Raw genomic sequence first — 72,089 nt, forward strand, 5'->3', positions numbered from 1 at the left:
TTTAACTTCTATATCCTTATCTTGGCTCTTCTAATTATAAAATTCATACTTCTTATCTTTATACTCCCTGAGTTTCATTTTTCTCATCTCCATATTAGTGAAGTTCAAACTAAAACCTAACAGAATTTGCTCACTAATGCAGTAAGACTGTATTTTTCAATGTTTGGCATATCATTTATCTCACTACATAAGTTTCTTTCTAGATTAAGTGCAGAATTGTGCCTTATATATGTCTTGCACATAGTAAGGAGCCAAATAATGGTTTGTGAACAAAATGAGAGAGGAACATTTGAAATATAAACTAATATTTTGGCTTTTAATGTTCAGTTGTAAGCACTAAATTAAATAATCTTTTAGAAGAAGAAAAATAAATGTGTTAGTTTAATATTATAATTTTAAGTGTATGTTATTATGTTATTCTCTTTGGGGTTCCAAGTAAACTTCATTGGACTCCACTGTTTTATTTGAGTCAGAAAATCCAAATCAAAATTTTATAAAATACAAGGTAATTATTGGCAAAGAAAGTTTAAAACTTTCATGTTGATTATAATAAGCAACAATTATTACCAGAAGCTTGATCCAGTGGATCAAAGTCACCGACATGCCATCTCACCATTCTATCCTTTGGGTTTATTCTCAGGTTTATATATGCTTTCCTGAACTTCCTACACATGTCCCTGTAGTTATGAATGTCTCCATTTTTGTGTTATAGCAGAGAACAAAACACGATCATGTATGTTATCTTTACACTAATGTTTATACTCACTTCATCCTATTATCTAAAATCATTCTTAAACTATTCACCATGGACAGGAAAATGTGAACTTCCACTGACCTGTCAGTGAAGACCTATCCTAGATTCGAGAGTAGGGTCATTCCCACCTAAATCACAGGCAGGGAATGCAAAGGGATATATTGTTGAAAAAAAACCAGGAGCAAATATCTTTGGTTGGGTTCCTTGAGAGGTGTACTTTAAGACAATAATGTAAATACAAGTGGGTATGTGTTTGTTAATCTCATCTGGGAGATGAAGAAATAAGTCTGTAGAAGATGAAGCTTCAAGAAGTGTTTTGTGTAGACAACTAGTGCTTGGACCCTCTGGGAAATTTTGAAAGACCAACCAATAGGTGAGAAGACCTTGAATTACTGCTTGATAGATGCTTCAGAAGAGAAGTAACTACTAAACCTCCCATTTGGTATTGGTAGTGCAGTGTGGGGTCAGGTCACCAGAAAAGGGTCTCAATCAAAGACACAGATACTTGCAGGTCCAGGTCCACAGAAATGTGTCAATATGCATGTCCTCCTATACTAATTGTATGTCTTCATACATATGAATATTTTACAAACAGACTTAAGTAGAGGCTTGGGAGTCCTAGAACAAAATCTACTACCCTGGCTTTAAAAAATAATCTACTCCAATTTGTAAAATTAAAATTATCTGCTTTTATTGTTGGCTTTTCATTGAAGAAAGAATTTATGGAATGTGTCATTTATCCATATGTCAATTTAAAGGCACTATTTTTTTAATTAAAAAAAAATATTGTTGTTCAAGCACAGTTGTCTCCATTTCCTTCCCACCATTCTCCCCGCTCCTGCCATCCCCACCTCTCACCTTTGATCCTACCCCCTTTTGCCTTTGTCTATGTGTCCTTTATACCTGGTCTTTCATGACCCTTCCTTTTTCCCTCTGTGTTATCCCCTCCCCCCTCTCATCTGGTTACTGTTAGTTTCTTCCTTATTTCAATGTCTCTGGTTATATTTTGCTTGCTTATTTGTTCTGTTGATTTGGTTCCACTTATAGGTGAAATCATATGGTATTTGTCTTTCACCGCCTGGCTTATTTCACTTAGCATAATATCTCCAGTTCCATCCATGCTGTCACGAAGTGTAGGTGCTCCTTCTTTCTTTCTGCTGCATAGTGTTCCATTGTGTAAATGTATTATAGCTTTTTGATCCACTCATTTATTGATGGGAACTTAGGTTGCTTCCAATACTTAGCTACTGTAAACTGAGTTGCTATGAGTATTGGAGTGCACAGGTTCTTTTGAATTGATGTTTCAGGATTTTTAGGGTGTAACCCCAGCAGTGTAATTGCTGGGTCAAAAGGTAGTTCAATTTTTAGTTTGCCGAGGAAATTCCATACTGTTTTCCACAGTGGCTGCACTAGTCTGAATTCCTACCAACAATATACTAGGGTTCCCTTTTCTTCATAACTTCTCCAGCACGTATTGTTTGTCGATTTGTTTATAATGGCAATATTGAATAGTGTGAAGTGGTATGTCATTGTGGTTTTAATTTGCACCTCTCTGATGGCTAGTGATGCCGAGCATCCTTTCATATGTCTCTGGGCCCTCTGCATGCCCTCCTTGGAGAAATTTCTGTTCAGGTGCTTTACCCATTTTTTAATTGGTATCCAAGGTGTCATTGGCAAATGTTTTCCCATACAGATGGTTCCTTTTTCATTTTGCTGATGTTTTCTCTAGATGTGCAGGTGCTTTTTATTTTAATGAAGTCCCATTTATTTTTAGCCTTCCTTTATGTCTGTTGCTCTAGGGGATATATCAGTGAAAATACTGCTGAGTGAAATATCTGAGATTTCCCTGCCTATATTCTCCTCTAGGACTTTATTGGTGTCACAACTTATATTTAAGTCATTTATCCACCTTGGATTTATTTTTGAATGTGGTATAGGTTAGTGATTGAATTTCATTTTTTTTTTTTTGCATATATGTGTCCAGATATCCCAGCACCATTTGTTGAAGAGGTTATTTTTTCTCAATTTTATGCTTCTTCCCCCTTTGTCAAATATTAATTGACCATAGAGACATAGTCTTACTTCTAGGCTCTCTATTCTGTTCCATTGCTCTATGTGTCTGTTTTTATGCCAGTACCAGACTGTTTTTATTACAGCAGCCTTGTAGTATAGTTTGATGTCGAATGTTGTGATCCTTCTGACTTTATTCTTTCTCAAAACTGTGACAACTATTTGGAATCATTTATGGGTCCATGTAAATTTTAGAAATGTCCTATAACTGAAATATGTCGTTGGTGTTTTAATAGGGACTGCATTCAATCTGCAAATTGCTTTGGGTAGTGTGGACATTTTGATGTTAATTCTCCCAATCCAGGAGCACGGTCTATGCTTCCATTTACTTGTGTCTTCCTTAATTTCTTTCTTCAGTGTTGCATAGTTTTCTGAGTACAAGTCTTCTTCCTCGATTTGGTTTATTCCTAGGTACTTTATTTTCCTTGGTGCTATAGCAAATGGGATTTTTTCCTCTATTTCTGATTCTGATATTTCATTGTTGGTGTACAAAAATGCCTTAGATTTCTGAATATTGACTTTGTTTCCCACTGTTTTGCCAAATTCACTTCTTAGGTTGAATAGTTTTTTGGGGGCATCTATGAAGTTTTCTATGTACAATATCATATCATCTGCAAACAGTGACAGTTTTACTTCCTCTTTTTCAATTTGGATGCCTTTTATTTCTTTTTCTTATCTGATCACTGTGGCTGGAACTTCCAAAACTATGTTGAATAAAAATGGTGAATGTGGACATACTTGCCTTGGTCCAGATATTAGGGAGAAAGCTTTTAGTTTTTGGCTCTTGTGTATGATGTTGTTATAGGTTTTTCATATATGGTTACTATGTTGAGGTATGCCCCTTTTATTCCCACTTTGCTGAGTGTTTTTATCATAAATGAGTGCTGTACCATATCAAATACTTTTTTCCCATCTATTGATATAATAATGTGGTTTTTGTCTTTCCTTTTGTTTATGTGAGGTATTATGTCTATTGATTTGTGAATATTGAAACTTACTTGCATCCCTGGGATGAATTCCACTTGATCGTGGTGGATACTCTTTTTAATGTGTTGCTGGATGTGGTTTGCCAATATTTTTTTGAGGATTCTAGTCTATGTTCATCAGTGATATTGGCCTATAATTTTCTTTCTTGGCTGTGTCTTTATCTGGTTTTGGGAATAGGATGATGATAACCTAAGACAAAGAGTTTGGAAGTCTTCTCTCTTCTTAGATTTTTTGGAATAGTTTGAGAAGGATGGGGATTAGCTCTCCTTAAATGTTTTGTAGATTCTCCTGTGAAACCACCTGTGTGGGGCTTTTGTGTGCCCGCAGTTTTTGATTACTGCTTCAATTTCAACATCTGTTATCGGCCTGTTCAGTCTTTCTCCTTCATCTTCTCTCTCAGTTTTGGAAGATTATATTTTTCTAGGAATTTGTCCACTTTACCCAAGTTTTCACTTGGCATATAGTTGTTTATAATGATTTCTTACAATCCTTTGTATTTCTGTGGAATCAGCTGCAATCTCTCTTCTTTCATTTCTGATTTTATTTATCTGGGTCCTTTCTCTTTTTTTCTTGCTAAGTTTGCTTAGAGGTTTGTCAATGTTGTTTATCTTTTCAAAGAAGCTGCTCCTGGATTAGTTGATCCTTTGAATTGTTGTTTTGGTGTCTATGTCATTTAATTCTGCTCTTATCTTGGTGATTTCCTTCCTTCTACTCACTCTGAGCTTTTTGTTATTGTTCTTCCAGTTCTTGTAGGGTTAGGTTGTTTATTTGAAATGTTTATATCTTTTTTAGTTAGGCTTATATTGTTATGAACTTCCCTCTCAGGACTGCCTTTGCTCTGTCCCATAAGTTTTGGATAGTTGTGTGTTCATTTTTGTTTGTTTTCAGAAACTTTTTGATTTCTTTGATCTCATTATTAATCTGTTCGTTGTTGAATAGAATGCTATTCAATCTCCATGAGTTTGAATGCTTTTGAGTTTTTTTCTTTGAGGTTGGTTTCTAGTTTCAAGCTCTTGTGGTCTGAGAAGATGCTTGTTATGAAATCAACTTTCTTGAATTTTTTGAGGCTTGTTCTGTGTCTTACCATGTGGTGTATCTTTGAAAATATTCCATGTGCATTTGAAAAGAATGTGTATTTTGCTTCTTAAGGGATGAAAGGTTCTGTATGAATCAGTTAAGTGCATTTGATGTAGGACATTGTTCGTGCCTCAATATCCTTGTTGATATTTTGTTTAGAAGATATCCATTTTTTGACAGTGGAGTGTTAAAATTCCCTAGTATAAGTGTGTGGCTGTCTATATCTCAAAGTTCTCCAAGATTTTCCTTATATATTTTGATTCTCCTAGGTTGGGTGCATATAGGTTTAGAACGCTTATGTTTTCTTAATGGACTCTTCCCTTGAGTATTATGGAGTGTTCTTCGGGATCTCTTTTTATGGCTTTTGTTTTGAAGTCTATTTTGTCTGACGTAAGTATTGTTGCCCTGGCTTTTTTTTTTTGTCCTGTCCATTTGCTTGCAATATATTTTTTCCAAACCTTCACTTTCTCTCTGTGTAGGTCTTTTTTTCTGAGACAGGTCTCTTGTAGGCAGCATATGTGCAGGTTATGTTTTATTATCCATTCATCTACCCAGTGTCTTTTGATTGGAGCATTTCATCTATTAACATTAAGGTTATTATTGATAGGTACTTATTCATATTCCCCCTTTTGCAGCTGTGTTCCCCTCTCTCTCCTCTTTTTCTTCCTCGTCTTTTGTTAAGAAGTATTTATTTATTTATAGATAAAGGGGAAGGGAGGGAATAGAGTGGGAAAGAAACAGCAATGTGTGGTTGCCTCATGTGGCAACCCCCCACTGGGGACCTGGCCCACAACCCCAACATGTGCCCAACTTGGGAATCGCACCAGCAACCTTTTGGTTTGCAGGCTGGTGCTCAGTACACTGAGCCACACCTGCCAGGGGTTCCTTCTTCTTCTTATAACAGCCCCTTTGCCATATCTTGCAATGCTGGTTTGGTGGAGGTGTATCCTTTCAGCTTAATTTTGTCTGGGAAACTTCTTATTTTCCCTTTTATTTTAATGAGAGCTTCTCTGGGTAGAGTAATCTTGGTTGAAGTCTTTGGATTTTCATGACTTGGAATATTTCTTGTCATTCTCTTCTGGTTTGCAGCGTTTCTCTTGAGAAATCAGCTGCTAGCCTTATCAAGGCTCCCTTGTATGTTACCTCTTGTTTCTTTCTTGCTGCAGTTAAGGTTCTCTCTTTGTCTTTAAAAGTTGGCATTTTAATTATTATGTGTCTTGGAGTATGTCTCTTTGGGTTCATCTTCTTTGGGACCTTTTGTGTTTCCTGAACTTTTGTGGTATTTTCTCTCTCCTGGTTTGGGAAGTTTGCCTGTCTTTTTTTTTTTTTTTTGAAACAGGGTTTCTATCCCTTGCTCTTTTTCTTCTCTTTTTGGTATCCTTATTATTATAATGTTGATGCGTTTCATGTTGTCTTGCATATCCCTTAAAGTCCCTTCATATTTTGTGAGTCTTTTTTTCATGCCACTGTTCTACATGGGTATTTCTACCTTGTCTTCCAGCTCAATAATTCAGTACTATGCTTCATCCAGCGTGCTTGTAATTCCTTCTAGTGTATTTTTTTACTTCAGAAATTGTATTATTCATTTCTTCCTAGTTTTTTCTTACTTTTATTTTTTTAATTTATTTTTTCAAATACATTTCTTTTTGCCTACCCCCCATCATTTTCCCTTGCCCCTCCCATCTTCCCTCCCTCAGCTCTTCCCCTTTGGTTTTGTCCATGAGTCCTTCCTATATGTTCCTTGACTTTCCCCTTCCCTTCCTTTTCCCCACCGCCCCACCCTCACTCCCTCCCTCTTGTCTCTGTTGATTTCTTTTCTTTACATGTTGCTGGTCTTATTTTCCTTGCATCTTTGTATTGCTGCTTAGGTTCAACTTATAGGTGAGATCATATGGTATTTGTCTTTCGCTCCCTCGCTTATTTCACTTAGCTTAATGCTCTCCAGTTCCATCCATGCTGTCAGGAAGTCTAGTAGTTCTTTTTTCTTTCTGCTGCATAATATTCCATTGTGAATATGTATCATAATTTTTTGATCCAATCAACTACTGATGGGCATTTAGGTTGCTTCCAACACTTGGCTATTGTAAATTGTGCTGCTATGAAAATTGGGGTGCCTAGGTTCTTTTCTATTGGTGTTTTGGTGTTCTTAGGGTATAGTCCCAGCAGGGGAATCACTGGATCAAAAAACAGATCCATGTTCAGCTTTTTGAGGAAACTCCACACCACCTTCCACATTGGCTGTACCAATCTGCATTCCCACCAACAATGTACTCGGGTGCCCTTTTGTCCACAGCCTCGCCAGCACCTGTTGTTTGTGGATCTGTTTATGATGGCCATTCTGACCAGTGTGAGGTGGTACCTCATGGTGGTTTTGATCTGCCTTCCTCTGATGGCTAGTGATGCTGAGCATCCTTTCCAATGCCTCTGCGCCCTCTGTATCTCCTCCTTGGAAAAGCATCTGCCCAGGTCCTTTGCCCATTTTTGGATTGGATCGTGTCTTCTTGGAGTAGAGTCGAGTGAGTTCTTTATATATCTTGGAGATCAAACCTCTATCTGATGTATCATTAGCAAATATATTTTCCCATACGGTTGGCTCCCTTTTCATTTTGCTGATGTTTTCTTTTGCCGTGCAGAAGCTTCTTATTTTGATGAGGTCCCACTTGTTTATTCTTTCCTTTATGTCCCTTGCTTTAGGAGACATACCAGTGAAAAAATTGCTGCATGGGATATCTGAGAGTTTCCTGCCAATGTTCTCCTCTAGGACTTTGATGGTGTTGTGACTTATATTTAAGTCTTTTATCCATCTTGAGTATATTTTTGTGTATGGTGTCAGCTGATGATCCAATTTCAATTTTTTGCATGTAGCCGTCCAGCTCTCCCAACACCATTGGTTGAAGAGGTTATTATTGCTCCATTTTATGCTTCTGCCCCCTTTGTCAAATATTAGATGCCCATAGAGACCTGGGCTTATTTCTGGGCTTTCTATTCTGTTCCACTGGTCTATGGGTCTGTTCTTGTGCCAGTACCAGGTTGTTTTGAGTATAGTGGCTTTGTAGTAGAGTTTGATGTCCGGTATTGTGATCCCCCCTACTTGTGTTTCTTTCTCAAAATTGTTGCGGCTATTCGGGGTCATTTATGGTTCCATATAAATTTTTGAAATGTCTGTTCTATTTCTGTGAAATACGTCATTGGTATCTTAATAGGAATTGCGTTGAATCTATAAATTGCTTTTGGTAGTATGGACATTTTGATGATATTAATTCTACCAATCCATGAGCACAGTATATGCTTCCATTTATTTGTGTCTTCCTAAATTTCTTTTTTCAATGTTGTATAGTTTTCTGCATACAGGTCTTTTACATCTTTGGTTAAATTTATGCCTTCACTTTTCCTCTTGTTATATCGAATGGTATTTTTTCTCTGATTTCTTCTTCTTCTATTGCATTGCTGGTGTAGAAAAATGCCTTTAATTTCTGAATGTTGACTTTGTGTCCTGCTGTTTTGCGAAATTCACTTATAAGGTTGAGGAGTTTTTTGGTAGAGTCTACAGGGTTCTCTATATACACTATTATGTCATATGGAAACAAAGATAACTTTACATCCTCCTTTCCTATTTGGATGCGTTTTATCTCTTTCTCTTGTCTGACCGCTGTGGCTAGGACTTCCAATACGATGTTGAAAAGAAGCGGTGAAAGCGGACATCGTTGTCGTGTTCCCGATCTTAGTGGGAAAGCTTTCAGTTTTTGCCCATTGAGTATGATATTGGCTGTAGGTTTTTCATATATGGCCTTTATTACGTTGAGAAATGCCCCATTTATTTCCATTGTGCTGAGTGTTTTGATCATAAATGGGTGCTATACTTTATCGAATGCTTTTTCTGCATCTATTGAGATGATCACGTGATTTTTGTCTTTTCTTTTATTTATGTGATGTTTACTGATTTGCGTATATTGAACCATCCCTGAATTCCTGTGATGAATCCCACTTGATCATGGTGGATTATCTTTTTCACCTATTGCTGAATGTGGTTTGCCAATATCTTGTTGAGGACTTTAGCATCTATATTCATCAGTAAAATTGGCCTGTAGTTTTCTTTCTTTGTAGGGTCTTTGTCTGGTTCTGGGATCAGGGTGATACTGGCCTCATAGAAATTGTCTGGGAGTCTTCCCTTGTCTTGGATTTTTTGGAATAGTCTGAGAAAGACAGGGGTTAGCTCTTTTTAAATGTTTTTTAAAATTCTCCAGGGAAACCATCTGGCCTAGGGCTTTTGTTTGTCGAGAATTTCTTGAATACTGCTTTAATTTCTCTAGCTGTTATTGGTTTGTTCAAGCTTTCTGTTTCTTCCTCCTTCAGTGTCGATAGATTATACTTTTCTAGAAATTCATCCATTTCATACAGGTTTTCATATTTCTTGGCATATTATTTTTCATAGTAGTTTCTGACAATCCTTTGTATTTCTGTGTTATCATTGTTATTTCTCCTCTTTCATTTCTATTATTAATTTGTGTCCTCTCCTTTTTTTTCTTGATCAGTCTGCTTAAAGGCTCTTCGATTTTATTTATCTTTTCAAAGAACCAGTTTCTGGATTGGTTGATCCTCTGAATTGTTCTTTTCATCTCTCTGTCATTCAGTTCTGCTCTAATCTTGACCATTTCCTTCCTTCTGCTGCTCAGGGATTTATTTGTTGTTGTTTCTCCGGTTCTTGAAGTTGTAGTGTTAGGTATTTTATTTGAAATGTTTCTATCTTTTATGTAAGCCTGTATTGCTATGAACTTACCTCAGGACTGCCTTTGCAGTGTCCCATAGGTTTTAGACTGTTGTCTGTTCATTTTCATTAGTTTCTAGAAATTTTTTAATTTCTTCTCTTATGTAATTATTGACTCATTCATTTTTTAATAGTCTACTGTTCAGTCTCAATGAGTTTGCAAGTTTTTGCAGTTTCTCTTTGAGGTTGATTTCCAGTTTCGAACACTTGTGGTCTTAGAAAAAGTTTGGTATTATTTCAATTTTCCTGAATTTGCTGAGGTTTGCTTTGTGTCCAGTCATGTGGTCTATCTTTGAAAACTTGCATGAGCATTTGAATAGAATGTGTATTTTATATCTTTGGTATGTAAGGTTCTATATATGTCAGTTAAGTCTATTTCATTCATTGTGTCATTCAGCTCCACAATATCCTTGTTGATGTTTTGTTTGGAAGATCAGTCCATTTTTTACAGGGGGATGTTAAAATCCCCTATTATCAGTGTGTTGCTGTGTATATCTTTTTTGAAGTCATCGAAGATTTTCCTTATATACTTGGGTGCTGTTATATTGGGAGCATATAAGTTAACAATGTTTATGTCTTCTTAATGGATTCTTCATTTAAGTATTATAAAGGATCCCTCTGGGTCTCTTTTTATGGCCTTTGTTTTGAAATCTATTTTGTCTGATATAAGTATTGCAGCTCCTGCCTTCTTCTCCTGCCCATTTGCTTGGAATATTTTTTTCCAGGCCTTTACTTTCAATCTGTGTAGGTCTCTTGCTCTGAGGTGGGTCTCTTGTAGGCAGCACATGTGTGGGTCATGTTTTCTTATCCATTCAGCTATCCTGTGTATTTTAATTGGGGCATTTAGTCCATTTACATGCAGAGTTATTACTGATAGAAATCTATTCATTTTCTCTATTTGTACCTGTGTTTTTCTCTTTCTCACTCTTTTCCTTCATCTTTTTAAACCAGTCCCTTTAGCATATCTTTTAGTGCTGGTTTGATAGAGATGTATTCTTTTAGCCTTCTTTTGTCTGGGAAAATCCTTATTTCCCGTTATATTTTAATTGAGAGCCTTGCTGGGTAGAGCAGTTTTCATTGCAGGCCTTTCTTTTCATTACTTGGAATATTTCTTGCCACTTTCTGACATAGTGTTTCTGTTGAGAAGTCAGCTCCTAGGTTTATCGGGGTCCCCTTGTATGTTATTTTCTCCTTCGCCCTTGCTGCCTTGAGGATTCTCTCTTTTTCTTTGAAAGTTACCATTTTAATGATGATAAGTCTTGCAGTGGACCTCCTTGTGTCGCTCTTTAATGGGGCCCTCTGTGCGTCCTGGATCCATGAGACCCTTTCTCTCCTCAAATTGGGGAAATTTTCCATCATTACTTTTTCAAGGAGGTTCTCTATCCCTTGTTCTTCTTCTTCTCCTTCTGGTATCCCTTTTAAGTGGATATTATTGCGTTTCTGGTTGTCCTGCATTTGCCTAAATGCCTCTTCATTCTTTCTGAGTCTTTTTTCCATTTCTTGTTCATTCTGGAAGCTTTTTCTACCTTATCCTTCATCTGACTGATTCAGTCCTTCTACTGTGTTCTTCAATTCAAATGGTATTCTTCATATCGTCTTGTGTGTTCTTGATAGTTTCTATGTCCTTTTTCCAGTTGATATAGTTGGTTGTAAGATCCCAATAGTTTCTCTGCAGTTTCTTATAGTTATCTTTGAGCTGGCTGAGCATATTGAGCTTCCTAAGAACCATTGTTTTGAATTCAACATCTGATAGTTCCCTTGCCTCTATTTCATTTAGCTCTCTCTGTGAGGATTCCCCTTTTCCACTCCTTTGGGGGGAACTTCTTTTTCTTCCCAGTTTTGTGTGAGTCTATTAAGAAATTTATTTATTTACTTGTTTATTTATTTTAGCTTCTGCTTCAATTGATTAGTCTATATTTCCTGACTGTGGATTAAACTTCTTTGGTAGTAGGCGTGTCTTTTTATTTATTTATTTATTCATTCATTTATTTTTATTTATTTATCTTTCTTTTCTGGGCCTGCCTCTGATGACGTCAGTTGTTGACCCTATATGACCTTGGGTCATTTGTTTGAGCTGCCAGGAGTCGACTTTCTGTGTCTCACTCCTGCTTTGGGCACCTCTGTGACCCCTTTGGCCAAGGATCCTCTATTTCTGTGGATCGCTCTGCACTCTCACACTGGCTCTTTGAGCGCGCTCCCCTGGAGCGGCAGGATCCCGCGCCTGCCTTGGTCGTGCGCGCTTGCCCCAGCCCAGGGGCGCTTATTCACGACCTCACACACTCGTCTGTCCCCTAGCCCGGTAGACACCCAGGCACTAGTCAGTTTAGGGTCTTCTATTGTGTACTTTCCCACTTTTGGCTCTTTGGGGGCATTGCCTGCCTACGCAAAATGGAGGCTATGGAAATGGGAGGAAGTCAGCTCCAGAACTCTCCTGTTAATCCTGTGTGCAGTCTCTCTTCCAGGGTCTCTGGGCAGCTCTGTGACCCCTTCGGCCCAGGATCCACTATTTCTGCAGACCACTGTGCACTCGTGGGCCTTCACCGGCCGGTTTACGCCTGCCCTCACCAATCCACACACTCCCTCCAGGCCCCGTGGGTGCCCACATGCGGGTGCACTTGCCAGGCCCGGCGAGTCGCACATGGGCTAGCCAAGCTTACTGGCCACTCAGCACGTGTGTGTGCGCACCTGTACTGGGTGGGTTTGGGCTGTCTATTATGTGCTTTTCAGCTTTTGGCTCTTTGGGGGCGTGGCCTGCCCACACACAGTAGAGATATGGAAAGGAGTAGGAGTTGGGATTCCCCGATTCCTCCTCCTGTTCTTTCCCCAATGCCTCCATTTCCAGTCTGTACTCAAGGATCTCTGGGCAGTTCTGTAACCCCTTCGGCCAGGGATCCACTATTTCTGAGGACCGCATTGTTATCGCTGGCCATCTGGCTCTTGCATGCTTCTGCCTCTGTGGGGGTGCCTACTGCCCCCACAAAAATGGAGACTACAGAATGGGGAGGGATTTGGGAGTCCCTGGTTCCTCCTCCCGTTCTTTCCCCAATGCCTCTGTCTCTAGTCTCTCCTCAAGGTTCTCTATGCAGCTGTGTGACATCTTTGGCCAGGGACCCTCTATTTCTTCCAGCTTGTCTGCCCTTAGCCCCTCAGCTCACATGTGCACAAGCTGTGTGCTGAGCACCCAAAATGCAGATTACTTGATACCCTTATCCCTGAGCGACATGGTAGCTGCAGAGTGGGAGGTGAGTTATCACCAGGGCTCTGACAGCCATCATCTCAGTTCTCTTCACAGTTTTCCTCATCAATTTCCCAGGCACCAGCCCACTCTGCTGCTGCTTGTACCTAGAGATCAAGGAAGGTGGCTGCCACTGCGAATTTTTGCGTTAGCCCTTTAAATGTCTCTTTGCATCCCCAGCTGCTTGTCTCTGGCAGAGAGCGCCCCTAAGCTCTTCAGGGTTGCATTTTGTCTGTGTATTTTCCCAGTTTCATCTGCTGTAGTCGAGGGGTCCCTGTTTATGGTTCAGACCTTGTTCTTCTCAGGGGGATCCAACTGGCCTTTTCAATGTACCTCTGGTGCTAGTGCCCGTGTGCGCCCATCCCCCTCTCTGGACCCTCCACCGCACTTCTCACCCATTGGGATGTGTAAGAGTTGAGTCTATTGTCTGTCCGCAGCTCCAAGGCTCCTCTCCCACTATCGTTCCATTGTTTTCCAGGTGATTTCTCCACTATTTAGTCCCAATTCCAGTTTGGTCTTGGGAGGAGGTCAGCATGACTCCCATTTACTCCTCTGCCATCTTTTCTAGAAAAAATATATAATTAAGCATAATATGTATCTGTTATTTGAAATCTATGAGGTTTGTCCAGAAAAAGTTCAGCCATTGTTAATATAATGAGAACGGTTTACACGACATTAATGTAACCTGGCAGCCAAAGAGAGTGGGCATGTGTGAACAATGACTACTTCACTGTATCTGTCAGTAGGGGTGGCAGATGCTATTGAGTGAGCATGTGTACTGTGTGGCCATTGCATTGAAAATGATTGAGCAAGTAGAGCAATGAATCTGCATCAAATTTTGCATTAAGCTTGAACATTCCTCCACAGAAACTATTCGGATGATTCAGAAGCCCATAGCTATGGGCAGCTGGTAATCGGCAGCTTCATCAAGACAATGCACCTGCTCATGCATCACATATCCTGCAGAGTTTTTGGTGAAACATCAAATCACCTAGGTGTCTCACCCCTGCTAGAGTCCAGATTTGGCACCCTCTGACTTCTGGCTTTTCCCAAAACTAAAATCACTTTTGAAAGGGAAGTGATTTCAGACCATTGATGATAATCAGGAAAATATGACAGAGCACATGATGACAATTGGGAGAATTGCTTGAGGTCCCAAGGTGCCTACTTTAAATGGGACAGAAACATCATTGTCCTATGTACAATATATCTTGTATCTTCAGTAAATGCTTCTATTTTTCATATGACATCGCTGGATACCCTCTGGACAGACTTTGTAATATTGGTTGTTTTTTATTTATGTATTCTTTAACAACAGAGAACATTTATAAAGCATTTTTATTCACACTTGTCACTAAAGTACCTATTGATAAATATGGTATCCACATTTGAGTCTTCTACAATCAGAATATATTTTAAATTTCTACATCATCTGCTTAAGTTAATTGTAGTCAACATAACAGTAATCTAACAGCTCTTAATTTAATATGTATTAAATTGTAAATAATTGTAAATGGAATAGACCATTTACAATGTTTGTGTAAAATGCACAGTGTAGAGTATTGTCTGTATAATATCAATGAATAGTGGACATTGCTGGTTGCTACCAACATTCATTCACCTTTTCTTTTTTTTTTTTGTTTTTGTTTTTTTTGTTTTTTTTGTTTTTTTTTTAATTAATTTATTTACTTTTTAAATACATTTGTCTCTGCCTTCCCCCCCCTCTTTCCCTTGCCCCCTCCCACCTTCCCTCCCTCAGCTCTTCCCCTTTGGTTTTGTTCATGAGTCCTTGCTATATGTTCCTTGACTTTCCCCTTCCCTTCCCTTTCCCTGCCCCCCCTTCCCTCTTGTCTCTGTTGATTTCTTTTCCTTTCAGTGTTGCTGGTCATATTTGCCTTGCTTCTTTGCATTGTTGGTTAGGTTCCGCTTATAGGTGAGATCATATGGTATTTGTCTTTCGCCCCCTGGCTTATTTAGCTTAGCATGATGCTCTCCAGTTCCATCCATGCTGTTGCGAAGTTTAGTACTTCTTTTTTTCTTTCTGCTGCGTAGTATTCCATTGTGTATATGTACCATAATTTTTTGATCCAATCATCTACTGATGGGCATTTAGGTTGCTTCCAAGACTTGGCTATTGTAAATTGTGCTGCTATGAACATTGGGGTGCATAGGTTCTTTTGTATTGGCGTTTTGGTGTTCTCAGGGTATAGTCCCAGCAGGGGAATCGCTGGATCAAAAGGCAGTTCCATTTTCAGCTTTCTGAGGAAATTCCACACTGCTTTCCATAGTGGCTGCACCAGTCTGCATTCCCACCAACAGTGGACTAGAGTTCCCTTTTCTCCACAGCCTCGCCAGCACCTGTTGTTTGTGGATCTGTTTATGATGGCCATTCTGACCGGTGTGAGGTGGTACCTCATGGTGGTTTTGATCTGCATTGCTCTAATGGCTAGTGATGCAGAGCATCCTTTCAAATGCCTCTGGGCCCTCTGTATCTCCTCCTTAGAAAAGCGTCTGCCCAGGTCCTTTGCCCATTTTTTGATTGGATCGTTTGTCTTCTTGGAGTGGAGTCGAGGGAGTTCTTTGTATATCTTGGAGATCAAACCTCTATCTGATGTATCATTAGCAAATATATTTTCCCAAACGGTTGGCTCCCTTTTCATTTTGCTGATGTTTTCTTTCGCCGTGCAGAAGCTTCTTATTTTGATGAGGTCCCACTTGTTTATTCTTTCCTTTATGTCCCTTGCTTTAGGAGACATACCAGTGAAAAAATTGCGGCCTGGGATATATGAGAGTTTCCTGTCAGTGTTCTCCTCTAGGACTTCAATGGCGTTGCGACTTATATTTAAGTCTTTTATCCATCTTGAGTTTATTTTTGTGTATGGTGTCAGCTGATGATCCAATTTCAATTTTTTGCATGTAGCCATCCAGCTCTCCCAACACCATTTGTTGAAGAGGCTGTTATTGCTCCATTTTATGCTTCTGCCCCCTTTGTCAAATATTAGATGTCCATAGAGACCTGGGCTTATTTCTGGGCTTTCTATTCTGTTCCACTGGTCTATGGGTCTGTTCTTGTGCCAGTACCAGATTGTTTTGAGTATAGTGGCTTTGTAGTAGAGTTTGATGTCCGGTATTGTGATCTCTCCTACTTTGTGTTTCTTTCTCAAAATTGCTGCAGCTATTCGAGGTCGTTTATGGTTCCATATAAATTTTTGAAATGTCTGTTCTCTTTCTGTGAAATACGTCATTGGTATCTTAATAGGGATTGCGTTGAATCTATAGATTGCTTTTGGTAGTATGGACATTTTAAAGATATTAATTCTTCCAATCCATGTGCACGGTATATGCTTCCATTTATTTGTGTCTTCCTTAATTTCTTTTTTCAATGTTGTATAGTTTTCTGCATACAGGTCTTTTGTGTCTTTGGTTAAATTTATCCCTAGGTACTTTATCTTTTTTCGTGCTATATTGAATGGTATATTTTTCCTGATTTCTTCTTCTTCTATTGCATTGCTGGTGTACAAAAACGCCTTTGATTTCTGAACGTTGACTTTGTATCCTGCTGTTTTGCCAAATTCACTTATTAGGTTGAGGAGTTTTTTGGTAGAGTCTACAGGGTTCTCTATGTACACTATCATGTCATCTGCAAACAATGATAGTTTTACTTCCTCCTTTCCTATTTGGATGCCTTTTATCTCTTTCTCTTGTCTGACCGCTGTGGCTAGGACTTCCAATACGATGTTGAAAAGAAGCGGTGAGAGCGGACATCCTTGGCGTGTTCCCGATCTTAGTGGGAAAGCTTTCAGTTTTTGCCCGTTGAGTATAATATTGGCTGTAGGTTTTTCATATATGGCCTTTATTACGTTGAGGAATGCCCCATTGATTCCCATTTTGCTGAGTGTTTTGATCATAAATGGGTGCTGTACCTTGTCAAATGCTTTTTCTGCATCTATCGAGATGATCATGTGGTTTTTGTCTTTTCTTTGATTTATGTGGTGTATCACGTTTACTGATTTGCATATATTGAACCATCCCTGCATCCCTGGGATGAATCCCACTTGATCGTGATGGATAATCTTTTGAATGTATTGCTGGATGCGGTTTGCCAATATTTTGTTGAGGATTTTAGCATCTATGTTCATCAGCGAAATTGGCCTGTAGTTTTCTTTCTTTGTAGGGTCTTTATCTGGTTTTGGGATCAGGGTGATGCTGGCCTCATAGAAGGAGTCTGGCAGTCTTCCCTCCTCTTGGATTTTTTGGAATAGTCTGAGAAGGACAGGGGTTAGCTCTTCCTTAAATGTTTTGTAAAATTCTCCTGGGAAACCGTCTGGCCCTGGACTTTTGTGTGCTGGGAGTTTCTTGATGACTGCTTCAATTTCCCCAACTGTTATCGGTCTGTTCAAGCTTTCTGTTTCTTCCTCCTTCAGTGTTGGAAGATTATACTTTTCTAAAAATTTGTCCATTTCATCCAGATTTTCAAATTTCTTGGCATATAATTGTTCATAATAGTTTCTGATGATCATTTGTATTTCTGTGGTATCAGTTGTTATTTCTCCTCTTTCATTTCTGATATTATTAATTTGGGTCCTCTCCCTTTTTGTCTTGATGAGTCTGCTCAAAGGTTTGTCCACTTCATGAATCTTTTCAAAGAACCAGCTTCTGGATTGGTTGATCCTCTGAATTGTTCTTTTTGTCGCTATGTCATTCAGTTCTGCTCTAATCTTGACTATTTCCTTCCTTCTACTTGCTCTGGGATTTATTTGTTGTTGTTTCTCCAGTTCTTCAAGTTGTAGTGTTAGGTCTTTTATTTGAAATGTTTCTATCTTTTTAAGGTAAGCCTGTATTGCTATGAACTTCCCTCTCAGGACCGCCTTTGCTGTGTCCCATAGGTTTTGGACAGTTGTCTGTTCATTTTCATTTATTTCCAGAAATTTTTTTATTTCTTCTCTTATCTCATTATTGACCCATTCATTGTTTAAAAGTGTACTGTTCAGTCTCCATGAGTTTCCAAGTTTTTGAAGTTTCTCTTTGAGTTTGATTTCGAGTTTCAAGGCCTTGTGGTCTGAGAAAAAGTTTGGTATTATTTCAATTTTCCTGAATTTACTGAGGCTTGCTTTGTGTCCTATCATGTGGTCTATCTTTGAAAAACTGCCATGAGCATTTGAAAAGAATGTGTATTTTTCTTCTTTGGGATGTAAGATTCTCTATATGTCAGTTAAGTCTCTTTGATTCAGTGTTTCTTTCAGCGCCACGATATGTTTATTAATGTTTTGTTTGGAAGATCTGTCCATTTTTGAGAGTGGGGTGTTGAAATCCCCTACTATCAGTGTGTTGCTATCTATATCTTTTTTGAAGTCATCCAACAATTTCCTTATAAACTTGGGGGCTCCTATATTGGGAGCATATAAGTTTACAATGTTGATGTCTTCATGATAGATTCTTCCTTTAAGTATGATAAAGTGCCCCTCTGGGTCTCTCTTTATGGCCTTTGCTTTGAAATCGACTTTGTCTGATACAAGTATGGCAACGCCAGCCTTTTTCTCATGTCCATTTGCTTGGAATATTATTTTCCATCCCTTTACTTTCAATCTGTGTAGGTCTCTTGCTCTGAGGTGGGTCTCTTGTAGGCAGCATATGTGTGGGTCATGTTTTCTTATCCATTCAGCTACCCTGTGTCTTTTGATTGGGGCATTTAGTCCATTCACATTGAGAGATATTACTGATAGAAACTTACTCATCTTTTCTCTTTGTACTTGTGTTCCTCTCTGTCTCATTCTTTTCCTTCATCTGCTTAAACCAGTCCCCTAAGCATATCTTGGAGTGCTGGTTTGGTAGAGATGTATTCTTTTAGCTTTCTTTTGTCTGGGAAACTGCGTATTTCTCCTTCTATTTTAATGGAGAGCCTAGCTGGGTAGAGCAGCCTTGGCTGTAGGCCCTTGCTTTTCATGGCTTGGAATATTTGTTGCCATTCCCTTCTGGCTTGTAGTGTTTCTGTTGAGAAGTCAGCTCCTAGGCGTATCGGGGCCCCCTTGTATGTTACTTTCTCCTTCTCCCTTGCTGCTTTGAGGATTCTCTCTTTGTCTTTGACATTTGCCATTTTAATGATGATGTGTCTTGGAGTGGACCTCCTTGGGTCCTTCTTGAGTGGGGTCCTCTGTGCCTCCTGGATCCATGAGAGCCTTTCTCTCCTCAAATTAGGGAAATTTTCCATCATTACTTTTTCGAGGAGGTTCTCTATTCCTTGCTCCTCTTCTTCTCCTTCTGGTATCCCTATTATACGGATATTATTGCGTTTCAGGTTGTCCTGCATTTCCCTAAATGCTTCTTCATTCTTTTTGAGCCGTTTTTCCATTTCTTGCTCTTTCTGGGAGCTTTTTTCTACCTTATCCTCCATCTCACTGATTCGATCCTCAGCTTCATCCAGCCTGCTTTGGATTCCTTCTACTGTGTTCTTCAATTCAGAAATGGTATTCTTCATATCCTCTTGTGTCTTCTTGATATTTTCTATGTCCTTTTCCAGGCTGATATAGTTTGCTGTAAGATCCTGATAGTTTCTCTGCAGTTTCTCATAGTTCTCTTTGAGCTGGCTGAGCTCACTGAGCTTCCTTAGAACCATTGTTTTAAATTCCATATCTGATAGTTCCCTTGCCTCTATTTCATTGAGCTCTCTCTGTGGGGAGTCCCCTTTTCCACTCATTTGGGGGGGACTTCTTTTTCTTCCCATTTTTGTGAGAGTCTGTTAAGTATTTTTGTCCTTTACTTTTCTTTCTGGGCTTGCCTCTGATGATGTCAGTTGTTGACCCTATAGGGCCTTGGGTTGTTTGTTTGAGCCTTTCAGGAGTCTAATGCCTGTGTCTGACTCCTGCTTGGAGCAGCTCTGTGACCCCTTCGGTCAGGGCTGGGCTATTTTTTGGGATCTCTCTGCGCTCTCACGAGAGCTCCTTGAGCGCGTTCCCAGCGCGGCAGGGTCCCCCACCTGCCTGGGCTCGCATGTGTTTGCCCCAGACCAGGGGGCTTATTCGCAACCTCCCGTGCTCATCTGGACTCCCTGGCACCCGAGCTTCGCGCCACTGGTCAGTTTAGAGTCTTCTATTGTGTGTTTTCCCCGCTTTCGGCTCTTTGGGTGCATTGCTTGCCCTCGCCAAATGGGGACTACGGAAATGGGAGGAAATCAGCTCTCCGGTTAATCCTGTTTCTGGTCTCTCCTCCAGGGACTCTGGGCAGCTCTACTTATTTTGTGGGCTGCTCCGCAATCGCGGCGGGTAGGTCAATTTATGCCTGCCCTTGCCCCTCTGTGCAATCCCTCGCAGGCCGTATGGGTGCCAGTCTGTGTGAGGCCTTGCCGGCAGGTGCAAGCGTTCGCCAGCCCGCGTGGGTCACACACACGCTCGCCAATCCTCGCCAGTCACTCGGTGCAAGTGTGCGCGCCTGCTCTGGGTGTTTTGGGGGTGTCTATGTTTGCTTTTCGGCTTTTGGCTCTTTGGGGGTGTGGCCTCTTCCCGCGCAATGGAGACTTCGGCAAGGAGAAGGAGTCAGGACTCCCCGGTTCCTCCTCCCGTTCTTTCCCCAATGCCTCCGTTTCTAGTCTCCCCTCAGGGGCCTCTGGGCAGTTCTGTGACCCCTTCGGCTGAGGATCCAACCCCTGTGCGGACTGCGTTTCAATCGCAGGCAGTCTGGTTCATGCGCACCCCGCTTCTGCCTCTTTGGGGTCGCGCCTTTCCAGCCCACAATGGAGACTACCTTACGGGGAGGGAGTCGGGACTCCCCGGTTCCTCCTCCCGTTCTTTCCCCAACGCCACTGTCTCCAGTCTCTCCTCAAGGCTCTCCCAGACAGTCTGCACTCAGCCCCGCAGGTCACACGCGCACAAGCTGTGTGCGGAGGCGCACAAAAGGCAGGTTAATTGATTCCCTTATGCCTGAGCGAGATGGTAGCTGCAGAGTGGGAAGTGCGCCATCACCCGGGCTCCACCGGCCGCAGAGTCAGTTCTCCTCACAAAGTTTTCCTCACCAGTCTTTTCCCAGGCACCAGCCCACCCTGCTGCCGCCTGTACCCAGCGATCAAGGAGGGTGGCTGCCGCTGCAACTTTTGCGTTTGCCCTTTAAATGTCTTTTTGCATCCCCAGCCACCTGTCTCTGGCAGAGAGTGCCCCTAAGCTTTTTGGGGTTGTGTTTTGTCTGTATTTTCTCGGCTTTAGCGGCTGTAGTTTAGGGGTTCCTGTTTATGATTCAGACCCCGTTCTTCCCGGGGGACGCTAACTGGCCGTTTCAATGTCCCTCTGGTGCCAGTGCCCGTGCGCACCCAGCCCACCCTCTCGAGCCTCCACCGCAATTCTCACCCGTTGGGATGTGTGAGAGTCGAATCCGCTGTCCGCGGCACCAAGGCTCCTCTCCCACTATCGCTCCACTGCTTTCCAGGTGATTACTCCATTATTTAGTTGCAATTCCAGTTTGGTTTTGGGAGGAGGTCAGCGTGACTCCCTTTCACTCCTCCGCCATCTTTTTTTCTCAATCCATTCACCTTTTCTTAACAGAACCTTTTTCTGGTGTCATCTATATATCCTGAGGAAGTTGTTCCACTCTCAGTTCCAGGAGGGTCCAAAGTGGTTTGTGTTTTGCAATTAACTAAAGAGTGTAATGAGTTTCAAAAGGACAATAAATCATCAGGGGATCTTTGTTAGACCCTAGTGGAGATTTGTTCCTGAGTTACTGACTCATGTCAGTACCCTGTCTCTCACAGAAGAGAAAGAACCTGATTGTCCCTGGATGTCACTATCCTATGGGAGATGGTCATGAGATGAAGCTGGCACTTTTATGTCACAGAATGGAAATAGAAAATGAAATCAGGGCACTAAATAACACTGTCTGAAGCTGAACACTTTATGAGGTGAGTCGATCAATTTACTCATTGTTCAAAGTAACATCTATTTGTATTTTCTTTGAGGGATACATACTGCAAAGCTGCTACTATTAGTTAGTTTTAGCATTTTAATCTATAACTTAGAGAAACAAGAAGGTGCTTTGTGGTTATTTTCAGTTTTGAACGTTTGAACTCTATATGATTTATCTCTTTTTTTCACAAATGGGTCAATCCCTTACACTAGTGAGCTACTTTTATGCAACATTTTAACAAAGCAATAGAGTGCATATAGGGAAGTACATTTTCCCCAGATTCTTATAGTAGGAATAACATTTTTCATAGAATATAACACTGTCATCTATGCATTTGATATCAGACTTCTATGTGAACAGAATTAATAGATGAGCAATGCTATCTCCGTCTAGGAGTCCACTTGAAATTTAATAATTAATTTGGCTTGAAATATAATAAAGACTTTGAAAATTTGTCAGTTATTGATAATTTATTACCTTTTTGTTTGTGCATGAGCTGCAGTTGACCAAAATTCCAAGAAACAGCTCTGGAATATAATGACCAAGATGGTATAACCTAGAGCTCCAACCAAATAGTGTTTTTTTTCCTGAGAATTTCATCAGTATGTGTTTAATGCAAACATGATAATGACAAAAATGGTAGTAATTTTTGCATAATTATAACTAATGAGCTTAGCCCAAACTTTTCCTTCATACAGCCTTGATCCAATTATATGCTATAGAGTATGAATTGAATGTGTTCAGATATAGGTCTAGTTCTTCTGAGAGTTGTGAGAGTTTGAGTTTGAGAAAGCAAAAGGGAGGGCATGATAAACTCCAAGTTAGTCTAAACATTGGCGTATTAACAATGAAAGGAAACTGAAAGGGTGATGACCGTCAATCTTTCTATGAAGTAAAATATACAGGGTCTGGCAAAAATAACGCCCCTTTTACTACAAAATCTTTTATTACAAAATCATAAGCATGTAATTCTGTAACATAATAATATCACAATCACACCATATGACATTTTAGGTGAAGTGTTCAAATTAAAACTATAAGTTATTACACCCATATTATCACTCTACCAACGTAAGCAGGTATTATTTCTACCAGACCCTGTATACAAATACACACATTATGTATATTTTTATATCTTAATACATATTAAAATATTTATATATATATTTGTATTTATATATTTCCATATAAAAGTTAAATCTCACACCCTGCCCTGTAACATAAGTTGAGCTCCCACCTACACCATTCTCAATGCTCTCATCAATGTCATGTCAAAGCAATGATACAATGAAAAATTGATATTCTCATTATGCCATCATCTACCTACAGGGTGCATTCTTGAGTTGGAGGCTCTAATGAAGTACTGATACTCACTTATCCTTGTAAGAGGGACTTTTATCAGGAAGAAATTACTTTCAAGATTTGGGTTTTATAGGATGGACAAGCGACTTTGAGGATGATAGACGATGTTGTTAGGTTCTATATGAATGCTTTGTAACTGCACTTACACTACCAATGAATATTGTTTTTAATATTTTTATCTCTTTAGCAGTGTGCTTATATGGCATATTTAAAATGTAAATACATGTTAACTAAGGTTTTCTTGCACTCAACAGGCAGGCTATCTGAATAACACTGAATACTTAAAACAAGAAAAAGGAATAAAGTCACACCATAATTTTAAATTAGGCAACAAAGAATAATTCAGGATTAATTTCTTTCATTAAATATGAATTTTATGTAGGCAACATACTATGAAAAAAGTAACTAATGAGTCTATATATGAAGTTTCTTCTTTCTGTTCTGAATATTCAATGAATAATTTGTGTTGAAAAATTGTCACTCATAAGACAATACTGTAAATGAATTCCATAGAGGCTATTCACCTTATTTATTAAAATAAAATATTTTTTAGATATGCTTATTTCTTTGCTTAACTCAAAACACTTTATCTTCTATTTCTTCAATAGTCTGGGGAAAATAACATATAAATAAAATGAAAATATTTATTTCCAAATTATAATACATCTAATATTTTAGGATACTAATATGTACTTGGAGTATTTATTCCTATTCCCCAACCTTTAGAATAATTTTGATCATTGTATATTATTATAAGTTACACCTCACTAAATTAATAACCACACTGCAACAAAATAACAAATTTGCTTAAAATTGCATTTTAACCAAAGTCATGATTATGTACTAACTGAATGGAAAAATGGGATAAAAAGCTCTGATTGATCAGACTATACACAGCAAGTAATCCACAACACTAACTAAGAAACATATTAAAATTAACATATTTTCCCCCATTTTTTTTACATGACTGAGATTAAGATGAAATAATATAATTTAAATTGAATGGATGTTAAAAGAGATAACCAGGTTTGGGACCAAGAAAGGATCTGAAGTACCTGTAGTATTAACAATGAGCAAGGTTATCTTATTTTTCCACTGAGCCTCTGAATGAAGTGAAATCCATGCAAACCTCATCTTTTTCCTTACTCTTCCTTTCTCAAGCATCTCCCTAATTTTTCACTTGCTCTGGATTAAAGTAATGGTTTGACTGTCTTTCATTTACTAAACAAACCTGGTGCCTAATATATGTTCACAGAGAGCCTTATGCTCTGAGGGAGGTAGGTCTATATTATCAATCACCGCACGGATACTTTATTCCCCTTGTTCTATTCTGCTTCCTATTGTCACAACTGGAGCTGAAATATGAAGGTGAGGAAGAATGTAGCAACTTGAGTTCCACACAATTCATACAACATAAGCTTAAAGTTTTGTTCTCAGGCTGTCTTCCATGTCTTTGTACTGTGAAGAGGCTTTAAATCTTTCTCTTTTCCTTTGTCATTGTCACCATCTTTTGCAGCTTCTTTTGCAGCTTCTGTACCATTCTGTTTAACTTTAAAAAAAAAAAGGAAAGAAAAAGGCTTCCTATTGTAGCTAGCTTTTAGACACATCCCTTTCTGTTCTGCTTTTCACAGTGTTCTCACTTTGTTTTGATCACTTTCTTCCCCTTTCTTCTCATTTCTCCTTTCTTTCTGTTGGTTTTCATTCTAAATGTCTCCTTACAGTGACACCAGATTGCAGTAAGCAGTTCACACTGACCTGGCTACTATTTGGAAAACAGGTTTCATGTTAAGTAGGGAAATAGAAAAATCTGAAGAAGGACACCCTCTGTAGAACAAAATAGTAAGCTGAAGCTTCCAGTAGCTTCTTCCTTTCTGGAATCGGGGGGAGGGAGGTCTAACTCTTCAGCTCTGAACAGTTATTATTTTGTTAGGATTTCTTTAAGAGCCATAACATTGTATTTATAAAACTCAAACCATTCTACATTTATTTTTCAAGTATTATAAAATAAATGAGGAATCTATTTCTTAGTATGTTAGAATTTCTAAAAGATAGAAAAGGGGCCAAGACACGGATCATTATCAAATGCAAGGAGGTGAGAATTCATTCCTATGGAAGCGTGGCCTCATTCTCTTTGATTCTGGAGTTGTTTCTCAATTGTTCCCTATAGTCCCCTGATAGCTTTCATCCTAATTTTTTTGTTTCTCCTTTATTCTCATTTGTAGTGTCAGTTTACATTTAGGGCAGTGAGAGTTAACTTGTTTATTCTGACATTGCAATCGATTAATTATCTTGGGCTTTCCTTTCTGCTTTCCCATTGGCTGGTCTGTAACTGAACCACAGGCACAAGCCATTTCCAGCCACAATGTGTCAGCTGGTTCACAGTCGATTTATTAGTTTGATAAGATAACTTTTCACAGTAACAAAAAATCTAAAGCACTCGGTTTAACATACATTGGGATTATTCAGAAATTCATGTCTAGAGTGTACTTGGGTGAAAACATAGTGATCAGAGACGTCTCTGGAAACTGGGAAGAGAAACACATAGGTAGCTCTCCGACCATCGGGCTCTGGGGCAAAATGTTGACAAAGATGAAAGACTGTGAGACAGTCGACAGCTAAGTGCCTAGAATACAGAAAAATGACTTTTACGAACTTTCAATTTTATTATATAAAGCTAAACTTACTAAACCATAGACATTTAAGCTTCTTTAAGGAACTGTATTTTGTGAATATATTTATTCTTTCCTTCTATTCTTATACTGTTTAACATCTAGTGAAACATTATTTTGTTTTCCTTCTCTTTATATAATCAAAATGTCACATCTGAGGAATATTTCATTTTCTTTAGATAGAAAGAGATGGTGTAAATCTCCACTTCGACATTGAATTTGATTTATTGGGTGGACTTCAGTTATGCAAGGGGTACATCTCCAATACCAACACATCACACAGATAGCTCCCACCAGGCTAAATCCATTCCAGAAAATAGCAGAAGAACCTCATCACGTGTATGCTGAACTAGAAGTTACCAGCTCTCTAAGACAGATCTATGGTCCTTTTTCCTAATATTATATAAATTGTGCTTGTTTTGATGCACTTATGATTTATTCGGAAAAATATTTTGTTATTGTTTACTTTACATTTCTTGTTCCCCATGGAAATTATGATAAACATCATTTAATTTTTACATGTCACCAGAGACCTACCCTGATTATACATGATTTCTACCTGACAAAGCTTTAATGCATTAGGAAGGGAAGCTGCGGGGGCCATAGTGTTGCCCTCTTCTTATCCTCCTTCTAAAAAGTACCTGGTATTCAAATAGATCTTTAAGAAAGTTTGCTGGCTCATCCAAGAGAGATGCTGTTGGCAACCAAGCTTTGCACCCTCAAGGATAGATTTAGCTCTAACTTCCTCACCCAAAGTCGTGCCCTTCTGGGTTAGCCCCCAACAAGTGCCTGATGGAAGAGGGTCTATAAATGCCAGGCCATTTCAGCCCAACAAAGTTCAAGTGTAATCAGTTGTTTTAACTCAAGTTTACACAGGAAGTTGGTTTGGGCTGTCATCAGAACAACATCAGGATTCAATGACTCCCACTGCCAGACCCTGCTTCCTGCCTCTTTCTCCTCCACAGATGTTCATCATTCTCAGAGGCCAGCCCAGTTTCCTTCTCAGAGCCCAACCTGTGATACATAATAAAAGCTTTTTAGATTTATTTCACATTCTCAAATCCTGAACTCCATTTTATTATTCAAGATCATATCTGGCTCAAATACTGCTAATTATAATTAAGATCATAATCATATAAAATGAGTATTTTATTATTTTGCCTATTAAATGCTCATAAGAGAATATACTTAGAATGAGATTAAAATGTTATTTGCATTTATTACTTATAACATACCAGGCTTTGTTCTAAGTATTCTATTGGTTTTATATATTTTATGTAATCCTCAGACTGTTGTGGAAAGAGACATATAACACTTAAAGTAACTTAAAAAAGGTTATATGGTGACCAGAAAGTACCAGAATCTAGATTTTGAATCCAGGTAGTCTGGTCTCAGAGTTCCTATCCCTAAATTACCTTTGAGATGGTTTAATTCAGTGGTTAACCCACATGAGCATAGCTTTAGTCAGAATGACATGGGAAGCTTTTTGAATCACAGATTGGTGGACTCCACTCCCAGAGATTTTTGATCAATCAGTCTGGGATGTGGCCAGAAAATTAGCATTTTTATCAAATTCTCAGGTGATATCAATGCGATTTTTCCAGGAGCGCATTTTCAGAGTATTGGTTTAAATGATTCTATAGACATCCTCAGAATTTATCTGGATGTGATGTAGTTGAATCAATTATCTATGAATCTACAGTAATTACTTATATGGCAAAATGAAATAAATGAATATACAACCCTATTTTTTTGCCTGCTTATGATATTAAAACGGATTTTGTTTGTGAACAATGGAGGCAAACCTGGATTAACAATTAATACATTTTGAATTTTTTAAATTTATTTTTTTAGAGACAGAGAGAGATTAATTTGTTTTTTGCTATTATTTATGCATTCATTGGTTGATTCTTGTATATGCCCTGATCAGAAATCAAACTTGCAATCTTGACATATTGGGAGGACAATCTAACCAACTGAGCTACCCAGTCAGGGCTGCACTTTGATGTTAATAACTTAATCTAGATCTGTGGTAACTGTCCAGGGATCTGAAAAAGTTAAAGGGTGGAGGGGCCATAGTGATGGAGTTCTCTCTTTGTCATTTGTCTTTGTCTTTTTAACTTCACACTATTCTGTATTATAAAAAAAGATTTTTGAACCAGCATATTAATTTTATAATTAAGGAAGAAGATAAGGATGAATGAGGAAAAGTAGGAAGAAACTAACACAAGAACAGCTAAGTCTTGATTAAATCTAAAGTCAGTCCTGTTACAACATAATATATGCATTTTTAAAAATTATCTTTCTATGCAAAATTGCACAATACAAACTACAGGAATTAAGGAAAAATGGGGAAGCAACACTCAAATCTTGCCTCAGTGACCCACTTTCACCAAAGACAGAAACAATAAAAATGGTAACACAGTTTTGCATGTTACATAGTTAAGAAATGCATAAATACTGTGATAAATGTCAGTTTATCTTGAAAAAGAGCTTCCACTTCCTTATAAAAGGAAATGTGGGTGGTGGTTTCACTGAGTTCTCTCCACCTGCGCACCAAAAAGCACAGTTATAAATCAACATCATTCTTAATCCTGGGACATGTTTCTCTCTTTCTGAGATGTACATGCTTTGAATATTGCATTTCTAATCGATGCTTCTTTCATCAAAATTGAAAGTTGACCTAATGTATAATCTTTTAATTCAACTAATTCTTGTATCATGGCTGGAAATTCCCCCTCATATGAGCCAGTTACTGGGCCCAACAGCTGAAGACTTGGGAAATTAAAGTAACATTTGAAATCACTAAACTAACCCATAAAGCCCTAAGGTGAGCCATTTCTACAAGGTTTGGCAATAAGGTCTTAACTTATAGGTACTGTTTTCTTTTCAAATATGTGACAGACCGTTTCTGGAATTTTGCTGCTTTTTTCTTCAATCCATTTTTTTCAACATCGTTCCATCTGTTTCTATTTCTAAAGACTGTGCTCTTATGACTGGGTAACACATAAAGTTTTTTTTTTTTATTTCTATGTCATTGTTTACAATGTTTTACAAGACAGATTTCTTTATAGCTGAAAGATAAGAAATGTGTAGTTTCTTCCAAATTACTGTATTATTTCAATCTTAACAACTAAAGGTTTCCTTTTTCATACATTGCTTACTGTTTTGAAACAAGTATTCATGTTTGGAATCTTGAATGATATTTATATATAAATGAACATATCTAAATAAATATGCAAATATGCATATATAAATATTATTAAATAATCGGAACATGAATAATATATATGTACACATTATACTATACATGTATACATATGTGAAATATGTATACATATCTTCTCAAAAATGCAAGAAAATAAGAAAAAACAACCTGGTGGAAAAACATGCTTGGTGAACCATGGCCAAGGCAGGTGGTAAATGTCTGAGGTCTGAGCATGTGTTGTTTTTTTTTTTAACTTTTAAATTTTTATTTTTTTAGTTCCGTTTTCCCCCCTTCCCACAGCCATCGCCACAATGTTGTCCATGTCTATGAGGCTTTTTTACTTTTTACTTAGTTTACACAATCCCTAACCTTTCTCCCATTGGCTGTCATCTTGCTTTCTATCTATGAGTCTATGAGTCTCTCCCCATTTTCCTTGTTAGTTCAGTTTGTCCATTAGATTCCACATATGAATGAAATTATATGGTATTAGTCTTTCTCTGGATGGCTTATTTCCCTTAGTATAATGTTCTCCGGGCCCTTCTATACTGTCACCAAGGGTAAAATTTTCTTCTCTTTTACAGCTGACTAGTATTCCACTGTGTAAATGTCACATAGTTGTTTTCATCACTCATTTATTGATGGACTGTTGGGCTGCTTTCATATCTTGGCAATTGTAAATCATACTGCAGTGAACATAGTGGTGTTTATGTTCCTTCAAATTAGTATTTCGAGTTCCTTTGGATATATTCCCAGAAGGGGGGTCACTGGGTGCAAAGGTAGATCCATTTTTATTTTTTTTAAAGATTTTATTTATGTATTTTTATTTTCTATTTTTAAAAAGATTTCATTAGTTTATCTTTAGAGAGAGGAGAGGGAGAAAAAAAGAGGGAGAGAAACATCAACGTGTGGTTGCATCTCGCATGGACCTGGCCCGCAACCCAGGCATGTGTCCTGTACTGGGAATTGAACCAGCGACACTTTGGTTCGCAGGCCAGAGTTCAATCCATTGAGCAACACCAGTCAGGCTATTTGTTTATTTTTAGAGAGAGGTAGAGAGAGGGATAGAAACATGATGTGCGAGAGCAACAGCGATTAGTTGTCTCTCTCACACCTCCAAATGGGGAACTGGCCTATGACCCAGGCATGTACCCGGACTGGGAATCAAACTTGCAAGCTTTTGGTCTGAAGACTGGGGCTCAATCCACTGAGCCATACCAGCCAGGGCCACTTTAAATTTCTCGAGGTATCTCCATACTACTTTCCACAGTGGCTGCACCAATTGCATGCATACCAAGAGTGCAGAAGGGTTCACCTTTCTCCACATCCTTGCCAGCACTTGCTGTTTGTTGATTTATTAATGACAGCCATTCTGACTATTGTGAGATGATATCTCATTGCGGTTTTTAATTTGCATTTGCTCTTATGATTAGTGATGAGCATTTTTTCATATGTCTATTGGCAATGTGTATGTCTTTTTTGTAGAAGTGTCTATTCAGGTCCTTTGCTCATTTTTTCATTGTGTTGTTTGTTCTTTTGGTGTTGAGTTTTGTAAGTACTTTATACATTTTGGATATTAACCCCTTATCAGTGTATCTGTGAATATGCTCTCCCATTCTGTGGCTTATTTTTATTTTGTTGGTTATTTCCATGGCTGTGCTAAACCTTTTTAGTTTGATGTAGTCCCATTTGTTTATTTTTTCTTTTGTTTCTCTTGCCTGGGGAGACCTATTCAATAAAAAAAAATTGATATGAACAATGTCTAAGATTTCACTGCTTATGTTTTCTTCTAGGATTTTTATGGTTTCAGATATAACACTTAAGTCTTTGATCCATTTTGAATTTACTCTTGTGTGATGTAAGAAGGTGGTCTAGTTTCAACTTTTCTTCACACATATATCTAATTTTCACAGCATCATTTATTGAATTAAAGACAATATCTTTAGCCAATTGTATGTGTTTGCTTCCTCTGTCAAGATTAATTGACTATAAAGGTGTTTGTGCATGTGTGTTTTGTGTATTCTTACGTACCACAACTCAGCTGGATGTAGTCATTTTTGTTCATCTCATTCTTCTCAGGAATGAAATCATGCAAAAACAAACATGGAATTTCCATTATATTAAAATTGTTCACTAATATACCAATTGCATGGAATGGAATTGTTTTTTGGAAAAAATAGAGCAGAGCTGACTATGTGTGTTGATGGTTGTATATGCTTATAAAGTAGAAAATCATAGAAATCATGCCTGTTGGAGAATATTGAAGGTATGCCTAGGACTTGCTGTCTGGAGCAGCATCTTAAGGATATACAATTAATGTGTTTTTCATGCTGAAGTTTCCTGATTGGATAACAGAATTTTTTTTATCTAAATACTCCCAAGTTAAACACTTGTATTTTTATCTTCTTTTTGTAGTATTTCTTGAATGCTTTGCACCTTTGGTTCTCAGCAAGTGTGGGCATCAATTAGAGGAATTTTGCTGATATGACATAACAAATACACCATCAACATGGCTTTATGCCTAATTTCCTACTTAATATTTTCTTCTGAAATGAATATGTTTTGTTCCACCTGCTTCCATGATTGCACAGCTTATTAGAGCTGGAAGTTCCCTTAGTGACCAGCATTTTATTACCTTTGGTCATGAGTGAGAAAAGTGAGGTTTGCGAAGGTGAAGTGTTTCCTGCATTCTGGCAGGGGTGTCCAACCTTTAGGCATCTCTGGTCCACATTGGAGGAAGAAAAGATGTCTTGGGCCACACATTAAATACACAAACACTAATGAAAACTGATGAGCAAGAAAATACAAAAAAGGTTTTAAGTAAATTTACAATTTATGATTGTGTGTTGGGCCACATCCATAGCCATCTCAGGCCATTTGCAGCCCACGGGTCAAAGGATGGACACCCCTGGGAGGGACAGCGGGCCCTGTAACATAGACCCTCTTGTTCACATCATTGTGTTGCTTATATTGAATATAGTTTTGTTCTTTATTGCAAGTTTTACTCTCTAATCACCATAAACACTATCTGGGATAAAAACAACAGTTTCTGGAACTCTGTAGCAAAGAAAATTCTTTCTAAAATTCAGTGTTAATTTACCTGATATGGCTTCACATAAAATCAATCCACTCCCAAACTTTTTCCACTGAACCAGCCACACTTAGCAGACAGCAAAAGGTATTTCTGCACACAGAAATATAATGTGCAAAAGCCACCTCTGGATTTAAAAAAAAAAATCTACAGAACTGCAAGAACAGGACATTACTGAGAACATTTTCTTGTGGATTTTCACATTTCTTTCTCCTTTCCTTCTTCAGAACACATTCCCCAAAGAGACCTCCCTGACCTGTCAAGTACGCACAGATCCAAGATTTTCCACTCATTACAACAGGCACAAGTAGGCTACTTCCTTTGAAATAGAAGAGATTGAGTCTGAAAAGATTCTGCCTGTTCATAATGATGTGACCAGTTAACCTCTGAGAATTGTATTCGCAGATGTGAGAGGTCCACTCTTGGATTATTGTAAAAACTAAGATAATGTATTAAAAATGACTGACACACAGTAGTCTCTGATATTTCATAGATATAATCATTATTTGTATTGGAAATATAACACCACTCCTGCTGGTTCAGGGTGTGAGCTCCAGAGACTTATGACCTGAGTTTGTTGTCTAAACAGCTACTTCTTGATTAGTATTTTCTGTCAAATTCCTTAAACTTTTGAGCATCACTTTTCTTACTTATAAAATGAAGGTGACAGTATTAATACTTAACTTATTGGGTTACTGTAAGAATTAAATGAAATTACACAAAGTTCTTAAAACTATGTTTGTTGGTATTATACCCTCCACCCACCCACCAGGAACATATAAGGAACTACATATATTTCTTAAGGGCACATAAAACATAGTGAATCATGTTTAATATTAGCTACTACTACCAGATACAAATTATTAGAACAGAATATAAAGGCCCATGTTTTTTAGAGTTTCAAAGCTATTTCTACTATTTTATAGTTTAATCCTGATCCTATTTTATGGCAAAGAGTGTGATTTTTAAAGTAGTATAAAGCTTAGAGTTCTTCTTTGCAAAATTTTGACTATGTAATTTATAAATGCATTATATGCCTCACTGACCAAACATATCTCATGCAAATAATCACATTCAAGGACTAGGGGAATTCTAGGAAAAAAATAAATTGAAGTATAAAAGGATACTGAAAGCTGCATAGTGGACATGTGTGTACATAAAACCACACTTTAAAACAGAGAGGCAGCTTTATATCTGCAGTTAAAATTTAATATACCATTATAACTCAAACCCAAGGTCCAATAGGAATGCAGAGGTACAGTATAGTGAGGATGAGACTTTTATTCATACACAAATAATAGATGACAATATAATGCAATTATATAGAGAAGTCTAGCCACAATAAATAAATGTACTCTCTTGTTAAATTTACCTCAGCACAAAAGTAGTATTTTAACATGTGGCTCTCAACTTTTCAAATTTATTTATTTTACTTCTCTAACAATTTAAAAATGATCATTAAAAACATAAGTCATTTCAGTTGTTGGGCGATTAGTACTAATGTTCACCTTATTTTAAGGGTAAAAACAAAGTTAACATGGGTATATTGGTGTTTAAATGGCTCCTTCAAAAAAGTAAAGAAGAAAAGATGAATAGTATAGAAAAATCAAATATAATAGAATTACAGTGAATGCTTTTTTTTGTTTTGAATTCAGGTATGATAATAAAAATATTTTAAAAAATAAAGGTCTTAAAATCATCAATATAGTTAGCATAATATTTTAGATATAACATTTAGATATATTTTTATTTATATATCTCCACAAGTAATAGTAATATTTGTGTGTATTAAAGGGAACATATGCTTGACAATGTGCTAAACATTTGTATATAATATTTTTTTAATACTCAACTTTGGTGATAGGTTTTATTTTTATCCCAGTTTAACATCTATGGAAAGAAAAAATATTGCACAAGTCATTCATGACATGCTGCTGAATTAGAAGCCTGGCCTTCTAGCAGCAGCTGTAAAAGTCTGCAGAAAGACAATTTTCAGGGAAAGACCAGGAGATGGAGGGTACTTGCTCTCTCTGTTCTGAGCCCTGATCATTAAAGTGAGAACTGGTTAACAACTTCTTTGTGACAGTGCTGTGGGACTCAAGAAAGAAAGCCACACTGGCTCAAAATTGGGTGACATGGGGATTCAGAGTCCCAGAACGTCTGTACAGGTTCCTTCTAGGGAGATACTGGCAAGAAGGAATGAGCTCGAGAGAACAAACATGGGAGTCTGGCTGGTTCCCAGTCTCAAGAAAGAGTCACTGCTGTGCCCTGAACGTGTACTAAATTAGAATCACAGTCTTCAGAAGCAGCATCTAAGAGCAAATGGTCCACTTTTAGGAAGTGCCTGTGAGCTGGAGATTTTGCCTACCCTGCTGTGCTGAGCCCTGGCAGATACCAACAACCAGTGTTCATGTCCTGAAATAAACTGCTTGTTAGCTCTAGTTGAATGGGTCTCGAACATGCAAGTCTCACTGGTTCTCAGAGTCAGGTGTTTTGACAACCTGACTTTTGGGTGGGAGGCCTAAAAGTCAAGGCACTAAAATGTGGAATTCAAACCCTTTAACCCTTAGGGGGAAACTAGGAGTCAAGGTTCCCTCCCAACTCTATGGTGCTGTACCTGGGGTGGGGTTTAGGGAGAGGGTATGTCAGCCTTTCCTGTCTGCATCAATGTGGGTATTTTCTCTTTTGTACTATGTGTAAAGTCTCTCAGCTAGTTTCTGGATTATTTCAGAAGTAACTGTCCCGTGAGTAACTCTACATTGGTGTGTCTGTGGGAGGAAGGGACATCAGGAGTGTCCTATGTCATCATCTTGTATGACCCCAGATAACTATGTTTTTTTTTTCTTTTAAAATTCCAACCTGCCAAACTTTACCTTTCAATTGAGGAGTTCAGTTCATATGTATGTGCATGTGTGTGTGTGTGTGTGTGTGTGTGTGTGTGTAGTTTTTATTTTGTTGTAACTGTTGACTAGTTGAGTTTATTGAACTCTACTACTTATATTTCTTTTCTATCTAATCAATCTTTCTTTGTTTCCATGTGTCTTCATTCTTTACTTATTTGGGGCGATCTGACTATTTTTACAAATTTTGTTAATTAAACTGTCTTTTTTAGTTACGGCTGTGTCTTTCAATGCTCTACAATTTACTATATGATTTTGAAAATGATCAAGTCTACCTCCAAACTGAATTATATGACTTCATTAACCATGTAAAAGCTTTCTGAACTGTGAGAGAACCATGTTTTCTATGCCACCCACCAGCTTTATCCAATACAGGAGAGTTATGCTTGCTCTCCATCCCCACCTTTTATGTTCTGTCCTTGAAGGAGAGCTAGTCTTTATATGACCTTGCTGCTGGTCTTTACAGGACAGCTGTTCAGTGTTCAGTAAAAGCCCAGGATGCCATGGGGGAAAATTTTCTTAGCTCTCTCACTCTTCCTCCAGCTTTTGACATTCACTTTCTTGTATATCATGGAAACACATTGTGCCATGAAGGGCCCAGATCTCCTGCCAGGTCTCTGGCCTTCAGTGATCCCACTGTCTCATATTATGAAGATGCCTGAGTGCTTCGAGGAGAACTTCCTTTCACAGTCACCAATACTTGGAAATAACAATATTTTTAATACTTAATAATCTGATTGTGACGATGATGTGTTATTTTAATTGTTCTTTTATTATTTGGTGAAACTAAACCTGTTTTCATATACTTCTTGCCTATTTCTGTTATTTTTAAAAAGCTCGATATGACTTTTTTGTGTTCCTTATCCATTTTTTTGATTAAAGGTTTATGGAATCTTTTCCCCCAAAAAAGAAAAAAAAACTATTAACCCTTTTTTAGATGTGTTACAAATACTTTTCTACTCTGTTACTTGTCCTTTATCTTTTTTTATATGTATATTACTGTATAGTCTTAAATGTTTAAATAGTCATATTGTCAGCATTTTCCTTTATACCTTCTGGGTTTGAATATTTTACTTCAGGGTAAGAAAAATATTTTGTTTTTTCTCCTAAAGTTCCTTATATTTTTACATAGTGATTTTTAACTCACCTAAATATTTTCTGTATGTGTGAACTAGGGCTCAATATGTGTTTTATATCAAGTAATAGTGGTCCATGCTCTCTATTTGTTGAATAAGCCTTATTTTCCCTATTGATTTGAAATATCAACTTAATCATATATTACATCTTAAAGAAATATATACTTTTTTTCTAAAATGTTCATTTTATTTCATTGATCATTTGATTATTTCAGTGCTGATGTCATGTTTTAATTGCTGAGAATTTATAATGGATTTAAGTTCTCTTTTAATATTTTATTATGGATTTTGACATTTGAAAAAATAAATAAAATCAATCTGCTTTAAAAAAGAAAAGAAAGAAGGAAGGAACTCCTACCTTTTGTGACGAGATGGATGGAACTGGAGAACATTACGCTAAGTGAAATAAGCCAATCAGTTGGTGAAAGACAAATACCATATGCTCTCACCTATAAGTGGAATCTATTCAACAAAATAAACTAATGAACAAAATGAACCACAGGCATGGAAACATGGAGCAGACTGAATGTGATCAGAGGGGATGGGAAAGGAGGACAATGGTGGAAAGAAAGTGAAGAAACTAGACAAAGAACATGTGTGAATGAGCCATGGACATGGACAGCAGAATGGGAATTGACTGTGTGAGTCCAAGGTAGGGTGGGATGGGCGGAGGAAGGCAAAGGGGTAAAAATTTAGACAACTGTAATAGAATAAACATGATTTAAAAAGTAAATAAATTAATTAATTAAAAAATCATGTGATAGTAATGACAACTGAAATGAATGTGAATGGCTTCTGCTTTGCAGTTTATGGTGTCAAGAAGAATCTTATTATTGCTATGGTGTTCCATGCATTCACCCAGTTTTTCTTTTTTCCAGAAGCAAATTTGAAACAGCTCTCTGTTATTTACAACCACAGTTACTGTCATGATTTCTAATATTTTTCTAATTATAACATCTTTTCTTATCCTATATGTCTGTTTAGTTCATCTTGCAAATATATTCTTGGGACAATGTTTTTGTAAAAAATATTTTTCTCTTCATTTTAAGAATAAAGTCACAAATATACTAATACACACTAATGGATTATTACTCAGGTCTGTAAGGTAACCACTGTGCCTGTTTAGTTACAACTGTCTTATCATCTCTAAGCAAAATGCCAGGCACATATTTGGATTCAATAAAGTACTGATTTGATTAAATTGAATGGCATTTACAATATAAGTATTTGAGAACTCATTCACTATAGAATTTGCTAAAAAAAAAGTATCTTGTAAATGCATCAGTAACAGAGATAGAGAGGAAAAAATATTGTTGGGGACCTAATATATCTACTCTTGCCTTAAGTTTGCATATGGTCTTTTAAAATGGTAAAAATGTCAGAAAAATGTTATGATAACTTTCACATTAACATTAAATAAAAACATCTTTTTGTCTTTCTTCAAAAGATCAATAATATGAAAGGTTAACATGTATTTTGTTACATATATTAACAAAAGCCAAAAGCACTGGCAAAGCTTCAAAATCAATACACATCTTGGATATCTGCTAAAATTCAAAGCTACAAGAAATAAAATTGAATAAATTGCATAAAAACCAATTATTGCTATCAGGTTAAACAAGATAATATGAAATAAACAAAATTTATTGTGGCCTAGTGTCTTAAAAACAGATTATATATTTCGTATGAGAACATACATTGCTATAATTTTTTTCTTTTTATCTCTGTCAGAGTACATCTACTGTAATATTAAATTCATTATCCTATAACTGTAGCATGCAGGTCAATATCTAATTCCTATCTACTGTAAAGCAAATATTATCATGAACATTTATGTATTATATTTTATATTTGGTACTTTAAATTATATTTTTAACATTCTTTTGTAATTACTTTGTAGTTTATAAATAACCATCCTGGTCATTACTAAACTATTAAGTTTTCTTCACATGCTTATATTAGTGAATGTTAATCAGTGCATATTCCCCAAGAAGATGATTACTTTGCTATCTTTTTCATATGTGTTCTTTTGTCATTCTTTGTTGGTGGAAGAGGATGTGTGTGTGTGTGTGTGTGTGTGTGTGTGCTGCAATGTTCTTTTTTACCAATGTACATAGAATGCTTAGCCAGTGAATTCAGTCTCATAATTTCATGTTATGTTAAGTGAGTCCCCAGACTCTAGCTGTCCAAACATCACCAACTCTTTTTTTGAAGCCCTTACTCAAGGGTATGTTTATTGATTTTAGAGACAGAGGAAGGGAAAGAGAGAAACATTGATGTAAGACAGAAATATCTATAAGTTAACTCTCTTACATACACCAACTGGGGAATTGAATTTGCAACCTACTTATGCACTCTGACCAGGGATCAAAACTGAAACCTAAGTATGTGCCTTGACTGGGAATCTAACCCACCACCTTCTGGTGTTCGAGATGATGCTCCAACCAACTGAGCCACTTGGCCAGGACCAATAGCTTTTTTAAAATTATATTAAAATAAATAATTGGCCATTTATGAATGGAAAACCAAAATCAATGACATATAATTAATTTTCTTAAATAACAACATATTGGTAACTTTTTCGTTATAGTTATCCACAGAAAAGTTACAATCATGCTGATTAATTTGTGCATAAAAATTCTATAAAAAAATAAGCTATAAAACAAGAACAAATTATTTAGTAACATAATAAGAATTTGATACTCACATGTTGAAAAAAAGTAGTGACTGAATTAATGTATTAATGAGTTAATATATGCATTTATTCATATATTCATAAATGATTGGAAATGATGGATGGATGGATGGATGGATGAACAGATAGATGAATGAAAGAAACACTCAATTCAAACCACAGAAGTTAAGGTTAAATTAGTTTCATTTCTTTTTTGAAGTTGAGAGATTTGACTTTGGAAAAGATGGAGATACACACACACACACATAACTGATTATATTAACATGATCAAAGGCATATTTTATATGTTTGTATTAAATTCTAGATATGGGTGGTATTAATCTTGCAAAAGAAGAAACGGCATTTTTTATCAAAAGACCTGCTAACCTCACCACAAAGGATTTAAACTGAAATTGGAGGATCCCATGTAAAATTGGTTGTAAACAAAATTTCCAGATAAAAAATGTAAAACAATGGTAGTTTAGAAACCATTTCCTCTGTTAATTAAGTTAGATTAATAAAGAAGTTTTTATTAATTCAAAAAAGGAAAGATAAGTCTATTCAATAATTCAACACCAAACATAAAAACTGGAATATAAAATCACCTTGATATTTGAACATGATAATAATTCTAAAATATGGTTATATCATTCTTTTGTCCATGTTATTTATGAGGGAAAAAAGATCTTGTTCAAAATCACCAACAAACTATTAGGTAAAATAGATATTTATTTTACATTAGAAAGGTATTATAAGCCTGTATGGAATTCTGTTGTCCTGGGAAGGAAACCTCAGTCTGAGATATTCTGGTGCAGAAAGGTGTGAGGGAAAGAAGCAACAAAGCTGTATGATAACTTTCAAACTGGCTGAAAAGAGTGAGCATGTACTATACAGGCCAAATACAGCTAAAAACCTTCATGCAGAAAACAAACTACTAAAATACAGGAACTAAACATACATGGATCTCCTGGAATTCTTACACTACAAAAGCATTAGAGCTAATAAATTGCTCATCTCCAAGAAAAATGAAAATTATCGTTAAAGTAATTGTAAATGACAAGAATTCTGAAATATAATTCTTAGATTTTTGATAACTGGATAACCAGATTTCAGTAATACTGAATGCCCAATAGAACTAGAGAAATAGAAAATAATGATGTTGACCAAAAGGCTATTGTATATTTGTCACTTTCCTTAATATATGGTACATTCCCAGGAGGTTTTGTGATTTACTGATTCACATAGCCCTCGGTCATCCTGGGAGGCATAAATTATTGACTTCTTAACATGATCACACCTATTGGAACACAGACATTTTATAGTACCTTTTATCCATAAATACATAATATTATTCAAGCACTTCTCAGAATAAATATTACAAAAAAAATTTATAAATGAAGGCTCCAAGTCAGAATCAAGTACAATTTGAGTTTGAGAATGAAGAGACTTGGGTGCTTAGAAGGATTACTGATGAACAGGTGAAAGTTAAACAGTGGATGCTGAAACACCTTGGGCATGACCCATCCTAGCTTGGAGGGATAGAAGAAGATGTTAGCAAAGACCTAAGTTCAGGATAATAAAGCAGGAGTAGACCTATGAAGAGACAGCTTCCTGGTGCTCCTCTGCCTCCAGTTGTCAGCACTGCCTCTCTGTGGCCAGACTGCAGCGAGCTGGAAACCTGGGGGCTGCTGCCAGGAGTGGGCCACTCTGCACTGGAAAGCAGAGTCTGGAGGGATGAAGACACACCTGAGTGCTCCTAGATCCCAAACCATGGACTGGCATTGTAAACCTACACCCATTGAAAATGCTCTGAATGTCCAGGAATTCAATTTTTTTTATGAGAGTAAGAATCACAATTCCTACTACAAAACCAATTGAAATCATGTATAAGGAACATTTATCATTCAGGCTTCCCATATGGGAAGTAGTCAATAATCAATTACTACTATAAATACAGATAAGTATTGGTAGATGTGTGTGTGTGTGTGTGTGTGTGCATATATATCATTATATTGGGTTCATATTAAGGCAATGAGAAATTGTCGGGAATTCACAGCAGTCTTTGTTTAAGCAGTATTTTACTGATGTGATAAAAATATTATTAGTGAATCTTATCTGGAAAAACAGCAACAAGAACAGGGCAGAGAGTTTGCTTACTGTCTGACCAAACTATTTTGAGATAAATACCATACCAAAGGAAATCACTATAAGAAACATACCGAACATAACCACAATTGTTTCAGCATGACAAGAGTATGAATTTATTTTATGAGTTTTATTTACCAAAATTTACTTTTATGTGGAAAAAACAATAGCTTAAAAGTAATCTATATTTATATTTATGTCAAATATTCAGTTTAGGGAGAGCACTGAAGAGGTGGATAACAAGGAGAGAGTGTATATATCATTTTTCATGTTTCTGCTTGGTTCAAACTTCAGGATCACAATGACAATGTAAAGTGCAATACAGATTAAGTAGCATGCAGGGGAGTGGGTGGTAGTTACCTTAGTATGGAAATGATTTCTGTTGATGAGTGCAGTGTTGAAGAACAAACCCATGTGTTAATGTAGACAATATCTTTTTCATACACAGGTATGGAGGCAGGTTCTTTGTGGAAGTTTGGGACTCTGTCAGACATTATTGCCTATACTTAAAATTTAACACCATTTTCCAAATATAAGGAGAAGAATTATGTGAGATGTATAATGTCAGGAAGGGCAAAGAGCTGGTGTGTTAAAGTAATCTGACATCAGTAGGGTCAATTAAACCAAAATAACCTACTTGAAATGACAGCTCAAGAATTTAACTAAATTAAAAACAGGAGTAATGACTTCATTGCCAAAACTATAAGCTTATCCAAGGAGAAAAGGAGTGAAAAACTGACAAATTCTTGATGAATAAGTTTTAGTCACATGTGTTTTCTTTAATTTGACTTAAATCAAATTAAGGAGCCTTGCCTAGAATGAAAATAAACCTGATGACAGATTAGATGTGTGATTATTTTTCTAAGAAATTATACATATATATATATATATATGTATACATATATTTCTAATACAGGTGAGCTGTATTAGAAAAAGGGAAATGACTTCAATGCCTATTAGATCAATACAGATATAAACTGATGTATGATGTGGATAGGAAGTAGATGGCTTTGATAATCATTAATTATGCCAGTGGAAGTGGCTGGATGTGGAAACAGTAAATGTTGTGACAACATTCTCAAGACAGAAGAACAGAGTAGGGGCCGATAATGAGTTTTGTTTTTAAACATTCTAGATTTGAGGTGACTATAGAACACATCAAGTGGAAAATATTAGCAGATACATATATCTATTTAGAGACTAGAAAAGTAGTACATGGTTGAGGCACAGAATTGTGGGTGAAGTATTAGTGTTCATTTGAAACTAAAAAGATAGATTAAATACTTTAACAGAGTGAGAAAAGTAAAGAACAAGATCGAGGTCCTCATTTGACATTTAGAAAGCTAGAAATAGTCCTCCAAATATTACCTCCCTTTGTTGATGTTATGCTTATTGAGTATGACACTTATCTGTAAAATTCACCTTCCCATAACTTCTCCCAAGTTCCTCCAGCAACAGAAGGCTGCTCTGTCTCTCAAGGCAAAATTACTCCATGGGATTCAGGCAGGACAGACTCAAGCCAATGGCACTGGCCATAGGAATTATATTTCTGAACACCTCTGACCAGACATTTGGTTCAGAAATGAAATGATGAACCAAGCTACATCAAACAGAATTATAAATTTAAAATCATATCCAATTTTTTTCTCCTGGAAAATGTCTTTCTTTTCTATATTTCAGCTGTTGTTATCCTCAGCACAGGCATAGTTATACAATATGGTAGATGTTGCTAAATATGTGTTACAATGAAAACAAAGGGACTAACTATGCTTCAGCTAGTATTGGGATAAATACACAATTTTTATATTCTTCAAATCAGGGCTTACAGATGATACAGAAAGAAAATAACTGTCCCTTCCAACCATACCACTCATTACATTGTAGGTAAATAAATGATATACTCTGACTAAATGACATTTTGAGACTGAATAAAAAACAAGATTTAACTGTCTGTTATCATAAGTCACAAATAGAAATGAGCCAACCACTGAAATTTAAAAATAGTAGAATGAATGTTGAGAACTGTCCCATCTGGTTTCAGGGACTGTAGCCTCACCGACAGGCAAGAGAGCCCCAAAGCTGGAGATAATCAAGGAGGCCTTGGGAAAACAGGCCTCTGAGGAGACAAAACCTGTCCCCCTGGCAGGGGTGCAGCCTCTGCCTCCCTCACATTACCCTGCTTGGCCCTGTAATGATCAGTTATCAAAGATGGGTAAGATCTCTCACAAGGAGGGACAACTTAAGACAGACATAGCAGGTATGGGTATCAAGCAATGACTTGGGGGACAAGGAGAAAGGGTAAAAAGGCCCGCATCCTTCAGCTTGGCTTGGACATGCTGAGGTGTTCATTCTATCTGAAAGAAGTCTCCTTATCTCTTGGCAGTTCTTCCCTGCCTTCCTGGCTCAGGCTTGCAATACTGAAGGCAGGTACTGACCTAAATTGGATCAGGCAGTTCCCAGGGGGAAAATCAGGCCTAGAAGTAAGTTCCTTGAAGCATGTTTTCTTCTTCCCTCAAAAGCTATCATAACTAGCTCATACTGGGAAGGAGATTTACATTATTCATAGTCCCTGATCTGAGGCAGATCTCTTGTGTTCCTTCAATTGTTATCTATGATTTCTATCTGTTTTCTGTAAACATAGCTTTTGACATTGATTGATGAGCTTTGTATCCATACCTTTGTGCATATGGTTCTCAATAAATGCCTTTGGACACGGGGGCTCGGGGCCTTCTCCACTAGAGGGGAGAGCCATGCCCCCTCTCCTGACAAACAGAGAAGTGCCTGCGACAACTTGTGTTTATGTCCCCCATCCATGACAACCCCAGAACAGGCTCTGCAGGATTCAGAGCCCCACGTCCTCCTCAGCTGGCTCCAGACAGTAACCCTCAGATCCAGGAGTGTCCCTTGCAGCACTCTCTGTGACAAACAAATGCTTGTATTAACGGAAAAACAGTAAATGAAGGTAATTATTAAAAACAGCAAAATTTGCCCTGCCTGGTGTGGATCAGTGGATTGAGCACCAACCTATAAACTGAAGGGTACATGATTGAATACACAGTCAAGGCACATGCCCGGGTTTCAGACCAGATCCCCAGTAGGGGGAGTACAAGAGACAACCACATCTTGATGTTGCACACTCTCTCCTTATCCCTCTTTTTACCTCTCTTTAAAAATAAATAAATAATATCTTTAAAAAACAGCAAAATTTATGTACAAATTGTTTTCTAAGCTACTACTTATAATTTGAAAAAATTTGAAAAAGGAGCAAAATAGCTCACAACAGAATAAGGATGAAATACATTATAATATTGCATATTATAAACCTTTATATGGCCATTAAAATCATGTATTTATAAACCCTAAGAATACCCTAAAAGCAGTGTGGAATTTCCTCAAAAAGCTGAAAATGGAACTGCCTTTTGATCCAGTGATTCCCCTGCTGGGACTATACCCTAAGAATCCCAAAACACCAATACAGAAGAACTTATGCACCCCAATGTTCATAGCAGCACAATTTACAATAGCCAAGTGTTGGAAGCAACCTAAATGCCCATCAGTGGATGATTGGATCAAAAAATTATGGTACATATACACAATAGAATACTACACAGCAGAAAGGAAAAAGGAACTACTAAACTTCGCGACAGCATGGATGGAAATGGAGAGCATTATGCTAAGCGAAATAATCCAGGGTGCGAAAGACAAATACCATATGATCTCACCTATAAGCAGAACCTAACCAACAATACAAAGATGCAAGGAATATAAGACCAGCAACACTGAAAGGAAAAGAAATCAACAGAGACAAGAGGGAAGGAGGGAGGAGGGGTGGGGAAAAGGAAGGGAAGGGGAAAGTCAAGGAACATATAGCAAGGACTCATGGACAAAACCAAAGGGGAAGAGCTGAGGGAGGGAAGGGGGAAGGGGGAAGGGAAAGTGGTGCAGGGGAGGCAGAGACAAATGTATTTGAAAAAATAAATTTAAAAAATTAAAAAACATCATGTATCTAAGTAATATTAATATGTTATAGTAATACCACAATTTTGTTAAAATAGAGAAAACAACTATAATTATTCAAATTGAATATACCAAACATATATGTGGGCTTTTAATTTTCTGCATTGTTTTTCCAATTTCCAGATGATTTTACAAAAAGAAAAAATTGTATTCATTCTCTGCATATAGTAAAAGAGTCATAAATTAAAAACTTATAGTATCTCTCCTTCACAACTATGGCTACAAAAAAAGATTCAGAGTACAATATATAAATTAATAAACTAAACAAATATTTAAAAAAAGACCTGATGATTAAATTTTGTTAATATGACTTATATGTGCTTGTACTATAGAGAGTCATTAGATTGAAGCTAGATTTCTCTTGGAGTCAAGAAAATGATTTTTAGGTTAAATGATCTAATTAAAAGAGGGAGTGTGAAGATGGCAGAGGAGTGAACGGAAGTCACACTGACCTCCTCCCAGCACGGATCTGGAATTACAACTAAATTGTGGAGAAATCAACTGGAACAAACATGAACTATACTGAGGAAGGAGCCTTATAACTTTGGACAGACAGAAAAGTCAGCTTTAATACAACCTGACTGGTAAGGAGTTCAAAGGAGACTGGAGAAGATGGGCTTGGCACCAACAGGCTGCAACACCAGAGTGATATTTAAACAGCCAGCTGGATCCCCTTCAGAAGAGTGGGGTCTAAACAGTAAGAGGGTATCTCCAGCCTACAGCACCAGAGCCCAAAAGGTAGACGATAACAGACAGCTATGAAAAGCAGCAGGGTTGCTCTCTGCCAGAGAAGAGTGACTATAAATGCAAAGAACCATTTAAAGGGCCAATGCATAAATTTTATTTGCAGACACTTAGCTTGGGCTCTGACAAAAGTGGGTGCAGAGTGGGCTAGAAGTACCTGATGAGAGACAGGGGAAGGAGGCTTTGGGGAGAGAACTAAAGGATTAACTGCAGGGATCCAGGTGCTGACTCTTACCCCATATGGCAGCAGCCATCCTGCTCAGTCATACCACTCCCCTGAGTGGCATCAGCATGAGAGGATCCAATAGCCCTACCCCTAGGAGGGACTGTTCCCCGGCCTGTGGTGTCTAAGCCAGACTCTCAGTGCAAATTGACAAGATTAACAACTGAAGGAGACAGCCACAGATAGTAGATTCCTGGAAGTCTAGAACAGACTGCTTAAGGTCAGACAGGATCAATATCTCACGTCATCAGGGACAGACCCAGAAAGAAAACATGAGAATCAATATAAAATGTATAAAAGGTATCCAAAGAGCAGCAAGTACAAGAAATCAAGGAGACTACACCACTGAATCTCACAGGTTTCCTACCATAGAACTTCATACCACAAAGTCACAAAGTCAAGAGAGATCAATTTAAGAATCAGAAGCAAAAAAGAAGAGTCTGACTAATAATCGGAAGACAAAAAATCACCCCACCTCAAATCAAAAAGAAAGGAGGAATCCACAGAGAGAGAACGGAATGAAATAGAAGCTGTAAACGATCATATATTGAGTTCAAAACAATGGTTATAAGGAAGCTCAATGAGCTGAATGAGCTCAGAGAGAACTACCAAAACTACAAGGAAACTTCGAGGAACTTACTGCAAAAGTAAGCAAAAGCATGAAAAAAGATATAGAAACTATTAACAAGAGCCAAGAGGAAATGAAGACTACAATATCTGAATTGAAGATAACAGTAGAAGGAATCAAAAGCAGGCTAGAGAAAGCAGAGGAATGAATTAGCAAGCTGAAGGACAAGTTAAAAAAAATACTCCCAGAAAGATCAAGAAAATGAAAAAAGACTCAAAAAGAATAAAGAGGCATTTAGGGAAATACAGGACAACCTGAAATGTAATATCTGTATAATAGGGATGTCAGAAGGAGAAGAAGAGGAAGAGATAGAGAACCTGTTTAAAAAAGTAATGATGGGAAACTACCTTATTTTGAGGGGAAACAAAGTCACACAAGTCCAGGAAGCACACAGGGACCTGTTCAAGAGGAACCTAATGACGCTCACTCCAAGACACATTGTTATTAAAATGGAAAATATCAAGACAAACAAAGATCCTAAAAGCAGTAATGGCAAAACAGGTAGTAACACATAAGGGTTCCCCAGTTCAGCTAGCAGCTAACTTCTCAACAGAAACACTACAAGCCAGAAGGAAATGGCAGGAAATATTCCAAGTAAGGAAAGCAAAGGTCTACAACCAAGACTGCTCTACCCAGAAAGGTTCTCAATTAAAATGCAAGGTGAAATAAGGAGTTTCCCAGACAAAAAAAGGCTAAAAGAACACATCTCCACCAAATCAGCACTGTAAGATATGCTAAAGGGTCTGCTCTAAAAAGAGGAAGGAAAAGAGTGAGAAAAAGAGGAACCCAGGTAAAAAGTGAAAAAATGAATAAGAACAAATCAATAATAATCTTAAATGTAAATGGATTATATGCTCCAATCAAAAGACTTAGGGTTGCTGAATGGATAAGAAAACATGACTCGTACATATGCTACCTTCAAGAGACCCACCTCAGAACAAAGAACATACACAGACTGAGAGTAAAGGGATGTAAAAAATATATATATTCCAAGTAAATGGACAGGCAAAAAAAAAAAAAAAAGCCATGGTAGCAGTATGTATATCAGACAAAATAGATATCAAAAAAAGGCCATAAAGAGAGACTCAGGAGGACACTTCATTGTATGCAAAGGGAGAATCCATCAAGAAGATATAAACATTGTTAACGTATATGCACCAAACATAAGAGCACCCAAATATATAAGGAAAATCTTGGAGGATTTCAAGAAAGCTATAGAGAGCAACAGAGTGATAGTAGGGGATTTTAACATCTCACTGTAAAAAATGGATAGATCGTCCAAACAAAACATCAACCAGGATATTGTGGAACTGAATGATATATTAGAGCAAATGAACTCAACTTACATATATAGAAAAAGCAAAAAACACATCTTTTTCAAATGCACATAGGACATTTTCAAAATAGACTATAAGATAACACAAAACAAGCCTCAACAAATTCAAGAAAACTGAAATCATAACAAGCATTTTCTCCATCGACAAGGGCTTGAAACTGGAAACCAATCTAAAAAAAAAGCTTCAAAACATTCAAAGTCATGGACACTGAATAGCAAGTTATTAAACAATGAATGAGTCAATAATGAGATGAAAGAAGAAATCAAAAGTTTCTGGAAACGAATGAACATGAACACACAGCAGTCCAAAACCGATGGGACACAGCGAAGACAGTCCCTCGAGGGAAGTTCATAGCAATACAGGCCTACCTAAACAAAATAGAAACATTTCAAATAAGCAGCCTAACCCTACATCTTCAAGAACTGGAGAAAAACAACAAACAAAGCCCAGAGTTAGTGGAAGGAAGGAAGTAATCAAGATCAGAGCAGAATTGAATGACATAGGGATTAAAAGAAAAATCCAATAAACCCAGGAACTGATTCTTTGTAAAGATAAATGAAATTGTCAAGCCTTTAAGCAGACTCATCAGGAAAAAAAGGGGGAGGACCAAAGTAAATAATATCAAAAACAAAAGAGGAGAAATTACAACTGATACCACAGAAATACAAAAGACTAAGAAATTACTATAAACAACTACATGCCAAGAAATTTGAGAACCTGGGAGAAGTGGAAAAATTCATAGAAAAATATAACTTTCTAAAACAGAAAGATGAAGAAGCACAAAGCCTGAACAGACTGATAACAACGGGTATAATTGAAGCAATAATCAAAAAAAACTCCTGGCACACAAAGGTCCTAGAACAGACTGTTTCACAGGAGAATTTTACAAAACATTTAAAGAAAAGCTAACCCCTGTCATTCTAATACTATTCCAAAAAATCCAAGAAGAGGGAAGACTTCCAAACTCTTCTTATGAGGAAGCATCATCCTAATCACTAAACCAGATAAAGACACAACAGAGAAATAAAACGATACGCCAATATCGCTGATGAACATATACTAGAATCCTCAACAAAATATTGACAAACCACATCCAGGAACACATTAAAAAGACCATCTACATTATCAAGTGGGATTCATCCCAGGGATTCAAGGATGGTTCAATATCCCCCCAAAAATAAATGTAATACATCTCATAAACAAATGGAAAGCAAAAATCACATAATCACTTCAATAGATGTGGAAAAAGTATTTGATAAGGTACAGCATCCATTTATGATAAAAACACTCAGCAAAGTGAAAATAAAGGGGGCATGCCTCAACATAAAAAAGACCATATATGAAAAACTTACAGCCAATCTCATACGCAATGGGCAAAAACTAAAAGGTTTCCCTCTAAGATCGAGAACTCAACATGGTTGTCCTCTTTTGCCATTTTTATTCAACATAATTTTGGAAGTCCAGCCACAGCAATCAGACACAGAAAAGAAATTTAAAAAAATCTAAATTATAAGGAGGAAGTAAAGCTCTCATTGTTTGCAGATGACATGATAGTGTACATAAAAAACCCCCATGTACTCCACCAAAATACTACTGACCTAATAAGTTCATTTGGCAAAGCAACACGATACAAAGTCAATATTCAGAAATCAAAGGCATTGTTTTTTGTACACCAACAATGAAATATCAGAATCAAAAATCTGGAAAAAAATCCCATTTGCTATAGCACCAAGGAAAATAAAGCACCTAGGAATAAACTGATCCGAGGAAGAAGACCTGTACTCAGAAAACTACACACTACTGAAGAAAGAAATTATAGAAGACACAAATAAATGGAAGCATATACCATGTTCATGGATTGGAAGAAATTAACATCATCAAAATGTCCATACTACCCAAAGCAATTTATAGATTAAATGCAATCCTTATTAAAATATCAATGACATATTTCACAGATATAGAACAAACATTTCACAAATTTATATGGAACCATAAATAACCCTGAATTTTTGCAGCAATTTTGAGAAAGAATAACGAAGTAGGAGGGATCACAATACCTCACATGAAACTATATTACAAGGTCACTGTAATCAAACCAGTCTGGTACTGCCATAAGAGCAGACACATAGATCAATGGAACAGAATAGAGAGCCCAGAAATTAACCCCTGTTTTTATGGTCAATTAATATCTGACAAAGGGGCAGAAGCATAAAATGGAGTAAAAATAGCCTCTTCAACAAATAATGTTGGGAGAGCTGGACAGCTACATGTAAAAAATTGAAATTCGACCACTGACTTACACCATACACAAAAATAAACTCAAGAGAGATAAAAGACTTAAATATAAGTTGCAACACCATAAAAGTCCTACTGGAGAAAATAGGCAGAAGTTTCTCAGATATTGCATACAGCAATAATGTCCCCTATATTTCTCCAAAATGTCCCCTAGAGCATATAAAGGGGACATATAGGGACATATAGGGGTTATATAGGGACATATAAAGGAATGAATAAGCAAATGGGAGTTCATCAAATTAAGAAGCTTCTGCACTTCTAAAGAAAACATCAGCAAAATGAAAAAGGAACCAATAATATATATAATATATATGGAAAATATATTTACCAATGATACCTTGGACAAGGGTTTGATCTCCAAAATATATAAAGAACTCACACAACTCAACTCTAGAAAGACAAACAATAAAATCCAAAAATAAGCAGAGGATATGAACAGACACTTCCCCAAGAAGGACATACACAAGGCCCAGAGACATATGAAAGGTAGCTCAGCACCATTAGCCATATTGCAAATTAAAACCACAATGAAATTGGACTTCACAACAGTCAGAAGGGTCACCATAAACAAATCAATAAACAGCATGTGCTGGTGAGGTTGTGGAGAAAAGGGAACCCTAGTACATTGTTGGTGGGAATGCAGACTGGTGCAACCACTGTGGAAAACAGCTTGGAATTTCCTCAAAAAGCTAAAAATGGAACTGCCTTTATCCAGTGATTCCACTGCTGGGCGTATATCCTGAGAATCCCAAAAGGCCAATTCAAAGAACCTATGCACCCCAATGTTCATAGTAGCACAATTTACAATAGCCAAGTGTTGGAAGCAACATAAGTGACCATCAATAAATGAGTGGGTCAAAAATTTCTTGTATATTTACACAATGGAATGCTACTCAGCAGAAGGAGAAAAAGAGCTCCACCCTTCATGACAACATGGATGGAATTGGAGAGCATTATGCTAAGTGAAATAAGCCAGGGGGTGAAAGATAAATACCATATGATCTCACCTATAAGTGGAACCTAATCAGCAAAACAAGCAAGAAAAATATAACCAGAAACATTGAAAGAAAAAAACAAATGAGGAGTAACCAAAGAGGAGGTGGGTTTGTGTTAATGGGGAAAAGAAAGGAAAGGGTCAAGTCAGGAACATGTATAAAGGACCCATAGACAAAGCCAAAGTGAGTAAGGATTGAGGGGGGAGGTGGGGCTGGGTGAAGCAGGGGAAAGTGGTGATGGGAAAATGGAGACAAATGTATTTGAACAATAAAAAAAATTAAAAAATAACGTAAATAAAAATGTTTAAGGTAGTCGATTAAAAGAGACATAAGATTTGTTGATATTATCTTAACAATCTTATAAGTGAAACCGGTTTGTGTGAAACAAATATATAGTCACAAAAACTATTGTGTTTTTTCCAAGATTCATCCCTGGTTCTAATTTTCATCTTAAATTATTCCAACCTATATTGTTCAATATTGTGGCTGTACAGGGATATACGGTGAGTCAGTTGTGGAAAAAGACTCAAGATTTAAAGGACTTCAGCTCTACACAGTTATTGTAACCATGTTTAAATTCCTAAATGAAAAGTGCTTCACATTTTAAAATACGAAATATTAAAGTGCAAAAAAAACTTCCTAATTTTTGATGTGTTCAGTTTTAGACATTCAAGACTTGTGTAAAGTATCCTTTTTTTTTTTTTTTTTTAACAAGCTACAGTTTGGTACAAACACCACCAAGTCCTAAGGATGGTGTTTTTCTAGGCACTTTAATGTTATTTGCCTTGGGAATCTTAATATGCTCAGAATCCTACGTCATTAACTATCACCCTTCTTCTATGATGTTTCTGTGGGTAATAACCACAAGATATAGTCACTTTATCTGAAGGAAACACCATCTCACTGAATCTTTGTTAAAGACTTATATTCTTGCAACTGGCAAATCAGATCTCTTCAGAATTTTGCTGCATCCTATGCATACTCCACACTCCAAATCTAAAATTCAAGTTCTTGCTACCTTTTATGTAACTTAATCATACAACAGAGGTTCAGGTATGTACAGAGAAATGACTAAGTAGGTCTTTTTTTTTTCCTGTCAATATATACAGTTATGCTATTTTTCTTAAAGGACAAGATGTTTCTTTAATGAATAGAAAACACAAAAGGTGCAACTCTTACTGTTGATATACAATTTCCAATAAGTCCAGAAAAATAACTGAATATGTGATAACGTATTTGCACAGAGTATTATATATATATATATATATATATATATTCTTCCATTTTAATTTATAATTATTCCATTATATGTATATGGAAAATATGGAGAATCAGAAATAATAACAACCATGAAATTCAACCCTTGCTTTAGGCAAATTCTGTACACCAAAACCCAAATAATGGAAGAGAAGACACAGTTCCTGGAAAGTACTTTAGGCATACTTAAAGATGAGCTACAAATATCTCCTTCTTTTCTGTTGTAGTTTAGCCTGCACTTTGGAGACAGACGGTTTTCCTGAAATAAAAGTGCACACTCTGAGACTATATTTGGTTTAAACAAATAATTATCCCTTATGTATAAGATTTATAATAGATTATAAGTAATGATATCTAAAACTATCTCTTTGAACAATATAAAAAGAATTTTGATTTAGAAAATATTTTAACTACTCCTCATTACAAGTGAAATCTAAAGACTTTTAAGTAACATTCCATTTCATAAGCTTATTAGAGATAAATGTTTTAATGAGAAAAACTACCATTGTATGTGATTTAAAGTTCTCAGTAACTGCATTAAAAAAAAAAAATAAGGTATCTCCTGTGTACTGAGCAATCCTCATGAAGAGAAAAAAACTGCAAATATGACAGCCAAACTTTTTTTCTACCCTCCCAAATAACCCTAATTAATTTTTAAGTGAATTGCAGTTTTAGCAGTAAATTATTTTATTTCTTACAAATTCACATTACATATTCCCCCTCTAGATTTGCCATTTTGATATATCCAATTAAAAAAAAGCAAACTAACCAAACAAATAAACATCAAAACTAGGTATCAGTTAAATGTTTAGTCTTCTTAACTATGTCATGCTCTGAAATATTAAACATATATATGTATATATATTTTTGTAAGTTGGAAACTTACTCTCAGAACCTTAGTCCATTGAGCAGTGAGGTCAGCAACTACTTATCTAATGTGATACCGAAGTGGCTTTCATGAAGACTTAACTCCAATTTACACCCTCTCTCTAGACCATAATCATGTTACTTATGGTTCTGCATAGATAAGCTCCCTCATATAACCCCCAGAATTGAGAGTTCTTACAGATTTAAGTACAAAGGAGTACACACAGGATGAGAATCTTCAAGGGAAGTAGAAAAGTCCAAAGTCTAACTTTATGCAAATGAAATGAAGGATTAAGAGTTTAGCTGTATAATTTTAGCAAATAAATATTTTTTTACAATAGGTTTATTCTGGCTGAGACCTTCCTTATGATGATAAATCATTTTTATGTTATTATTTTTATTGCTAATGAGTCCTACAAGAAACAAAGCATTAACTTTTTCTGTTCATCCTTCTAATTATAATATGGTGATTTGCTATTTGCTTCCATTTAGTTCCCTGGTATTTTAATTATTTTTCACCTATTAACAGACTAGTGTATGCTGATTAAAGACCATGGTGTGTTAATTGCAACTTCAATTTATACTGAGATAAAGAAAAAGTTCTTATTTTTAAAGAGTCCTATTATTTCTAAATGTATATAGATTATACAACCATTTTTAGTTTTTAGATATTTGTGAAGGACTACCTGAGAAATCTGTAACTAATGTATAAAATGTTTCAGATTCTTGAATTTAGCTCTTAAATACATATATTATTCCTGATGTCTTAATTATTTATTAACTTAGCCAAAATTCAAGTTTTCTATTATACCTGATTCTTTCTCCTCTCCTCCATGATCAGAATATAGACTTCAATGAGATTATGGCCATATGCATCTAGAACTAACTGAAGGTATTTGCAGGTTTGATTATTGTTGTAATAACAATCTTTATTAGCACTTTTAAAACCACTTTTTCTATTTATATTTTAGAGCAGTAAAAAATAAAGTGGATTGGATTTATTGGGTTTCTTCTGCCAGTTTTTAGCTTCTCAGACCATAAAAATGTAATTATATGTAAATTTTCAATTTGATAAATCTGTAACAGCTCTGAACCTTGACTCTGAGAATAAAATAAGTTCTCCTTTATTTGTTTACCCTGAAATGAGTGATCTATATAAAATTGCTTTTTGAGCATAGATTTTTAAATAAAGTGTGACTAATTTACACTTTAAGCTCTTTTATCTGGTTTAAGTTAATGACCTAATTGAGCTTAATTTGATTCACCTAATAATGGTGAACTAAAAATTCCTACCTCAAATAAATTTCTAATAAATATATTTAAAACCTCAAGCATGTAAGTGAAATTTAATGTATTTTAGTTACTTCACTTAACTGCATATTAACTTAATAATATATAAAGTATGAATGACAGCTTGAACTTGAAATGGTACCAACATATTTTAAATGTGGTCATAGACGCTTAAAGAGACCCTTGTGATAAGGTTTTACCTAAACAAGAGCAATATAATTACAATGATCTGATTAAAATATATATAAGGTTACACTGGTGATTAAATGATCAAATCAGACTCACAAATTTTACCCTTTATTAATCTTTAGTAATAGATTCAAAGAAAGCCAGGCAGAAGAAGAGAACTCTGGGAAATACTATATGAATCCTTGGGTCCTTCCTTCACTAATCAGGACACATTCACTGTGACCCAGAATAACTGATGAATTCTCTAACTGAGGCTTTCATGTCACTTCACAAAGTGAGGAGTATGTAGATTATGAAACACCATCTTGGGAGACATGCCCTATGAGCCTATGGTACTTATGTTCATGAACCATAAGGAATATTAACCCAGGAACTTCTGGCTAAAAATATTCCATAAATAAGAACTTACCTTATAGCAAATATCATTAGTCTACTTTTCAAAAGGTCAATTATCAGTATATCTATAAGATTAGTCACAGAAGCCTTCCTCGCTTTCTCATGGGCACGTTCCTCCCACTCCTGGAGCTAGAGAGAGATGACTAAACGCCATCTCTTGAATGTGTTCCTCTATACTCTGACTTCATTATATACTTGTCACATATTTTTCAAGTATATTTTCATAATTTGTCTTGCAATATTTTCTGCTTATTAAACAAGAGAATCAGAAAATATTCTGATTACTAGGCTTTGAATACCTGACAAGGAGTAGTAGACAGTCATTCTACAGAGACATTAATTGTGATCACACATCACTTCCAATCATTTACAAGCTCTTTAGATATTGTTTTAACCAGCTCAGTTACTCTTTTTGCTCTTCATCCTTCAAGCTATGTGACTGTGGATGAAAGCATTTAATTGGGTAATGTAACTTTTCCACAGCCAAGTTCACTTGCATTTCTGGCCAGCTTTCACAAGTACTACACCAAGGAACTCCAACTTATCTTCACAAGATATTTATCATCTGGTTCATTCACTGTCTAGAGCATACATTCAAGTAAAGAAAACAAGAAAGTATAATAAATTATTTTTATATCATAATAAGTATTGTCAAGGAAATAAACCATGACGTGACACATTAGTCACTGAGTGGCAGGAATGTCCTTCTGAGTTTACATTCTAGAACCCAAGGAAACAAATATGCCAAGATAGAAGAAAAGAAATTTCCAACAAGAACAAAATCAAGCAGAAGAACATAATTCTGTAGTCTGAAAGTGTAAATAGTAACAGGAATGGTAATTAAGTGAAGTGAATCAAGTGAAAAATCATTAGACCAGAATGAAGGAGGTGAGAAAGGTTTATGTCTGGGGCTTATGGCTTGGGGTAAGGTTAAGGCCAAATTTGGAGTTTTTCTGCAGGTGAGGGAAGGCCTTTGAGGTCTCTGTAAGATGAGGAATTATGTGACCTGATTTAGTTTTCAAAAGTCACTCTGGGGGCTCTTTTGAAAATAGGCAAGAGTAGGTCAAGATTAGAAGCAGGGAAATAAGTTAGGAAATAAGAACATGTGAATAAAACATAATTAAATGGCTTTAGTTCCAAAATCAAAATCATTATATCCTTTTATTTTGCAAAGTTCTTTGACACGAATATTACAGGAAGGGAAATGACCGTACGGATAACAAGAGCACAATATCAACACTGAAATGTCAGTCATCCGTATTGCTTACATTAAAAAACTTATGCTTCTCTTAGACATTCTGGAGATTTATGGTTGCACATTGAACTACATACTATGATTAAAATATTAGTTCAACAACACTTATTGTCTTAGATATTTTCCTTTGTCCACAGCATGCCTTTAAAGTTTATTTAAAGCACCAAGTAGTCTATTTAAATACATTATTGGTTTTCCCCAGAGTGAACTGCAATGAACACTTGACTCACAAAAGTCAGTGATAGAAAAGCTTCTTAGTAACTTTTTTCCTTATTTCTTGTTGCTAGGTTTCATAAGCCACTCTTTAAGTTGAATTTAATAAAAACAAATTGCTCTATTATGTTCTATTCACACAATAACACAGTTGAAATCTCTTTGATCCAAGAGAAATAAGTAAGAAAAGCTAAGAAGACTAAGGATATAATGTCACCTTGGAAAGGAATAAGGGCATAGTAACTGCAACTATTTTTACATTATGAGTAATGTGACAATTACTTGAAAAGTGTATCTTTTAGAATAACCACCTTCATATTTTTCCTGATAATTCAATGATCTATTTCTACATCTGTGGTTCCTTGGTGACACAAACTCTGATAAAACCTAAGATCACACAGTCTGTCATATTTGTTTTTATTTGTCTTTTTTAAAACATCTAAATTCGTGGTTTAACTTCTTTTTATTGCTGACACTATTATAGATGCCTCTATGCCCCCTTTTACCCCCCTTCACCCAGCCTTCACCCCATTGTTGTCTGTGTCCCTGGGCTTTGCATATATGCATATATGTTCTTTGGCTAATGTCTTCCGTTCCCCTGAGATCTCTCAGTCTGTTCCATGTGCCCATGTCTCTGGTTTTATTTTATTTTATTTGGTCAGTTTATTTTGTTCATTAGATTCCACATGTGAGTGTAATGGTCTTATAATTGAAAAAAAAATTAAACCCCAAAATAGAGATGAAATAATTGGTGATAGCTCAACTAACAAAGTGTTATGTGGAAAAGGACATGTATATGTTAGGAATCAATATCAATTTGCCATTAATGCATATTTCAAATTTGGGCATGAGGGGCATTCTTAACTTTCCTGCTAATTTTCTAATTCACAGATGGGTAATTCAAATGAATGCAACCAAGATGGAGAATCCATTGTGGACAAACATAGGTGTGAGACACTACGGCAAGGGAACAACTGGTTAAATTTCAAAAATATTATGTTTTAAACTTATTGAAAAAATGAAAAATAACATTTAATTGAACTCTCAGGAGTAAAAAAAAAAAATCCTAATCAATACAAGGGCTAGTTTAAAGACAAGCAGGACAGAAAACTCTGCAACTGAAGAGTTATTTCAATGTGTTTAACCTGAATAAGCAATGTGGATGACTTTCACTGAGGCTTCTGTCTCTATTTGACCTCTAAACCTAAATTCTATAAGTAACATATAAAATTATCAGTGATAAGCCAACAAATTGAAATGATATTAAAGCTATATAGTCAAGTTATACCTTCTTCCTGTAAACTTCATGTGGATGTTAATATATTGGTTGTGACAGTAAAAGGGCAGATTTTTAATGTTAGGAACAAGAATGATTATATATGTGGAGTTAAGTAATGCTTAATGGATTGTCCATAGGTGTTAGAGAAAACATAGCGTTTATAAAGAATCTCAAAAGATAGCAATGAAGAAGATAATTGCAGGTGAGAAGAGAAACAGCAAACTGTTTGAAGATGAACATGGGACTTTGAAGTAGCTTGATCTGGAAGAAAGCCCTGAAGACAAGATGTTCAGGAAAATTTTCAACACAGCAAATATTTAATGAGCAACTAAAGCCAATCTGTGCATAACAGATATGAGACTTCTACTGCATGCAGATATTTAGTAAAATTGTACACATATAGGCCATTTCTGTTTGAGTCTCCTATGACGAGACTCAAAGGTGGCTAGGGTATGGGTGATGGGCAATTAAGCTGTAGTTAAGAGAGATGGGGTCTGAGGTATGGATTCATAACAGAGAGAAATAAAAGACAGACTGAAGAAAAATGAGCTACCACTGCATACCTATTAATAGGCATTTCTTCTCTGCTTCAATCCCTACATAAATATCTGATGATCCCAAGTGCTGGAGAGAATACAGAGGAATAGTTCGATGCTGCTCTATAGGGAATGCAAACTGTTGGAGATATTGTGAAAAATGGCTTAGTAGTTTCTTATAAACCAAGCATATACAGGATAAAATTTTGCATGTCTAGATATTTACCCAAAATAAATAAAAATTTAGGTTTACATAAAACCTGTATGTTAATATTTACTACATTTTTTGTTTATAATCACCCAAAACTGAAAACAACCTGATATCCTTGAACTGGTGAATGGATAAACACTCTCAGGTATACACATGCTGTGAAAGATGTGGAATACCACTCAGCATTCAAAACAAAACAAAAGAAGCAATTGTTTTATGAAACAGTGTGCTGGATATCGAATGCATTTTTTGTTAAGTGGAAGAAGCCAGAATCAAAATACTACACAGTGTTTGACTCTGTCTATGTGACACCTAGAAAAGGTACACAATTAAATGAAAACAGTGGTTACCAGGGGCTAGAAGAATGGCAAGGCATTGATTACAAAGGGACAGAACAAGAGAATATTTAAGTTGATGAAATCTGCATTAAGACTGGTGTGGTGGATACTCGGCTCTATGCATCTGCCAAAAATAAGGGAACTGGAAACACCAAAGTCTAAATTATACTTTATGTAAATAAAAAAATCACTGAGCATAAACACAATTTAATTCTATCCTGGAAGAGAACATAGATTTAAAAGAACAAGTTAATATTCTCTACATCTTAATAATTATTAAAGTTGGCATTCAAACCCAGATCTTTTGATTGTGAATCCACTGTTCTTTTCAGTGTACAAAATTAAAATAAAGATATTTATATCATTAAATAAATTGTATTGCATGGTATAAGTCTTATTTTTCAGTTCCTCTTTGTATTTACCAGAGATTTAAAGGACATTTATATTTGTCATCTTGACAAATGTTTGTTTCCCAAAGTATTATTCACAGTAGATGAAGAAGTTTTTGTATTTTTGACTCCACAAATGTCTTGAAGTATTAACATCTAATTTAGCATGCACAGCACATATTTTCAGGTGTCATTAAATTATTTATCAGGGTGTAGTGGTCAAAATGACTTTTACTATATTACATAATGATGATGTTACATTTAATTATTTATAAGGGTAGGTAGATGAAAGCATTTTTATTTCATAAAGTTATTTAATGCAATATTGCTTTAAAAATAAATTATTGTTTCTTTTATTTTTACTTTGCAATTATATTCATATATCCACATTGCTTTGTTCTATGCCTAGTTTTAAGTTATTGCCTATTCTATTACTTTATCCATTGTTTTAACAGGGTGCCACCAAAACACACTTTTTGTTATCAATGTTTTAGTTATATTTGGATAATTAAAGTTGAAGAGGTCATTAGAAAGGAAAAAGATATCTCTTTTAAACATAGTCAGTCAAGATCCAGGTACCTCACAGTGCCTCATTCTTAGGATCACTTTGACAGCTCATCTCTGTGTTCTTGAAAATATCAGTCCTTTGTTTCCATGACTACTCACCATAATGAATACGTGTGTGTGTGTATAAAATATTTGGAGTTCAAAACAATGAAATGCGCTACTTTTTTAGTACCAAGCTCACATCCTATTAACTCTTTCTTGTTAACTCTAAGAAAAAGTAAACAAAGAGTATAAGATATGAAATGGAAATTTGAAATAATGTTCATACACCCAAGAGAATACCTATTTTTTGTTATGTTAATAAAAAAAGATTAAGGCTCTTTTTCTAGGTCTATTAGAGGAAAGCATAAGCAAATAAGTGAGACAAAAGATGATTGTTCTTATTCAATATGGTTCCCATTATTCTTTCATTTTTATTATTAATATGCAAATAAAAAGGTAATGAGTTAATAATGTGAATAAACAATGGAAAGAATTGTCCTGTGAACTGCCAAACTCAATATGTTTTTGTGGGGTTAATTCAGGTAAACAAGGTTTTATCAACCTAAGCCTATCTTTATTCTATTAAGTGGTTTCTAAAATTCATTGTTTTATCCTTTAATGCAGACATTACTGACAGACTTTCAAGACATGGTGGTTGACATTTCTTGAAATCAGCCTGAACACATGAAGGACAATGGGTGCATTTTCCCTTGACCTCTGTGTGTGGAAGGTGTTACCATGCAACCCCTTTGAATATCAACGCTGCCAATTACTGATCCAGGGGATGATAACAGTTCCTTCTTAGATGTCACAGTCCGTCACATAGTCACATTTAGGTACTGTACCATTGCAAGTTATGGTTCTGGGGTAACGATTAGCTTGCAGATTCTTGACACAAAAGACAGTTACAGTGTATTTATAGCCTTTAAGGTTACTGATCATCAATATGATGGACCATTATGTCTCCTGAACATGTTGGCTGTTGGAACAATTGGTCTATTAAAAGAATCTCTCCTGCACTAACACACATGCACTATGAGTACATCTGCCAAATATTCTTATGAAAGAACCACTAGAATCTGTTCTGCATACAGTGCTTAAGTAATTTCCACCAACACAATGATTCTTCTGTATATCCACCATTATTGAAAGTCCTAAAGTCACTTTGACACCTTCCTTGCTAATGATCTGCATTATTCTAATTAATTATTTTGTAAAAGGCTATTACAGCTAATAAACAAAATAAAATCTTCATTTATATAGAGAGTCTCCAAACACTCAGATTAATTTCTTTTAAAAATTTTCAATTTTTGATAGACAAAATTGGTCAAAATAAAAGCAATTTTTGAAGAAAATTTTGTACTTGGTTAAGGTTTCTTTTGAGGAGTGATTTATCATTTCTGCCCTATTGTTCTAAACCATTTTTGTTAGTTATTGCTATTTTAACTATTTCTTTTTTTGACTTTTTAAATGAAATGTTTACACTATTTCTTTTAACTATTTAACTTTTATTTTTTTCACTTTGTTATTGTTTATTCTGTTACAGTTGTCCTATTTTTTCCCTTTTTCCCCCCTCCACCCAACCCAACCCTCTAGCCCTCAGTCAATTCCCTCTCCATTGGCCATATCCATGAGTCATTCACATACATTCTGTGAATAGTCCCTACCCTTTCCTTCCACCATTTCTCACTCCTTCCCTCCTACTGATATCGGTCTGTTCCTTGTTTCCATGTCTTTGGTTCTATTTTTCTCATTAGTTTACTTCATTCATTAGATTCCAGTTATAAAAAAGGTCATATGGTATGTCTTTTGCCAACTGTCTTATTTCACTTAGCATAATACTTTCCAGTCCCACCCATGCCGTATCAAAAGGTAGGACTTCTTTTTCTCTTTCACTTGTGTAGTATTCCATTGTGTAAATGTACCACAGGTTTTTAATCCACTGATCTACTGATGGGCACTTGGGTTGTTTCCAACATTTAGCTATTGCAAACAGCATTGCTATGAATATAGAAGTGCATAAGTTCTTTTGAATCGATGTTTCAGGATTCTTATGGTATATACCCAGCAGTGGAATCAAAAGGTCATAAGGCAGTTTCATTTTTAATTTTTTGAGGAAATTCCAATATTTTTTTCACAGTGTCCTCACCAGTCTGCATTCCCACTTTTCTCCAGATCCCCATGAGCACTTGTTTTTTGTTGATTTATTAATGATAACCATTTTGGCAGGTGTGAAGTAATATCTTATTTGGTTTTAATTTGTATCTCTCTGATGATTAATGATGTTGGTCATCCTTTCATATGTCTCTGGGCTCTGTGTATGTCCTCCTTGGAGAAGTGTCTGTTCATGTTCTTTGCCCATTTTTTAATTGGATTTTTTGTCCTTCTGGAATGGAGTCATATGAGTTCTTTATATATTTTGGAGATCAAACCCTTGACAGAGGTATCATTGGCAAATATATTTTCCCATATGGTTAGTTTTCTTTTCATTTTCTTGATGTTTTCATTAGTAGTGCAGAAGCTTCTTATTTTGATGAAGTTCCATTTGTTTATTCTTTCTTTTATGTCTCATGCTCTAGGGGATATATCGGTAAAAATATTGCTTCATGGAATATCTGAGAGTTCCCTGCCTATGTTCTCCTCTAGGACTTTTATGGTGTGACTTATATTGAAGTATTTTATCCATCTGGAGTTTATTTTTGTGTATGATGTAAGTTAGTGGTTGAATTTCAATTTTTTGCCTTAGCTGTCTAGCTCTCCCAATACTATTTGTTGAAGAGGCTATTTTTTTCTCCCTTCATGCTCCTGCCCCCTTTGTCGAATATTAATTAAGCATAGAAACATGGGTTTATTTCTGGGCTCTCTATTCTGTTCCATTGATCTGTGTGTCTGTTCTTATGCCAGTACCAGACTGTTTGGTTACAGTGACCTTATAATATAGTTTGATGTCAGGTATTGCGATCCCTCCAACTTTGTTCTTCTTTCTCAAAATATCTGCAGCTATTCAGGGTCATTCATGGTTCCTTAAAAATCTTTGAAATGTTTGCTCTATATCTTGAAATACATCATTGGTATTTTAATAGGGATTGTGTTGAATCTATAAATTGCTTTGGGTATATGGACATTTTGATGGTGTCAATTTCTTCTAATCCATGAATACAGTATATACTTCCATTTATTTATGTTTTACTTAAATTTATTTCTTCAGTGTAATATAGTTTTCTCAGTAAAGGCTTTTTACCTCCTTGCTTAAGTTTATTCCTAGGTACTTCATTTTTCTTGTTGCTATAGCAAACGGGATATTTTTTCCTGATTTTTGATTCTGATCTTTCATTGTTGGTGTAAAAAATATCTTCAATTAAAAAAAAGATTTTATTCTATTTATTTGTAGAGAAGGATGAGGAGAGAGAAAAAGAAAGAATCATCAATGTGTGTTTACATCTCACGCACCCCCTACTGGGGATCTGGCCTGTAACCCAGGCATATGCCCTATCCTGGGAATTGAACTGGAGATCTTTTGGTTTGCAGGTCAGTACTTAATCCCCTGAGCCACACCAGCTAGGGCTGAATTCTGAATATTGACTTTGTATCTGGCTGTTCTGACAAATTCACCTTTTGGGCAAGTAGATTTTCAGGGAGTCTATAAAGGTTTCTATGAACACTAACATGTTATCTGCAAACAATGACAGTTTTACCTCCTCATTTTCAATTTGGATGTTTTTCATTTCTTTTTATGTCTCATAGCTGTGGCTAGGACTTCCAATACTGTGTAGAATAGAAGTGGTGAAAGGGGACAGCCTTCTCTTGTTCCTAATGTTAGAGGGAAAGCTTTTTTGTTTTTCCCTGTTGAGTTTGATTTTGGCTATAGGTTTCCCATACATGGCCTTTATTATGTTGGAGTATGCCCCTTTTTCCCCCCTTTTCTGAGTGTCTTTAATATAAATGGGTGCTGCATATTATCAAATGGTTTTTCAACATCTCTTGAAGTGATCATGTGATTTTTGTCTTTCTATTTGTTAATGTGGTATATTACGTTTATTGATTTGTGAATATTGTACCATCCGTGCATCCCCGGGATGAATCCCACTTGATCATGGTGGGTGATCTTTTTAATATATTGCTGAATGGGGTTTGCCAATATGTTGTTGAGGATTTTAACATCTATGTTCATAAGTGATAGTGGCCTGTACTTTTCTTTCTCTGTTGTGTCTTTATCTTTTTTTGAGACTGGGATAATCCTGGCCTCATAAAAAGAGTCTGGGGGGTCTTCTTTCTTCTTGGATTGTTTGGAATAGTCTGAGAAGGAGAGGGGTTAGTTCTTCCTTAAGTGGTTTGTAAAATTCTCCTATAAAACCATCTGGTTCACTATGCACCCCAATGTTCATAGCAGCACAATTTACAATAGCCAAGTGCTGGAGGCAACCTAAATGCCCATCAGTAGATGATTGGATCAGAAAACTATGGTACATTTATACAATGGAATACTATGCAGCAGAAAGAAAAAAAGAACTACTAAACTTTGCGACAGCATGGATGGAACTCGAGAGCATTATGCTAAGCAAAATAAGCCAGGGGGCGAAAGACAAGTACCATATGATCTCACCTATAAGTGGAACCTAACCAACTATACAAAGATGCAAGGAAAATAAGACCAGCAACACTGAAAGGAAAAGAAACCAACAGAGACAAGAGGGAAGAAGGGAGAGAGGGTGGGGGAAAAGGAAGGGAAGGGGAAATTCAAGGAACATATAGCAAGGACTCATGGACAAAACCAAAGGGGAAGAGCTGAGGGAGGGTGGGAGTGAGGTAGGGGGCAAGGGATAGTGGTGGGGGTAGGCAGAGACAAATATATTTGAAAAAAATAAAATAATTAATTATTTATAATTAATTATAAATAATTAATAACACTAAATAACATTATGGTGTTCAATATAACATATGTAGTCTCTGGTATTAAAAGTAGGTAATTAAGTGATAAACATCCAAATAAGTTATTAAAATAAAAGAGTTACAGAGGACTAGCTGGAAGGAATTCTAAAAGGCCACTTCATTCATATTCATCAGCATCCTTCACACTCGAACTTGTTTTAGTTAAAATGTCTTTGAAAACTCACTTGTAACACCCGGTAGTTTACTCCAGAAATTAAACTATTCATTAATTGCATTTATACCACATTGCCAAGATATCCAACCACGTTTTTCCTTTCCAGGTTTCTAGCACAATACTTCATATATCTCTTTTCCTCATACTATTTAATTTTACCTCCTTAATTTTTACTCCTCAGTTAATATTCATATGCTTTTAAGTGTCCCTAAGCTTAGTGACACAGGTTATTTATTTAATTGTATTATTGGTTGACTTTAATATCCTGCTGCATTTATTTATTTATTTATTTATTTATTGCCATTTACTGGGCTTTCTCATTTACATCTGCACTAATTAAGCAATGACAGCTTTAAGCATTCTATTACTGAAAGGTCTCAGTTTTTACTCAGATTAGAGCTTTATCACAGGCAGAGGAAATGAAACAGCCACAGCAAGTAAAAGAGAGGCTTCGGAAATCATAGTGGATGGCCCATGTGGATTTCTTTTCCAACCACCACAGGGTTACCCCGGACATATTTTGCTGTAGGTCTTGAAACACCTAAATATCAGCAAATGCAAGATTTATCTCAGTGGCAGTCATTTGTAGTAAGATGGTTACAAAGCTACATGACCAGCCTAAACAGTAACTCTACGAAAACCACTCAACAATCCTATGCTGACACAGGAATGCATCCTGCTACCAAAGCAATTCACATGTTCATGATTACAGAACATCATTCGTCTCTAGTTGGTATATCTTCTAGCCTTGGCCAAGGGTCACCATCTAGAGCCAGGCGGATCTGTACATCAGAGTAAGGTCAATCCAAACCAGCTGAAATTAATCCATGCAATTCAAGCTCTTTTAATACCTGATGTACCCTAGGTAAATTGTGTACTAACTTATGTGTCCATGAAACAAGTATGTCTATGAAGTTTCACACTGTTTATAACAACGTGGTCATCTAAAAATGTAAAATAACTGGATCTCCAGTTTCTCAGTGAAACATTTTAGAAAATCAGACTGTTGTAGGAAGACACTGGTATTTGTATGATTTAACTAAAACACAATATTACAAGTTTTTGATAATAGTTTCCCTTTCATAAGTTTTATTCCACAGATTCCAGCAAATGTTCATAATGTTGCATGTTTTATATCTACATGAATAAAGTATGGAGGGAGCAATGGACTTTAGGACAAAAATGCGGAGGCAAAACCCAATGGGACATAGGATAATGAATCTGCAGATAAGTGTAGCTGAACTTTGTTTGCAAAAGGCTGTTAAATTCAGCCTAGTTTCTAACTGTTGCTTATTATTTATATTAACACCTTAAAAATTGTCACATACCTGGACTGTCCATCATTACTATAGATTACTAAGGCAAAAATAGAAATTTTCAGTTTGTAGGACAGCACTGGAGTTTTTCATCCAGCTTTGGGGTCTACAACCATAAAGTCTTAAGCCCTTTTATGTTTCAAAAAAAAAAAAACGAAAAGCATATCTTATTAATAATTAAAACAAACTTCTCATTGTCAAGAACAAGCAAGCAAAATAAACTACTGACATTAAAATAAAGAACAAACTGACAGTAAGCTGATAAGCAGGTGCAGGAGATAAAGTGGAAAAGAAGCGGAAGGGTCAAATCCAGGAACATGTATAAGGGACCCATGGACAAAGCCAAAGTGGGGAAGGATTGAGGGTGAGAGGTGAGGGTGGGTGGGGCAGGGGAAAGCAGTGGCGGGAAAATGGAGACAACTGTACTTGAACAACAATTAAAAAAAGGAAAAAACATAAAATAAAAAATTAAAATATAATAATTACAACAGACACATCCTAGGAATTATTTTACCATGACAACCTGGGCATTTCTCAACTATTTCTCTCATTGTCTATAACTAACTCTCTCATGTTGTTGACTACCTACCCTTAAATTTGTTTTTCTTTTCTAACACTAGAGAAAAATATTTATATTACTAGAAAATATAGTTAAGTTCTCTATTTTGAAAGCTAAACATAGAAAAATAAAAATAATTATTTTCTCTGTCAGGAAAAACATGATTTCCTTCTTCCTGAAATTGAGTTGTTTTCATCCCAATGATAAAATCAGTCTTGATGGGAAATAAAGTCTCCTCTCCACTCATTGTTTAAAGTATGAGAACTTGTGTCTTAAGCAAAAGTTAATATAAAAGATAATTCTGCTGTGTATTGAGAGTTTGATGTTTAAGATGGTCTGGTTTGATGGTAACAGGAGAAGGTAGAATCAAAGCTATATTTCAGATGGAGGCAAAAGACTAAATGTCAATTTCATTGTATAGACCCAGAGTTCTCATCCTTCTGATCACCCCTTTGGAAAACAGAATTTAAGGGCCATGGTCAATACTCACTTTCATAACTTCAAAAATTACAAATGAGAATGGAGTTGTAAAGGTCTCTAGCATCTTCTACAAGGCAAGATAAATCTCTAAGTATTCACAATTCTCTTTAATTCTTTTCTATGTCTTGATTAAAGAATCCAATCAATGACTCAATAATATTAAAGATCTACTCTGTGACTACCATTACTTTTAGCAACCATGGGCTCATCCATCTTAAAGACAGGGCTACATCAGCAACCAAAGCATTTTCAGTTGTACAGCAATAAAATGTTTGTCAATAATAACTGAATAAATAGCACTATGGAGTGAAGTTCAAATTAAGCCTTTTTATCTAGACTGCCAGACTGCAGTAAATATAAAGTTAACTGAAGGGCAAAAACATTTATTTATGATGTACCATCTCATGGGACTATTTAATTTTCCCAGCTTATCCAAAAATGCAACCATTCTCTAGTCACACATATGAAAAAAAAAATCTCAAATGCTCTTTGAGAGATTCTGTGATACATTAACCACTTATATTATGAGCACCCTTAACCATGAAAAAATGTTATTTACAAAAGGAAGCATGGTTTTTAAATCACAGTGTAGGTTCTTTATAGGTTTCCACTAATGGTAAACACATTTAAATATTCACATGCTGTAAGCTTAACTTAGCACTGTGCAACATATTAAACAAGTGGTAAACAATTAAAAAGCATTTCCAATGTTTCAGCTGGTGACCCATACACTCTCTCCAATATTCTGTTCCATCTTTATAATTTTAAAAAGAGGGCTATTATGTATCTGACTCAGTTGGGAAAAACTACTTACCCCTTATTCATTGGTCTTTTCCCCACTACAAAGTCTGGGCTTTCTGTTACTCTTGCTATAGTTCTATGTTTTCTCTATTGGGCATCGAGTTAGCAATTGTTGGTGCAGGATGCACCTATCAGCTGCTTTGCTACCTCACATTACAATTTAGCTTCTAGTCTGTCAGTTTCACAGCAGTATGTTGAATTCTGCTGGGGCATGTGATATCTCAAGTCTGTACTTTTCCCAGCTATCTTGCCACTTTGAAACTGCAGTCAGAGGAAGTATTATTTGGAGAAGTCAGTTTGAATTATGATGCTGCAAATTTGTACTTTACCACAAACACAAATCTATTTAGTAGGAAGCTCACTGCATCCTGAGGCAGAGCCCATGGAGAGCTTGGAGGAATCACTGTTCATGAAGGACGGATTCAGATCCTGCACAAGAATCCCTCAAAATGAGGCTCAAAAAAACACTTCAGTGCACTTAAGATACATATTTATCACTAACTTTAGAGGAAGGGAAATGTTCCCTGTTGAAGTAATGTGCCTTTACTACAACTAATAGACTACTTACAATAATTGCTAGGAAAATGAGAGACAATTACTATTTCATGTGATACGTGGTTCTTGTGAAAAAGTTAGGGTTGAACCACGGACAATTCAGTCAAAAAAATAATAGTAGAGTTGACAAGCAAAGGCATTTCTGGGTAGATATTTTATATCTTTTCTAATTCGTGGATCCTCTGTACAGCCTCAACTCTGGGGACACCTGCACAAACCGCTGATGAAATCTATTAAAACACAGTAACATTATACTGATGAGTCACTGACAGTCACCACAAGTATCAATCTGAACAGATTTCCATTCTAGCTTGAGACTGCCTCCGCTGGACAGAGGAGGCAGGTTGTGAGCACATTAAACCAGAGGAAGTGATGCAGCCCTGCCAATGAATAATGATAACTTATTTGAGATTCATATTATAAATCTATAAAACCCTTTTTTACACTTCTTGCCTGTAGATCACTTTTCCTTGCTAATGGAGTTACAATATTTAGAGGACTTTGTGAAAAAAGAGCTGTGTAATTTGATTGATTACATTTTAATATCAGCCTTCAGCATTGTTATTCCAGTATATCCTTAAAAATTAGCTCTCCAAATTACTAATAATAATACCAAAACTAATAATACTCTAATTTTTAATATTTGTCAATTTTCCTATATGAATACCCCTAATGTGCCAGTTGGAAGCTACTCACTCAATATCCCTGGCCCTAAGCCTAGGGAGTGATGAAAACAGACTAACACACTCAGTGTGCTATTGAAGGGAAGCAAATTATAGGTGGTCCAGGCTGGCTCAGGAGTATGGTGGTTTTTGTAGATGGAAAAAAAAAAGCTTTACCTTAAACCATGCAAAAACTGGATTAATATGGACAATGGATTAATAAAAGTGGATAATATGGATCCTTGGGTGAAAACAATGTAAAAGTTATTTTTTCAATTACATGACTACCCAGCAGGATGTCAATCTTTATTGTGTTGACCCATCCTGTCCCCTTCTTTACTACCCACTCAATTTTTTAATACAAATTCAATGAAAGATCCTACTTGGTTTCATTCATAACTTTTAAGAAGAATTTTTTTTTAATGCATAAGAAAACAACATCACCTAAGCCAACGCTATTTCTGGCATTTTTATTTCCAATAAAATTACACCTTTTTCCCATAAGTTCCTCTCCACAGCTCACTAAACCACAGCCACACCTTATTCCCAAGGGCTGTCCCAAATACGAGGTCTCCCTTATAGAATCTCCCACCTGCACATTCCATGAGAAAAACAAGGGGGAAATATCACCATCCAACTTACTCTATTTCCTATTTAAAGATGATTTTGTTTGTTTGTTTGCTTTTTAGGCTTTAGTTTTTAGAGATGTTTTAGGTTTTCGGAAAAATTCAGCTGGAAATGCAGAGTTCCAATATATTTCCCCAACCCCTAGCCTCAGTTTTCCCTGTCATTAATGTCCTGCATTAGTGTGGTGCATTTGTTAAAACTGGTGAAATAGAAATAAATTATTATTAACTGAAGTCTATAGTTTACATTAAGACTCACAGTTTATGCTGCCCATTCTGTGAGTTTGGCAAAAGGCATAATGTTATATATATTTCATTATAGTATCATGTGGACTAGTTTTATCACCTTGAAAAACTTCAATGCTTCTCCTATGGATTCCTCCTTCCTCTTTCTCTGGAAACCACTGATCTAATGTTTCTATAGCTTTCCATTTCCATAATGTAATGTATTTGAAACCATTCAGTATGTGTTGCTTTCTTATTGTTGAGATTTAAAAGGTCTGCACATTTTTAATAGCAGTGATGTATCAGATATTGGATTTGTAAGTCTTTTCACCCATCTTGTGGCTTTTCCTTTAATGGATGTAACACTTTTTTTACAAAGTAAAAGTTTAGAGCTTTTAAAAAAAATTTAATGAAGTCCAACTTAAATTTTTCTCTCATGGATCATAATTTTGATTGTTAAGGCAACTGTTTTTATATTCTTATTTAACTTATGCTTATTCTACTATATGTAGTCATTTCTTATTTCTTTTTATATTTTGAAATGATTTTAAATCTTCAAAAATGTTATAAATATAATACAATTTATGTATATCCTTCAATAATCTTCCATTAATAATAACACTTTATATAACCATGATGCATTTATCAAAATCAAGAAACTAACACTGGTACATTACCATCAGCTAATCAACAGATCTATCAGATTTCACTACTTTTTCCACTAATGTCCTTTTTCTGTTCAAGGAACCAATCCAGGAACCCATGTTGCATTGCATTATCATGGCTCCTTAGTTTCCTCAGATCCGTGAGAGTTTCTTGGTTCTTCTTTGTTTCTCATACGTCTGATACTTTTGAAGAATACTGGTCACTTGCTTTGTAGAATGTTTCTCAACTTCGTTCTTGCATAACTGGAGTTATAAATTTTGTGTAAGAATGTAAGATCAGTAAAGTGCCCCTCACATTACACAACATCAAAGAATATATGTTATTAAAATAATTTATCCTCACTGATTTTAGTTTTTATCATTTAATTATAGTGGTGTCTCTTAGGTTTCTGCATTGTAAAGTTACTATTTTTCCCTTTCCACACACTATTTGTAAAAGTAACTAAATATTTGTAGAAGCATCACTTAAAGAGAAAGAATTAAGCTCTACCACCTAGAGAAAAGAGGATCAAAAATTTTGTGGACTCGTATTTGACACCACCAGTAAAAGGGCCTTTGAGGCTATGCAAATTTCTCTTTTTTATTTAAATTTAGTCCCACCCACCAAATTTAGCATTCATCACTGGCCCTTGCCTAAGGCGATTGTTTTGGTGGCATTCTAATGGTAATTTTGTATCTTCTCCATCCTTTCTATACTTATTATTCAAAATTCTTCTGTTGGCTCATCTGCACTGTTTGTGGGAATGCACATGGGTAGAACCACTGTGGAAAGCAGTATGGAGATATCTCAAAAAATTAAAAATCAATCTGCTTTTTGATCCAGCAATCTCTCTTCTGGGAATATATGCAAAGAAACACAAAACACTAATTTGAAAGAACATAAGCACCCCTATGTTCATTGAAGTATTATTTACAATTGCCAAGATATGGAAGCAGTCCAAGGGTCCATCAGTAGATGAGTAGATAAAACAACTATGGGAAATTTACACAAAAGAATACTACTCGGCTGTGAAAAAAGAAGAAAATTTTAACCTTTGCATGGTTTTGAATGGACAAGGAGAACATTATGGTAAGTGAAATAAGCCAGGTCAGAGAACAACAGGTACCATATGATTTCCCTCATATGTGGAAT

The sequence above is a fragment of the Pteronotus mesoamericanus genome, unplaced genomic scaffold, assembly GCF_021234165.1.
Source record: "Pteronotus mesoamericanus isolate MK-2021 breed Mesoamerican mustached bat unplaced genomic scaffold, CSHL_Meso_final scaffold_54, whole genome shotgun sequence".
Taxonomy (NCBI): Eukaryota; Metazoa; Chordata; class Mammalia; order Chiroptera; family Mormoopidae; genus Pteronotus; species Pteronotus mesoamericanus.